The sequence below is a fragment of the Juglans microcarpa x Juglans regia genome, chromosome 8D, assembly GCF_004785595.1.
Source record: "Juglans microcarpa x Juglans regia isolate MS1-56 chromosome 8D, Jm3101_v1.0, whole genome shotgun sequence".
Classification (NCBI taxonomy): domain Eukaryota; kingdom Viridiplantae; phylum Streptophyta; class Magnoliopsida; order Fagales; family Juglandaceae; genus Juglans; species Juglans microcarpa x Juglans regia.
In genome coordinates, this window is record NC_054608.1 from 29,213,984 (window position 1) to 29,286,072 (window position 72,089).

The 72,089-nt window shown below is 36.6% G+C and overlaps 4 protein-coding genes across 4 annotated transcripts; 2 read left to right on the top strand and 2 right to left on the bottom strand.

Annotated features, from left to right (window-relative positions):
- Window positions 1–1,008: 1,008 nt before the first annotated feature.
- On the bottom strand, window positions 1,009–5,685 carry LOC121243075 (beta-glucosidase 44-like). The gene is made up of 11 exons (XM_041141135.1): window positions 5,338–5,685; window positions 5,062–5,120; window positions 3,580–3,655; window positions 3,408–3,479; window positions 3,224–3,311; window positions 2,815–3,067; window positions 2,608–2,723; window positions 1,972–2,189; window positions 1,809–1,840; window positions 1,612–1,714; window positions 1,009–1,485 (listed from the first exon to the last, which is right to left on the bottom strand). The coding sequence occupies exons 1-11, from the start codon at window positions 5,585–5,587 to the stop codon at window positions 1,208–1,210; spliced, it is 1,545 nt and encodes a 514-aa protein (XP_040997069.1). The 5' UTR covers window positions 5,588–5,685; the 3' UTR covers window positions 1,009–1,207.
- Window positions 5,686–14,959: 9,274 nt separating this feature from the next.
- On the bottom strand, window positions 14,960–20,092 carry LOC121242859 (actin-interacting protein 1-2). Its single transcript, XM_041140854.1, has 6 exons — window positions 19,618–20,092; window positions 19,380–19,541; window positions 18,644–18,830; window positions 17,896–18,318; window positions 16,646–17,053; window positions 14,960–15,961 (listed from the first exon to the last, which is right to left on the bottom strand). Exons 1-6 carry the CDS (start codon window positions 20,007–20,009, stop codon window positions 15,701–15,703), a joined length of 1,833 nt encoding a protein of 610 aa, XP_040996788.1. The 5' UTR covers window positions 20,010–20,092; the 3' UTR covers window positions 14,960–15,700.
- Window positions 20,093–22,530: 2,438 nt separating this feature from the next.
- LOC121242396 (protein FAR1-RELATED SEQUENCE 5-like) lies at window positions 22,531–23,559 on the top strand. The gene is made up of 2 exons (XM_041140266.1): window positions 22,531–22,684; window positions 22,771–23,559. The coding sequence occupies exons 1-2, from the start codon at window positions 22,598–22,600 to the stop codon at window positions 23,557–23,559; spliced, it is 876 nt and encodes a 291-aa protein (XP_040996200.1). The 5' UTR covers window positions 22,531–22,597.
- Window positions 23,560–57,542: 33,983 nt separating this feature from the next.
- Window positions 57,543–58,855, top strand: LOC121243653 (myb-related protein 308-like). Its single transcript, XM_041141776.1, has 3 exons — window positions 57,543–57,900; window positions 58,222–58,351; window positions 58,571–58,855. Exons 1-3 carry the CDS (start codon window positions 57,771–57,773, stop codon window positions 58,845–58,847), a joined length of 537 nt encoding a protein of 178 aa, XP_040997710.1. The 5' UTR covers window positions 57,543–57,770; the 3' UTR covers window positions 58,848–58,855.
- Window positions 58,856–72,089: the final 13,234 nt, after the last annotated feature.

Here is a 72,089-nt window from a genome sequence, read left to right on the forward strand (position 1 = left end):
AAAGACATCAATAAAGTTTTATATCAAATAATATTATTGCATTGGAAGTACAAATAACAGAAAAGGAAACAACCTTATAATTCCAAACCAGAAGTTAAATCTGTAGTTCACAAGCAGTGGAAACAACCTGTAGTTCACAAGCAGCGGAAATAGCTTAAAAAAGACTTCGAAGAAAAAATGAAAGGGAAGGTGTTGGAAAGTTCTTTTAACCATTTATTTGTGTCATGTTTGTATTGGGTTAACAGGTTGTGTCACATATTGTCACCCCTAAGCAAGAGTTCAGAGAATATAAATAATAGTAGCAGTAGTAACTTGCACCTCTAATTTTTTCTTAAGTTGTATTTTATTTTTTGGGAAATTTTAGGCAGTTCTTTTAACCATTTATTCTTTGCAGAGGCGCAGATTACTGAGAGTATAGCTCATTCAGAAACTCTTTTGATTTTATTGCTTGTTTCCTCATTAGAAAAATATCCATATGATATATGGTTTAAAAATCAACAAAGCAAGCATAATATCATTACAATCTATTCTAAAGAAGAAAAAGAAAAGGTATAATTTTGTATTAAGTTGTAAGGAGAAATTTTAGTTGATTTACACTGGTGGTATAATATGAGTAAAAATTGTAAACTGATATTTTTCTGTTTTCATCATATAATTAAAGAGAAAATCTCAATGAGAAAAAGAAACTGCTGCTAGCATGATATAGGTTCGGCCTTGGTGAAATACAAATTTGGGAAGGAAGTTCCCAGTTCTCACCTTCAAACAACTTGTACGAATATGGTGGTAGCAGAGATACGATAAGAATTGGTTAGCAAGTGATGGGTTTACATTTTCTTGAGCATCACCTTATAAGAATTGAAGTTAGGGAGGCATTTACAAATCCAAGGAGGTTACTGGCATTTTATCCTTTCATGGTGTGTGGTGTAGTGATTGTGACTACAAGAGCTGCAAATATGAATCACTAAAAGGCCATAAAAAATCATTGCAGAACTCATCAAAAGCAATATATTTTTGTGCAATCCTAAAGTTCTTTATTGACTTGGTTGAGTCATATGATCATAATAACAGAGAAACATGATCAGTGTTTAGAACTGAATAAAAGAGAAGAACCTAAGAACAAAGTAAGGAACTTATTTAACTCTATAGTAGTAGATAGCTTTATTGCATAAAACAGTACTTCCTAATCAACCAAAACATAGCTGGCTGATTAATGCTTGTTTCTCTGAAGTAGGTGCTTGAACCAATAGGCAGACATCTTTGGGTACCTCTTGAGGTTGGTGAAATCAACATAGACAATTCCGAACCTCGAAGTGTAGCCTAATCTCCATTCGAAGTTGTCGAGTAACGACCATGCAAAATAGCCAACAACATTTGCTCCTTCATCAACTGCCTTCTTCAACTGAGTCAAATAGCCTTTGTAGAAGTTGATTCTTGTGGTGTCGTGCAATCCCTTTGAAAGTGTGACATTTCCCGGGTCATCCATTCCTGAAAATGAAACATCAGTGTTTATAGTTTTCAAACAGGTTTTATATAGGGTTTCCCCTTCAACTCATATATTAAACTAAATATGAAAATTGAATAGGAAGAAGAAAGAGCTGTACTGACTCATACCATTTTCAGATAAAATCACAGTAGGGTTTCCATAATGCTCTTTAATGTAAATTAAAGCTTTGTACAAACCCCATGGTACATTGTAGAGCCAATAAGAATATGCCTGCAAATGTTGAATGCATCATAAATTACATTGAAAACATGAATTAGGCATTAACAAAACCTGCAAATGATGGTCATGATCGGTTTGGAATTACTCGTGGACCAATAGGCACTCCATTCTTGGCATCTACAAAGGTCGTGAAATAAACAAAGTTTGTTAAAATAGACAGTTCAGGAAGAAAAGGATCGACTGAAAAGTGATGAAACATAATTAACTTATTTCTTTTTTCGTTTTCATAGGAAGAGAGAATGACTTACAAGCAAATCCAGCATTCCAGTCCTGCTGGTAGCCCAAAGCTTTTGGTTTTGGTTGATGCGGATCATACATATAGTAAGCAGTGTATTCATTGATCCCCACAAAATCCATTGAACCCTTCACCATCTTGACCTCTTCTTTTGTGAACTTGGGTAGCCTATCCCCAACAATTTCTTGAATCGTTCTTGGATACTCACCATATACAATGGGGTGAAGAAACCTATATGAAGTAAAATCCATTACGACCAATCTCTTTGGATCTGAAAAGAGTTCCATATATAATCTTAAATCCAATGTACTCTTTCTTATACACATTTTTTCTTTTTCAAGAAAGAAGACAGTCTCTTGTACGTTGATTTGATAATTGCATCAATTTATGATAAAAATGCAAATGCTGTTTTCTATTTATTTATTATGGCTACTCCACCTACTCAATTTGGCAAATTGCTAAAATTGTGCACTATATATTCTTGAGCATAAGTTCCAAACCCAACTCATTATCAGTCACAAGTTTTATTTTTATTGATGCTAATGCTTGATAAATTCTAATCGTAAATATATGAACAAAATCAAAGGGTTTAATAACATGTACCCACATTATAAGAACATAAATATAGGTTAATTTTAAGAATTTTTACCATCCAACGTGGAAATCTCTTGCTCTTTGAGCTGCATAATTGTCAGCCTTTGATCTGGTAAGAGGTTCGTACCAAACGAAATCCAACAGAATTCCAATCCTTCCTTTCTGTTTTTCCTGGAAATTTAGGCACCAATCAGTCAACATAAGCCATAATGTTTCCTAATGAATATCGCATAGAAAACAACATAATAAATGTCAATCTTACTTGGTACTTTTCACGGTATCTCTGCACTGCAGCTGCATGAGATAAAATTAAATGATGGGCAGCAATATAGGGCTCAGTTGCAGAATTTCCAGCAGTACAATTTCCATATGCCTTAGAGCACCTTCCAGGAGCAAAGTACCCGTTATCATACCCAAGAGCAGCCACTACTCTAGGCTCGTTAAATGTCATCCAATTCTTCACTCTGTCTCCGAATGTCTTGAAACAAAAGTCTGCATAATCCGCAAAGTCTTTCCTATAGGGTAGAAGCATTTATCAAGTTCCAAATCTTTACAGATACAACTTCTTGAATTCATTTAACACTATAATCTGGAATTTCATATCAATGAGGTTTTTCAGTCTCATTTATCTAACAAGAAAACACTCGACAGGAATTTTATTGGGTACTTACACCACTAGGTCACTCAATAAGCCCTTGTACTCCTTCTCAAGTTCGAGGGGAAGATCATAATGATATAGATTTGCATAGGGGGTGATGCCTACAAAAAATTTAGGGGTACTGTGATTAAATGTGATAAGATTAACCAAAATCCTACAACAGAATATTTATGTTTCACTTGGTGTTGTAGTTTTACCTCTTTTGAGCAAGTAGTTGATCAATCTGTTGTAGTATGCCACGCCCTTCCAATTTACTTTCCCCCTTCCAGCTATGTAGACAAGGAGTTTACAGAGGATTCAATTAAACAAGACATGATTTTTTCTATACCGTATACCCTGATGTTACAAATAAACGGGAGGATTAATTACTTGGGAAAATCCTGGACCATGAAATTGAGAACCGATACGCATCAAAGTTGAGCTTTGCCATGATATCCACATCTTCCTGTGAAAAGGGGCAAACATATCAGATGCCATCATTGCACCATTCTTTAACAGTTTGGCACCAGGAAACTATTGCTTGTTTTGAGTTGACTCAGTACTAAGCCCAGAACTTTGCATAGTGGGAAATTTAAAAATACACTGGAAACCAGTATGCCTGATATTAGAAAATGAAAGTTCTGGATCAGCTTGTTTCTGTTAAATAATTTAGCTAAATTCAACAATTTCTCAAGTCAAATTCTAAGTTCTATAATTTCTACCATGTGTAAATAAGTGAATTTAGCAACAAGTAATCAAAGTATGTGTCTAATGAAATTGGTATGTGGAATGCATTACTAATGGTTCATTGCATTTGACTTGAGACCTTTCTACAATGGATATCATATTTGAGTTGAGACCTTTATAAATGCTCAATAAATTCAGCAGTACCCACTTCATCTCTTCATCTCCTTTCTACTCTAAGCCTTTAAAGTTCGCATAAAAACTCTTAACATCTGCTAATCCCATCAAAAGAAGTTGTATCCCACTGCTAATAAATGATTTTGGGAACCCAAAATGTACTCAATATTTAAATCATACTACGGATTTGGTCTCTCTCGGGTGTGATGCGTTACTTTAGGGGATACGGTGACTACATTTTAACCAATAAATTAAATGAATGGTTACGTAAACGAGGCAAGGAAGAGACAAGACAATCACTTTAATACGACCCAACTCTGCACTCTACTCACGACCAGATGCTCTAATCATCCGCTAATATATATTTAAATAACCCTGTTATTAGAAAATTACAGTGACGTGCTGACTTTACTAAACTCCTCAAGTTCTGCTGGAATATTTTAATCACAATCGTTTTCATTTATTTATTTTAAACAGCTTCACGTGACGCTTTTGGCATATAAAATAAAGAAAAAAATGGCTTGTCCACCATTTTTCTAGAGGGAGCTTTTTTAACAAGGAAAATTTTATATTCTATACCACCATTTTATTCTTTTTTTTATTACGATTATGAGTGATATTGCTCATCAAATTTTGAATTTTTTTAAAAAATATAAGAAATTACTTAAAGATAATAACATTTATAAAATGAAATAACTATTTTCCCAACATATTTTTTGATAGTTTCACTATTTTTCCAAACCAAAAAACGCATATAAGAACTTTATCAACCAACACATATTTTCAGCCACTTAATTACTTTCATAAAATCCAAAAAAACAAAAACTTTTTCAATAACTTCAAGAATTTTTATAAAAAAATTCGATCCAAGTCCAAGTAATCTCAACTAGGCTAATCTTGGCAAGGACTTCATGTGAATTCTAACTTGTATCCAGCACAAAGAACATCTTTTCTTCTTTCAGTTGGGACAAGAAGGTAAAGAGAATGGTGAAGAAACAAAAATGGACTCACTTTGTAGCGATGATATTGGTCCACCGACACTTCTCCAGTCGCATTCTTAGCAACAATCCCTGGTTCCCATTTCTCACAAAATTCAGTTTTATAAAAAATAATAAAAGAAATTTAAGATAAAATACAGCAATTTTCTTATAATTAACCTGAGATAATAGTCATGACTTGAAGTTTTGATATAATTTTTTTTTTTGGAATGAAAATTTGACATAATATAATTGAAATGCAGTGGTTTTAATTAGGCAAAACAGCAGCAGAAAGAGTAATGGAGTTAACCAGGAATTTTAACGAAGACGTCCCAAATGCTGGGCCCACGGCCATCCTTACTAGCCATCCCTTCCACCTGATATGCCGACGTCGCCGTCCCGAACACGAACCCCTTCGGAAAACTGTCTCTACTCAGCCCACCCGTGTCCAGACTCACGCTCTCCGGCTCATCCGGGAATACGGCAGCCTCCGCCGCATGCACAAACAGAACGGCACTCAGCAAGCTGAGAACCGGCAATAATAATGGGGCTCTCATCATAATCGGAACACACAAACTCACGAGAAGAGGTTGGCAATGGCAGTGAAGAAAGAGTGTTTTCTTCAGAGTTTGAGGTAGCAGATAGAATCTCTCTCTCTGTATATATCTAAGAGCATCCTCGCTGACTTGGCCAGATGAGATGTTTGGCTAAAATTTATATAATTAATATAAAAAATATTTTATATTAAATTAGATAAATATAAAATAATTTAAATTTTTGTTATAATGGTTGGTTAAATATAAAAAATTATAATTGATTCATTAAATATTAAAATATTAATTTTTCATTCTAAATAAATATTAAAATATTAATTTCTCATTCCAAACAAAAATATTATTTGATTTGTAATTAAGAAATTTAAATAGAATTATAAATGAATTTAATCAATTTTTTTTATTATTAGCATTAAACGATTTTTGAAAATATAATTTTTTTAATATTAATTTAATTAGAATATAATTATTATTAACATTTAATTAGTAGAAATATAAAATGTGATAAAAATAAATTAAATAAAAAAATTAATAATATTTTGTTATTATATAAAAAGAATAGATAATTTAATATGGAAGTTAAATTTAAATAAAATAGATAAATATAAAAAATATAATATTAACTAAATTTTAATGATAAATTTAATCAATCTAAGAATGCTCTAATACGAGAGGGTGGGAGATGAGAAAGGGACACCACTCCTCACTCCTCCCGCCTCACTCAGTCGTGAGGCTCAGACAAACCTAAAAGATGGGTTTGAACTTCGCGCCAACATCACGTTTGATGCGATATCGGATATCCTGCATGGACCATATGCCCATTAGTTTACAAATGTCATTATTATATCTTGTCTGTACTCAAGACAGTTTTCTTTTTTTTTCTTCTTTTTTTTGCCTCTTTGGTCAATGCATAAGATGTAACGAGACTAGAAATCTTTGAATAATAAAAAAAAAAAGAAATCTTTGAATAATAATAATTTAAGTTAGGTGAGATTTAGATAGTGAGATGAGATGACATGATTTTAAATAAAAATTAAAAATTAAATAAAATATTATTTAAATATTATTTTTTAATATTATTATTATTTTAAAATTTGAAAAAGTTAAATTGTTTATTATATTTTGTGTGAAAATTTAAAAAATTTATAATGATGAGATGAAATGAATTGAAGTATTTTTTTAATACAAAACGGCCAATTTTTATACAATTTTGAAAAAGAAAAAAAAATTGAATAAAAAAGTATACAGTTATAAAGAATGTTAGAATATTATTTTTGTTTTAAGATTTAAAAAAGTTGAATTATATTTTGTACTCTGTTTGTAAGTTTGAGAAAGTTGTAATTATTAGGTAATGATTTGATGAAAAATTTGAAAAGTAAAAAATTTGAAATTGAAAAATGTTTATATTTAAATATTGTTTCGATATTGAATTGAGATAAGATGAGATGGTTTAAAAGGTTTGTGAAACTAAACCAAGCCTTAAAGTTTTTCTCTAAATTTTAAAATTTAAAATAGTTAAAATATCAATATATGAAGTAAAGAGTTTAGATAATTCCAAATCCATAATTTCTTGGACGTACTTGTGAGCCATTTTTTCTTTTCTATCTTTCGAGTCAAGAATTTTCTATTAAGTCTCGTTTTAATACAGAAACGGTTTCATCTTATCTTATTTTATTTTATCATTATAATTTTTTTAAATTCTCTCACAAAATATAATAAACAATTAAATTTTTAAAAATTTTAAAATAATAATAATATTAAAAACTAATATTCTAATAATATTTTATTTACCTTTTAACTTTCATCTAATGTATTTGGAGTAACTCTTAATTTATCGCTTAAAAGCAAGAATAAGAGTAACGATATAAATACAATTTTTTTATAAATTTTTTTATAATAATTTAATGCAATTGTGTGTCAGCTCATTAAAAATAATATTTCGCTTTACATAATTACCATCTATTTAAAATAGAATTTCAAAATAATTTTAAAAGAATGGTAAGCTTATTATTTCCTTATAATAATTATGTAAAAATTATTATTTATCTTCAAATTACAGTATAAGTTACACTGAGCCAACATTCATGTTTAAAATTAAGGTTGCTACCCGCATGGTGATGGGGAAGCGGTTTCAACCCCGCCCTTATATGGGGGTGGGGTTGAAACCGCATCCCATCCCGCCATATTTATATAAATATAAAAAAAAAATATTTTTTATTATAATTTGGGATGGTGCAGAATGGAGTGCAGGACGGGGCCCCGCTGGGGTCAACCCGCCCCCCATCCCCGCTAGTGATTTTTCATGAGGGGCAGGGGGCCCCCGCCCCAGCATGTGCGGTACGAGATAGCCCGCCCGCCCATGTAGGGGTGGGGGGTATGGGGGCGGGCCTCGACTGCCCACCCCTATTTGGAAATGAGAATTGAGTAGGAAGAAATAACCAATCAATTTATTAGTTATTTTGTTTAATGGACCATAAAAAGATATCTATATTTTTCAAGAGGAGAGAGCTAGACGAATTAAAATATAAAGAGAAATATATATATATATATATATATATATATATTTATATATATATATATAGGATTTTGCTATACATCAGTTACTATTCACCCTACACCTCACATCTGTTAATTTTTTTTTTTTTTTTTTATAAGTTGTGGGGTGGAGTAGTTTATAGTGACTAATGAGAAGATTAATTCTTTTAATTTTTATGTGGCATGGCTCAAACCAATAACATATCCAAATGTTGATTATCTCACAATAATTTTTTTATTTTTTATTTTTTTATATTTATATTTTTATATTTATTTTTTATAAATGATTTGATCATTTTTAATATTTTATCCTAAAAGATGGAAAATTATATTATTATTTAAATGCCGTATGTTTGAATTTGAAATAACGCCTCATTCAGGACAATGTCTGGACCAGTTTTCCTGACATAAACGCACGTTATTTGTCATTTTCTCTGTAAAAATAAAATACTATTTCTTCATAATTTGTTTATTTTATTTTTGTCTTACCTCTTGCCTCTTGATCATGTATTTCAAAATCAAATGTTCATATTTTGTTCCTTTCTCTAACGGTCATGATTTTTTTTTTTTTTTATCATAATTTCTTTGTATGTACTTTTTAATAGTCTAATTTTTCAAAATCTAATGGTCATATTTATAATTTTATTCAACAATTAATTTTTTCTACTAATTGTCTTTCTTCTTTTTTTCCTAATTTTATGAACCAACTTTTCCAATGGTCACATTGGTCAGCATTTAATGGTTATATACGTGAATAATGATATATACAAGTCTTAAATGTACAAATTTTATATAAGCCGCTTGTAAAAAAGTACACCATATTATGAAAAGTGTAAGTTTTTCTTGGTAGGACCTACTTTTTTTTTACAAAAAGCTTATGCAATTTGAGAATTGTCCATATCATTACTCATATTTTAGCAAATATAGAGGCATATACCAGCAAATATAACAACAAATATAAATGATTAGACATACAATGATTTCCCCAACTATACTTTAAATGAAATATATTTTTGTAAAATAACTTATAAAAATAATTATTTTAAAAAAATACCATCGTTTTAAAATATAGTAGTGTAAAGTATTGTAAAAAGGCCGTTTGTGTGTATCATTACTCAATGTTTTATCGTAAAAAAGAGGTATAAGATACTTCAACTATTTAGTAACTATAGACTAGCAAATGTAGGGGCAAATATTATGCAAACTAATATAGCGGCAACCCTACTAGCATTAAATATAAAAGATCAAGGTCTCTTCAAGTTCATATTCAAATTTAAGAGTCTCGAGTGAGAGAGAGATAGACACATAAAATGAAAAAACCTACAATATTTATTGATACTAGTATAAATATTTAAGACAACATTAAATAAGTGATAAATGTTGTAGATCCCGTTCATGTATATTTCACATACCGAATTTGAGGGAATCTTTTTCCTAATATTAAAAGTACTACACAAAAGTCTCATTGAACTCATTTGGTACTCCTTATAAGCTTTACTCCATGGGATGGGAAGTTATGTCCCTACATAATATCATTGAACAAAAAATACATTTTGTGTCATGACCGAACACATTAAAAACCTCAAAATCTTGTTTCTTGACAATATATCCGAAGTCCTAAACTCTCTCTCTCTCTCTCTCTCTCTCTCTCTCTCTCTCTATATATATATATATATAATTAACCAAGTAGGAATATTACTTTCTAATTAACTAATTCAAGGCATACATATGAAAAAATACATTATAAAAATGTCAATACATAATCTAGACATGCCTAAACTAGAGAGAGCTTATAAAAATTAAGAAAATGTGAAAGCAATATCACATGCATGCATCACGTAAAGTACTAGAGGAATGGCAAAGTCCAAAATTTACAAGAAGATCGAGGAAACTATGACAACTTATGAGAGGTGGAGATAAGAGACTATTTTATTAATTTCTCTTTATAGTAATTACTTACAGTGTTCAATAAATTTGTTGAAATATTAATGAAGCTCAAAATTAGCAAGCTTGCCTATTTATACAATATTGCAAATGAAATCAGGGTTATATATATTTGCTAAATTATTGGTTACCTAGAACAAATTCCATTGTTCTACGGGAAATAATTAAACAGACCAGCTAAGGGAAAAAAAATGAGGTAGAATATTATTTAGATAAAAATATTTTATTGATTGTTTGAAAACTTTGAATCCATTAACAGTCTAGAATTACATACATAATGATTTTTATTTTTTAACTTTTTTTTAACACTTAATAGATGCCTTAATTTCTCATTTTGGTTGAAAATGATGATCTTATGTGTATGGTACTACATAGAAAAATGATATTTACAATCGTAGAGTGTGCAAGCGCCGCGCAATTCCTCTGAAATTTGCTAGCAGTTCTCTTTTTGGTCTCTCTTGTCAAATCATCTAACTCAACAGCTCTATTAGCAGATAATTCTCGAGCTCTCATTTTCCAACTAGACATCCTGGTAAACATTGCTTGCTGAGCTGGTAACTGTTGAGTTGGAGGATCATCAATGTAGCATAGCTCAACAGTGTGTGAGGGAGTCAGACGAACCCCGCCGAGATCAAATTCTACATTGAAGACCTCATATTCCAAATTAGTAGCAGAGAACTTTCCATCAAGGGCAGCCTTTAATATATGCAATTTCTGCTCGGCTATGACTATGTTAAGTGTTTCCTTATGGGGAGAGGAGTCAGTTTTGGCAAGTACCTCAGTATGGAAGTGTTACCTGATTTACAGTCTTGCTGACTTCCCTCCAACTTTTTTGAAATTTCAAAGTTTCCATCCATGAATGCTTGATCTTCAATATATAACTCCATGATTCTCTCATGAGATTGTGCCTCAGACACTTCCACAGAACTTTACTTTCCTTTTCTGTTCTCACTGCTGCCCCCCACCGTGCCTTCCGACTACTACCTGAATTCTGATTGGTGTGGCTATGGTCTGCCACCATATTTCCTGGTTTGAAACCACGAATATTTGGCTGGGTTAGCCCTTAACCAAGGACCAAACTGAGTGGGAGAGTCTTCTTGTAAATGCTTGATTTGTCTCTGGACATGACATTCTCTTCCTTTATGCTTGAGGACACCACACTTAAAGCAAATATTTTGCAGCCTATCGTATTTGAAGGCAATCTAGTGTTGCCTACCACCAACTTGCACCCATCTCCCTCGGGCCAAGGGCTTTGTAATGTCAACCTCTACCCTAACTCTCAGGTATCTACCCCAAGCATTGCCTTCATGGTCCACCTCAACAGTAAGAACCTTCCCAATCCTAGAAGCAATATGTGCCCCATATTCCTTTGTCGTCCCCACCAGACGGATATTATGAAGTTGCACCCAAAAGGATCATGAGAAAAGATTACTACATTAGGAGAGATAGTACCATCAACATCTTGAATGCCAATTAATGATCTATCGAAAGACCAAGGCCTGCCATGTAAAACTTTTTCTTTATATGCACTCGTTTGGAATTCCATAATAAACTTACTATCACCTAGGGGTGCTACCCGCATGGTGCGGGGAGGGGTTACCGGGGGTGGGGTAGAAACCGCATCTCGCCCTGCCCCCCGCTCAACCTATTGTCTAAAAATTTTTTTAGTCTAAAAATAATTTTTAGACTCAAATTATAATATAATTTAAAGTATAAATTGAAATTTATACTTTAAAAAAAATACAAACTCATTAGAGTTATATTTTGGATTGTCTTGACCTCCTAGCCACAGTAAGTCCCACATTGCTTAACTATCACTATTGTATTGCATTGGCCTCCTATATAATGGTTGGCCTAGGAGACCAAGGCAATCTATTAACTTGAAGTTGAATTCAAGTTTTTAACAAATTGTATATATTTATATACAATATATTTATATAAATTATTTATATAAATATTAAAAATTATAAATTTTTACATAAAAAATTGGAGGAGTGCGGAGCGGGGGGCGGGGGCGGGGCCCCGCTGGGGTCAATCCGCCCCCCGCCCCCGCATGGGGTATTCCATGCGGAGCGGGGCGAACGGGGGCGGGGTAGCGGGGGCGGGGCCCCGCTGCCCACCCCTACTATCACCCACTTCAGTAAACTTGATCCAGCCCTCTAACTTCCAAACCTGAGGCGTTGTAGTACGAAATGCCTCGTTGTTAAAACCTTTTTCCATTATGACCAGTGTTATGAGACATTTTTTGCCTCAGAGAGAGGTCTCTGGGATAGATTGATCAGATATCTTCACCACCTCATCTTCTTCTTTAGTGAGTTTGAGGCCTTCCCACAACGTAGAAAGCTCTACGTCAGCCATGCATGCGCTCCACAGACCGAGTCTGAGAGACAAAATTCTATGTCAAGATAGAGAAACCAAACCTTGCTCCTCAGAGAAGGACAATCATGCTTTTTTCAGACATGGATGACATAATTTTCTAAGACTCTTTTTAGAAGATTACATTTCTTTACATACATTTAAATGAAGCGAATCAATGAGAGGCATGAAAATAAATAAAACACGAGAATCTACAATTGACTTGAAAAAAGAACACCACTTTCTTCTTGTTTTTTCTTTCTAATTTAGATTAGAAAAACAAAACAACAAGAACAGTCGATAAATTAACAAAAAAAAAAAAAACTTTTTTCTGGGTTGAATGAAAAGAGTTTCAAGACAATCTCTTTCCTGTCTGCCAAACAGGAAAAAAAAAAGGTAGAGAAAAAAGGCCATAGCCCTCCTTTTTAGCCTCCTTTAAGATCAATTAAGCAAAAAAACAAAAGGAGAAGAAAAAGCAGATGGGATCATGGGTGCAAAAACTTTATCCTCAGCTTTTTGGACCATATAATTTAGACCTTAAATTTTAAGCAAGAAAAGAAATGCTAACTTGATTGGAGGCCCCATGTAGGAATAATATCTTAGCTAGGTTGATCCCCCCTATCAATATAAGATTTTCTAGGTCGATTATGATCTGTCCAGTTTGGATAGAGCCTCTGGTTGGATGCATCCCCCACCATCACCACCACTACCCCTTACTTATTGTTCAGAAAATATGGCAAAAATCTCTCTTCCATGCAATATTTTGAATACCGTATCGGATATCGTATCGGTCAAAATATTGAAATGAAATACTTCGATATCGGTATCATTTCAGGATAGTCGATATATAAATAAATTATATATATAAATATATATAAAAATTATATTTCAAAATAATAGTCTATATATAAATAAATTATATATAAATACATATATATATAAATTATAAATAGTCTAGTCTGAATTGGGAGTTAAAAAATATACTTATAATTTGAAAAAAATGAAAAATAAAAAAAATACAGGCCGAAATATAGGCCGGTACAGGCTGAAATTGAGACCGGTACGACCGATATTTTGGCTAGTACGAAACGGGTATAGTACCTATACCGGCCGATACGAAAAATTTCGACCATACCAACCGGTATGGTACGAAATTTAAAACACTGCTTCCATGCCCATTTGTTGGGCTGCATTTGAATATCACGAGTAATATTAAATATAGTTATAGTTGTGCAAACGTCACCTTCATTTTAAAAATGATTAAAGTTTACTATTAAAAAATTAATTTTTTTTATATATATTCTATATTTATTCACTTTTTTAAAATGAATGCGTAGCGCTTATGTACTGCATGATTGCAAATATTATTTTTCATTATGTCAAAGAAAAATGAAATTGATAACCCTGAGGGGTATCAGTTGATCCGGCCTTGGATTTGATCTCCAATAGTCACCAGTTCGAGTCCCCTTAGGGCTACTGGAGGTTTACCTGATTGTTAACTTCAAGATCCCATGAGATTAGTTGAGGTGCGCGCAAGCTGGCCCGGACATCCACGATTATTAAAAAAAAAAAAAAAAAAAGAGAAAATGATCTTCTCTCCCCTCAAATTTTAGTATTATTATTATTAAAAAATTTTATTGAATACCGTTGTGCTATGGGATACTTAAATACTGGATATTGTGCTTTTTTTTTAAAAAAAAAAAATCTTATAATATAAAGGGAAATATTTTAGACACAAAAATAAATCTATAAACTGATGTGATTTTAATGTGGTACGTCAAATTATAAAATTATTTTTATTATAAAATAGATTTAATAGATTTTATAAAATTACATCAATTTAATCACATTAATTTATAGGTTTAGTTTATCTATATTAGTTATATCCAGCGGAGACAATTACTGGACTAGTGAGGTCGTTCTCATGGCATTTCACGTGTCTCTGAAAGGTAGAACCCAAAGGGGAGACAGCTCAGACGGGGATGAAATTTCAAGTCAAAATTTGTCTGAGCATCTTCAAGAAAACCAATATTAATAATTGCTTGCAGAATCAACTCTTGTCGTCTTTTTATCTTTTGACTAAAAAAAAAAAAAAACAATTGTCTTGGTTTTTTACTTTTCGCGTAATAAATCCCCAATAAATACCGCTTTACAAATAAGTTTTTGCGTGAAAAGTGAAGAACTGAATCGATTTTTTGTGATTCTACCAAAAATAAAATAAAATTGTGAAAATATAAGGTTTCTTTAAATACACAAAGTTTTAAAAAAATAATGTTGATATTTTTAGATAAATTGAATAAAATATTATTTTTTTATATAATTATTATTTTAAAATTTGAAAAATTTGAATTATTTATTATATTTTATATGATAATTTAAAAAAATTATAATGATAAAATGAAATGAAATGAAATAATTTTTATATCCAAATGAGCCCTCTGATTAATCTAAAAACTGAATAAAAAGGAAAAAAAAAAATTACCCAGATCTAATCCTGGAGAAAACTGGAAACTCAAAGCGCTCTGAGTCTGGAGAAATAAGCGGTTTAGCAAATAATTATATTATAAAGTAAATAAGCAATAAATAAATAATAAAAATGTACAAATCCACAACCATGCATCAAGGGCTTTGCTAAACACTTTCGGAGGCCTAAAAATAAACCCATAAAAAGAAAAACGAAAAAGAGAAACACCAACTCAAATCCAACTTTGTCAATTTTTGCATCATCACTGAAAAAAATGAAAAACACTGTAGAGAACATCTGCGACATATTCTCTTACTACAAGTCTTCAAACTCTAGGAGGCCCCAACATAACCATTTCAATGAACAAGATTTCAACTGTGGTAGACCTTGCATCAGCTTCATATCCAGACAGTAAATCGAAAGGACTTCAAATTTGTTTTAAACCTTTCGCATGATCATGATTGTTAAGCTTCATGATCATACTGCACTACAACCGTCATCGAAAAGGCACTTCACATAGTCTCTACTTATCATCACCCTTGACACCGAAAGTAAGAACTCCAACCAGCAAGGTTACCATTCTTGATCAATCTCTCTGTTTCTCGGAGATAGCCATTTGCAACACATCAAACAACCAAAAGGGCTACCACCTTAGTCCCCTGATACTTTCAGATTCCTAGTCGGTAGTCAGAGAGTATCCCTCAGCGTTCTCCGTCATTGTAAACCAAACCCATTACCAAAACTAAAAAGGAAAAACAAAAGATAAGTCACCCCAAAATTCGTGTTCTTGACCCTGGTATCCACAGGGCTTCCATATAGCTCTATGATTGAGGTGTCAACCTCCAAACACGAACACAGGCATCCTCACCAGAGCTCACCACAGTGTACTGATCAGTGAAAGCTAATCCATAAACACCGCCCAGGTGAGCACCCTTTATAGTCAAACGGCTAGATGCTGGCTTGTCAACTTCGTATATTATGACACAAGTGTCAAGTGATCCAGTAGCAACCATGCTGCTATCAGGAGACCAAGCAAGGCAGTTTACGCGGGCAGTGTGGTATAACATGTTCTTAAGCTTCACCTGAAAGAGATCATACGACAAAGGTGGAAGCTCACTCAACATTGTCATCTGTATAACTAATATATATATATGCATAATGCCAGCTTATCATGTAAAGCTTTGAGTAATGCTAGATACAATAATGAGTTGTGTAAGCGCCGCGCGCTCATTTTGAAAAAGAGTAGGGTTTACCATTAAAAAATTAATTTTTTCATGTAGGTCCCATATTTATTCACTTCTTTCAAAAGTGTGCAGCACTTTATGACTGTATCTAGCATTATTCTTTTTTTAGGGGGTGGAGCGAACATGTTGAATATATATTATATATATAACCTATCAAAATAAATATTATATATATTCCAACAAATGCTCCTGAAGAAGAGCACCTTTGTTGCTTGCATCCAGTTACAAATGCTTCATTTAAATTGAGTTTTCAACAACCATGCATTTCACTTCCAAATGCTTTCCTTGCTAAAAGGATCATCGAATGGCCATACCATCTTGTACATCGGTAGTGAAATCCATAACAAGGGGGATAAATGAAATCCATATTTTTTTATAAGTAAAATGAAATTCATATTGCCACACACATAGAAGCCCCAGCAGCAAAAATACCACTTGTCAAATACTAACAACGTTAAGTATAGGTGCTCTAATGTCACAAGGAAAAAGAAATAAAAAATTTGATTAAGGTGATTAATATACCTCTCGGGAGACACGATCCCAGACAACAACTTCTCGATTGAGATCCCCTGATGCAAACATTGAAACATCTGGAGAGTACCGTATGACACTAACAGCGCCCCTGTGTTTCTCAAGAACTGCCTCCTCTTTAAGTGTATCACCTGTGATAGAGTAAATGTGTAATTTACCATCCTGCCCACCAATAATAGCTTCCATGCCATCAGGTGCAATTGCAGACGCGGTTACGGTGAACCCAAGGTTAATGGTTGACACAACCTTAGTGCCATGGAGCATGACAACTCCAGAATCAGTCGAAACCAAGGCAATTTCAGGAGAGAGAAGGGCAAGGCTCAAGTCTTTTGGTTGAGTTCCAATATCAACCGAATCTGCATCTCCACATTGATCCCCATGTACAGAAACTCTCCATATCTGGGTAGTCAAGAAAACAATAAGGAAAAAAAAAAAGGTCTTACATTAGAAGACATCATAAACACTTTATTGACAAACAGGTAAATTACAAATATATAAGAAAAGTACATGCACAAGAAAGAGGCAGATTATGGATTGATACACACAAAGAAGCAGAATGGTAAAGGAATGAGCAAAAAACTATAATACTTGGCAGAAAAAGGGCCCACCATTAAAAATTTGCTTTAACCTATATTTTGAATCTTACATAGTGCACAATAACCTTAACCCACAATTGCCACAATCATGTCGCTACCGAACAAAATCCCCTTTTGAGCATGATCTAATTTAGGAGGCTTTAACGAATACGGTGAAAAAAAAAAATGATCTTACATGTTCTTCTAAATGGAAGTAATATCTTATAATGTAAAAGGAAATTTCTATCTAAAAGCCCTATACTCATGTAAGTATCCCTCAAGTTGAGTCCTAGGAAGAGGTTACAATTAAAATCAACTGGTACAAATATCTATTAGTAGGGTTTTTAACCAAATAAATTTTAAGGTGTACCTCAAATACTTTTCAGAGAGTTTTATTATTAGCTACTCAAATGAACTGAAAAAGGAAATATCACAATCATAAAGCCATGGATTCAGTATTTTTTAATGGAAAGTTATGCATGCATCCAGTAAATCTTGAAACCACGACCTCATCCTCTTTTCTGTTCTTATTGGGGGAAGATGGTGCTATTTTAGCAAGAGGTCATTTGCATCATAAATTCAGTATTTCCCTATCATGCCATAATCCTCAAATTATCCAGGTAAGGGATTTCATAAAAAGACTATAAAGATAAGCATGCCCGATACCTTATTGTCAAATCCAGATGTAACGATCTCTTCTTCAACAGCTGCCAAACATTTGATTTGAGAATTATCTTTCCTCTGTAGTCTGCCGCTATATCCAACACCTTGAATCCATTTGATTATCAAACCGTCATAGCTGCTAGATACTATAACTTTTGGGTCATTTTTTAGAATGGCTAATGAGGTAACATTTTTCATATGTCCAGACAATAATACTGGAGCTTTATCAAGATCAGTTGCAGAGAACAAGCTAATTGTGCCAGCAAGAGAAACAGTTACAAGATGATCATTTTGCCAAAGACAACCAACTAGCATGTCTTCCACACCACCAGAACCTGGAGAAGTCAATGTTTTCTTCACCTTTCCATTACCATCCTCAGATATGTCCCATATCTTTGCAGATTTGTCAGCAGACACGGTCAGAACCTACAAGGAAATATGAAAACAAATGTCGGCACATCATCTCATGAAATTTATATCCATTAGAACCAGTTTGCAGATGAATATAGATAACGACGCAGAGAATGAAGGAACATAAAAAGGCATTACATGCATGCACTTATGATGTTTTATTCAAGCCATTTTAAAACAGAATTAGAAAAGATAGTTCCACTGGCATTCCCAACATGCTTTTCACATTTTAGAGATTCAAATGTGACAAAAGTATAGAACTTTGGCACCTTGAGTGAGCCAAGTATAGAATTCACAATCCACTAGTTGTGCTCCCATAAAAGGCCAACTCTAAGCTGACCTGTTTACCATCAGGGCTCCAGCTAACAGCATAAATGCTGCCCTTGTGGCCATCTTCAGAGGACAGCTCCCCGATCTTCTCAGCACTTTTGCCATCATATATTATACCTTTCTTATCAGAGCTTACAGTGATGAACTTACTGCCATCTGGAGAAAATCTTACACAATTAGCAAAATTTGAATGATCCCTGCACATCAAAAACCAAAACCTCTTTTACTGCAGTTATTAATGAATCAGAAAAGGCACTTAGATCTGAAAAATGGTATCTGTTGCCGTTCTAAAATCAAGCGTTTAACCACTCTAACATTAAACTAGTAAACAGGATTCAGAAACAGGACAACTTGACAATGCAACACTTTGCAGTCACTACGTAGGATAAAGTCGTAATGGGGACACAGCAATATAAGACACAGATGCATGCACACCCGCTCGCACATAGAGCCCTTTTTCTTAAAGAATTATGCGTTTTTATTGCATATGAAATCCTCTTCTGTTGTAATTAGTCGGGTAGCTTTCACACACATACAACATGGTCTAAATAATTTTCATTTTTGCTATGAATCAGTTAAAACTGCGCGCCTAATTCATAACAAAAATGCTTCAAAAACTGAAGCCACGGTTCGCATGACAGCATCATTCATCACAAAGAACTTAATCGTTGACATCACGACCAGTCTTAAGCTGCACAACAGAGAGGTTGGTTGTAGCAAGCAAGCAAACATACAGACAGACAAACCTGTGGGATAGCTTGAATTTAAAAGGCGGTCCTTCGTAAAAATTCACCAGGAAATCCTCTCCGCATGTGACGATCCGAAATGGCCTTGTCGGCTTGAACGCACAGCTTAATACTCGCCTAGAGTGCCCGTCAAACTCACCAACATTTGTCCCTGAATCCCACCTATCCACGACGAGGTCGTTTTCTTTATAAACAGAAATTACGAGAAAAAGAAATGGAAAAAATCCTGTCAACTTACATGAAAGCGCGAACGAAGGATTTTCCTTTGCCTTCGCCGCAGGCGACGATCCTCATCCCGTCGGGGGACCACTGGAGATCGTCAATCCGACCGGAGAGGACCTTGAACTCCTTCTTCAAAACGAACTCGTTGCGCGTCCCCCAGATCCGAACTGCCCCGGAGACGTCGGCGGAGGCGATCCACTCGCCGTTGGGGGAAAATCGGGCGACGGTGGCAGGGTAGGCGTGCTCGGCATAGACGGAGACGTCGAGGGGGTTGTCGAGGTTGAGGATGATCACGGATCTGCCATTAGTATATAAGATGGTGTTGGATTTAGGGCTGCCGGAGATCAAGATTCCCCGGCCGCGCTCGGCGGTTGGGACGCACGCGTAGGTCTCTGCGAGTTGAGTCATTTTTTCCCTCTTCTATTAATCAGAAAGTCTCGGACAAAGGGATTTGAATGGCGTTGGTTTTTATATATTGGTTTTGGAAAGTGAATGCGCAGTGCAAACCGTTCGTGCATTTCTTCGGATCTGATAGTTAAGCGAAGAATTAAAAAGAAAAAAAACTGTTTTACAAACGTGTATTTTTTTAATGAGTTATTATATTTTCGAGTTATTGCGCAGCGTATATCATTCATATTATTTAAAAAAATAATTAAATTTTGTACACTATATTCACATTCGGCTTAGATTTTATTATAATAAGGTGATATTGTCTATCAATTTTTATATTTAGAAAAATGATAGAGCTACAGAAAATTGTACACATATTTTATAACTTTTTTTTTTTGAATTTTTTTTACTTAATGATTAAGGAAATGTTTTTTAATGATCTTGTGATTTTTTTTTTAAAATTTTTTAAAGAGATTTAAAAAATAGTTGAAGAAAAAAGAAAGAAAAAAAATAATTTACACTATTCAGTACTCATTCGGTACCAAATTTTTTTGTGAGAGTAGCAGTACTCTTATATTTATTCTTTAAAAGAATAAAAATCATCTATGGGTGATAAAAGTGTCACACTATATATAGTGGGATAAAAGTAAGATGAGAGTGTAGTTTATAGTATTACTCTAAATGTTAAGGTTTGATTTGTAACATTTAAGTTTTAAAATTTATCTTTCAAATTAAATTATGCCACGTAAGCAGTATGTGGTGTAGATACCTTAGAATGAGAATACCTTTTTTATAGTATAAAAGATTTTACATTGTATCAAATTATATTACTTTATAAGAGAGATTAAGGTTAAATATTAAGTTCATGACGTGCAAGTTTTGTATAATCTCTTTGAAATAAGTGGCCATATAATAAAAAAATAGATATTTTATGCGAGTCACATATGTGTTCACTTTTTTTTTCTCAAAATAACTGCGTAAGACTTATCGACTTTAAGACTTTTATGAATCATTTTTCTTTATGAAATAATAGACAAAATCTTTCTCAAAAATTATAAACTCATATTTTAAATTAAATATTAAATAAATATTTTAACGATTAAATTAAATATTACGAGCATATGGTAAAGAGTTCTTTAAATTTAAAAAGATCCCTCTAAAGTAATACCTTTTTTTTTTTTTGAAGAATCTAAAGTAATACTTTATACAAGAGACTTGATTTCCCAACTTTCCATATGCTAAAGTATAAGAAATTTGATGTTCCATTCTCTTTCCTTTTTTTTTTTTTTGAATAAGTTCCATTCTCTTTCCTCGGCAAAAGGTTTCCAATAATATTAGATATTTCGACCTTTCTAAATGGCGAGCTATGGAATATTTTATATCCCATCCTAATTCCTCAATAAATATATGAGATACTAGATGTTTTAATTTGCCCAAACGACACGTCATGAGATACTTGATCGAGCTCCTTCCTCAAAGAAACGTGTGGGATACTAGGTATATCCATCAATAAATCTAACAATACTTCTATGCACAGTCGTCTCATGCAGATGCTATGCAATCGGCTGACGCCAGTTGGTAAAAAAAAAAGGCGAATATGAATACGAAACACAGAGAGAAACCCATTTCATTTCCCGCTTCAAAGACCAAAAACCTTCTGAGCTGCGCGAGATTTCATCATCTCCAGAAACGGGCTTCTTCATTCCTCGTGTGGGTGCGATTGGGGTGGGTACTGCGTTGGGTGGGTCAACCCAAGGCCAGTCTGGTGGGCTTGGTGTGGGTCAGCCTCGTCCCCATACCGTCGCCGCCAAAAGGTACCATCAATCTTGGATGTTTGATTCAATCTGCAATTTGTTTTAACATTTGAACACATGTTAGACAAGACAAGTTTGGAAAACAAGTTAAACTACAATAGTGAAGATTTCTGGTTTGTTGGCTGAAAATATATTTCGAGTCACATTTCCAAGTTTTTTTATTTCGAGTCAGTTCCACAAGTTTGGATGTTTGTGAGATCTATTTTTGGTTTGTTGACTGAAAATATCAATTTTCTGGTTTGTAGATATGTAGATCATCAAAACACCAACTCCCAAAGGAGCTTTTTATTTTCCTACGCATACAAAAGAAGTAATTGTATTAATTAATTACCTAATAATATTAAAAATATTGAAGATTGATATTGGTAAAGTTTGATCAGTGTGGTGATCATTTTAAAAAAGTCATGCTTGCCCCTTTGAATATATTGCATGGGTTGGTTAGCATCAAACGTCTGGCCTTGTAAATCTTATTTGAACTTTTATCAAATTTTGATCAGTTTTTTTTTTGGAAGAAGTATGTACAATATTAGTCTTCACTCTTGATCGATTGAATCAAATTTCCTGAAAACTTATCAAAGACTGACCTTGGATATTGAACAACTTGAACAGAGCATGGGAAAAGGAGAAGAACACCCATCTCAGCTAACACCATCTAGCTCAAATCAGTCAAACTTAGTATGTTATTTCATAATTAAAAAACTGATTGCAACTCAATGTTTAGCATCTTAATTATTATTTTTATTTCCATGTTAGGACATCCCTCAAACTGGTCTACTAAACTATCCAAATTACATGCATGGATACTTTGGACTAGTGCCTGCATGGTCACCAGCTTTCCTGCCATATCCAGATGGCAACAAAAATCCAAACAACATTCAGGTAGTTTTTTAACTTCGTTTTTGTCTTTTAGTTATAACTTAATTATTTTTGAAGCAGTTTAAATGTTTTAATTTTTTTTTTTTCAGCAAAACGTTGGTTACCCATTTCAATATGGGATGGGACCTCCGATGCCAGTTATCGCTACAAGCTCCACAACGAGCGCAAGAGTTAGTGAAGAAGATAGACCCAATTGTCTGGAAACTGAACCTCCATGTTCTTCTGCTAGAGTTGATGAAGAAATTATGTTGGATAGACCAGATGAATGGGAAACTAACGATGGTACTACCAATTCACCACAGGTAGTGCCATCGTTGGATGGTGATGATATCATTGAGGAGCCAAAGTCGGGGATGGAGTTCAATTCGTTTGAAGATTTGTTGAGCTATTATAAGCAGCATGCTAAAAAATGCGGGTTTGGGGTGATGACACAAATGAGTGAGAGGTCAGAGGATCATAGTGTCAGATATGTCACTATTGGTTGTGCACGGGGAGGGAAGGCCCGGAATAAGAGTTCCAATGTCGCCAACCCACATCAGACGGGAAAAACGGACTGTAAGACAAGAATTAATGCCTTAAGAGTCGAGAGAAAGATATGGATAACAACTATCCATAATACACATAATCACGGCCGCAGCTTAATGAAATCCCGTTTTTTTCAATGTAATAGAGAAGTGAGTGAGATCGTTAAAAGAGTCCTAGACACAAACGACTTAGCTGGCATCCGACTGAATAAGAGTTATGGTTCTCTTGTCGTTGATGCAGGTGGCTTCAAGAACCTTCCATTTTTGGAAAATAATTGTCACAATTATATTGACAAAGCACGACATCTCCGACTTGGCGCGGTGGTGCTGGAGCACTTCGGGATTATTTTATGAGGATGCAGTACAAGAATAACGGATTTTTTGCATTGATTGTGACGCCCCGACTCCCACGTACAAAAACAAAACACGGGAATCGTGACGTCGGGATGATGACAACACGGTCACGCATCCCAATGATAGTGCCAAGTGTGTGTACATGCAACGGTGTACAATAAACAACGCAGCGTTTAAATTAAGCAAGTCAACTAAGTACCAGAATTTTAAATACAAATATTCAAAACAGATTATCCTTAAAAAGTTATACAGTCATCCCAAAATATATGACAAGGAAAATACATAAATAACTGATAAAAATAAATCTCGATAAACAGGAGCAATCCCAGATCACTCCGCCAACGGAGCCAAGTTTAAGGCTCGTCATCCTCATCTGCATCAAAATCTGCGATACCATAAAATGGTACCACAGGTAAGTATAAACCAAACAACTCTCGGGATAAAAACATATTAATGCAACCAACATGCATGCATATGATGAAATATGCATCAAATCCAAAATATCATTTTCCCCGAAAATGGATATTTTCCAACACACGCCAAAATCCCATTTTGACCCAAAAACAATAATCCGTCATTTTCCCAGAAAATGACCCAAGTCAATAAAATATCATTTTCCTAGAAAATGAATCACATAAAATCATTCTATTCAACACACGCTATTTTCTCAGAAAACAGCTAATTAATCCATTAACCAATGCACCATGATCTCCCATAGGGATCATCCGCACGTCCTGGCTTCGTAGCAATGCTCAGTTCCGCGCCCAGCGCGTTCGTGGCCAAGCATCCTCTAGCCCCCGCCAGCAGATGGGCCACGGAGTCGGCAAGAGACCATCTCCTCTGATCCCGTTGTCGCACAGCGACAACCCAGGGGACGTCACTCAGTATATTCCGCTCCCGAGTGACTAGAGGAGCTCCACCGAGATAATACCACATCTCGGCCTGGGGTCGTGATACACACGCACCCAAAATCCTTTAACACATGAAAACTCAGTTTTCATGAAACACATGAACATGAATGTATGTATACGAAAATCCAATTTCCTTTACAAACATGATCATGCGTGCAATATGCCATGTACATTAACAATACCATACCAACAACCAACATTTCACAATACCAACCAAACACACAACTCCATTCACAATCAATCCGACCCCCGAACTCCACGGACTCAGTCTGGTATGTCCAACCAGATCACAATAATATGAGTCAGTGCAAAAATATATTTAAATCACGATAGTTCTTTGGAAAAATACTTACAATGCTATATAATAATTTTCAAAGGATCACGAAGGTGCAAAAGGTGGTGACACAGCAACGTAATAGTGTAAAATACATTGTAGCTGTGGGTCTCAAAAACTCACTTTTGAATGGAGACAAACTAAGACCCGAAATTGATATGGTAGGGCTTAGGGATGTCGGTGAAGCTGGTGGTGGTAGTGGTTGGCCGTGGGTGGCGGCGCAAAGGGTGGTTGAAGACCAAAAATACTCAAATCGGAAATGAGGTTGGTTGTGCTTCACCGGTGACGGATCAGAGCTGGGATTGGGTCCATTGGGTTGCTATGAGGTCGAGGATGAAGTAGTGAAGAAATGGTGGCCGGAGGTGGCGCGACGGCGGCGCGCGAGCACAAGAGGTGTCGCGGCTTGGTGTTGGACATGAGGGCTATCGGCGGCGATGAAGGAACTGGAAACGGAGGGAGGTGGTCGCCGGCCGGTGGGGAAGCTGATGGGAGGAGCGGTGTCGCGCACGGCGGCACGACGGCGGTGGGTTGGGTGAGGAAGAAGCAACACACGGGGAGAGAGAGGGAGAGGGTGTCACGCGCACAGGGAGCAACAAGGGAAAGAAAGAAGAAAGAAAGAAAGGAAAAGAAGAAAGAAAAAAGATAGGAAAGAGAAAATGGATGGAAAGAAATGAGGTCCAATCCTCACATCTTGGGTCATAAAAATGATCCAACGGAAAAGATTTTAAAACCGCAAGTCAATTAAAATAATTTAAATGTAATGATACAATGAAAATAAAATAATTAAATCCAACAATCAATTAATTTAAAAGAATAACAATTTAAATGCATAACAATAATGAATATTAAGGAAACATCTCAAATTAATTTTTTCACAATTTAAAGATCATAAAATAAAACATCTAAAAATAATCGATATATTTAAAACAAGAGAATACATTTTTGAATTAATAAAAATAATCATTCAATAAAAATACACTAAAATACGGGGTGTTACATTGATGGATTTAGACAATGATGGTAGATTAAAGAATGCTTTTTGGGCAGATCCACGTAGTCGAGTAGCCTACCAGTATTTTAGTGATGTAGTTACATTCAACACCACATACCTGACGAATAGGTATGAGATGCCATTTGCACCATTTGTTGGTGTAAATCACCACAGGCAGTCAATTCTTTTGGGAGCTGGGTTGATTTCTAAGGAGGATACAAAGACATTTACATGGCTATTCCAAACCTGGTTGCAGTGTATGAATGGTATAGCTCCAAAGGCTATTATTACTGATCAATATAGAGTAATGAAAAATACAATTGTTGTCGTCTTTCTAGAAACTCGACATAGATTATGTCTGTGGCATATACTGAAGAAAGTCTCTGAGAAGCTTGGGTCGTATGCTGCCTACAGAAGTGGGCTGAAAACTCAACTGATGAAATGTATGTACGACACACAAACTATTGAGGAGTTTGAGAAATGTTGGGCCGGGTTTATTAACACATACGACTTACATGAGAATGCGTGGTTGAAAAGTTTATATGCGGAGCATGAGCATTGGGTACCAGTATTCCTAAAAGAGCACTTTTGGGCTGGAATGAGTAAAACCCAGCACAGCGAGAGTATGGATGCTTTTTTTACGGTTATGTTCATTCAAAGACAAACTTGAAGGAGTTTGTCGACCAGTTTGACAGTGCGCTAAGGAAGAAAATTGAGAATGAAAATCATGTAGAATTCCAGTCATTTAGCCAGGTCATTCCCTGCATATCTAGATCTCCAATTGAAAATAAATTCTAAGAGTTGTATATTAAGGTTAAATTTAGGGAAGTTCAGTAGCAAGTAATTGGTGTGCTCGATTTGTATCCATCTCTACTTACATTGGACGGTGAAATGAAGAGTTATTTGGTAGAAGATGAAGTTCGTATTGAGGAGTTCACTAAACTGGTGACATATTTAGTGGACTTTAATGAGGAAGATTGCAATGCTAAGTGTTCATGTGGGTTATTTCAGATGAGAGGGATACTGTGTAGGCATATTTTGGCTGTATTCAAGACTAACGGTATAAAATCATTGCCCGACTGGTACATTTTAGACCGATGGAGAAAGGACATCAAGAGGAGATACACGTTCATTCGCAGTAGCTATGACGCAGGGGATCAGAGGCCAAATGGTAAGAGATATTCAATTCTTTTGAATATGGGATGATAACTTATGCGGCATATTCTAATGAGCAATTCAAAGATGCAAAGAAAAGGATACAGAAGATGATTGAATGTTATCGCGAACACACACGCAACTTATCTTTGACCCAAATAGGTTCGAAGGTGATGAATTTTAAAATCTACTAATCTAGTTTAGTTCGTTATAACTACTTAATTTTGACATTTTAAAATCTTTGCCCATAACAGGTTCGAATGCTGGTTTGATGACAGAGGACAAAACTACAGTTGATAGTTCATAACAAGTGAAGAATCCACTTGTTGTTAGAGGGAAAGGAAGACCCCCATCTCTGAGGCGATCATCCAGGATGGAGACAGACATGTGAAAGGTTAAAGCCAAACAAAAGAAAGCATAAGTTAGAGGGAAACACAAACAGGTGAATGTTTTAACATTGGGAGAAAAAAAAAAGTGTCAATGTCTATTAGATTTATAATGTTAATTCGCAAAGAGAGAAAAATTTACTACCTACCTTATTATTAGCGAGAAGGAGATACACCAGAAAGAGATATACTAGTAGTGGGCACGCACAAGGATTTATTTGGGCCATCAGAAGTGGATATCACTAAGCCTGGACAAGTGCAGGTATCAGAAATAGATCTATATCAACCAAACAATGATTTCGTCGCCATCATTATTGGTCAATATTTGTATTGTGATCAATATGTCCTGCCTTTAATATTTACTAAGAATTTTCTTCTTTATAAACAACCTGTTCTAGACAGCTCAGTATTTGATAGTAGTGGAACCCAAAACCGAGAAACAATATTTGGTAGCCAAAAAAGTGTAACATTCCTAAACTTTGCATCTACTAATTGTAATATTTAGATGACATTAATATCATTAAACTTTGCATCTACTAATTGTAATATTTTCATATTAATCCTAGTAGAATTTTTTGGATTGGATGGTACACAACTGGACCTCCTTGGGTTCTGATGGATCACAACCAGTGCAAGAAGGTTAAATTTTAATTTTTGCAACCATGGAAGTGATTTGTTTTGTAATTATTTTTGTAAGAAGAAAACTTGGTGGTTATATTTTTTTGTGGGAAGCAAGCTTGGCAAGTGACCTGTTTTGTAATTATTTTATACTCACAAAACTTGAAAAGTGATAGTATTTCCAAATATTTTTAGAGGAAGAAAGATTTTGTAATTAGTTTATATTCAAAAAGCTTGGAAAGTGACAATATTTCCAATGCATTATTTTTGGAAGATGTATTTATTACGGTTGTAATTATTTTTGGTAGTGATAATGCATTGCCATTAGGCCAACAAGTTCATTTACGTGTGCTCGGGTACTGAGAATGCATTGCCATAAAGTAAGAAGTTCATTTATGAAAGTTGGTACTGATAGTGCATTGCGATTAGGCCAATAGGTTAGCAAGTTTACGTGTGCACGGGTACTGATAAAACATTGCCATAAAGTAACAGGTTATATTTATGTTTGTTGGGTACTGATAGTGCATTGACATTAAGCCAACAGGTTCAGGATTGTCTGTGCATGTAACTTGGTTCCTAGTAACTCATCAGGATTGTTTGTGCGTGTAACAGGATTTACTTTTTCTTGGTTCCCAATAGTAACATTAATATCAAACAAAAGCGCTACTTACAGTTCACGTAGTGTAAACTTGTTCAACCGATTATAGGTTCACGTAGTGTCAAGTATAAAAACCTTTTCAACCGATTGTAAAGTTCCCAATGGTCCTAAAACATTGTACACTGGTTTTGTCACCATTAAAGATCAAACTGCAATTCCTAAAGGCCAAATTGTTGTCATATTCTATTCAGTTCTCATGGAAGTTGGTTATACAATCATTTGCCTTTATACAATTAGATATAAGTACAAATTCAGACTAATTATACAAATATAATAACTAATAACTAAGTAACTTACATCACACATAAGTACAAATTTAGACTAATTATAAAAACATAAACCACTACCTTGTCAATAAATAACAACAAACAACTAAAAAAAGACCAAAATACACTCGGGATAGCGTGCGTGAACGTCTTAGGAAAACTTCCCTCTCAAGAAGCACCAACTCCATCTCTCTCTTCTTAATTTCATCTACTGTCTTACGGAGCTCAGTTACTTAGATTTCAACATCGAAAAGTCTCTTCTTGAGCTCTTCCTCCTTCCTTGATAGTTCATTTGCACATTCTTATAGCTCTATATCTGCCCACTTAAAATATTTACAGTATGGTAATCCCCGATATTTGCATAAAAATTTAAAAAATGTTAGATGTACGTAATATTAATCAATCTATTAAACATGTTACATTATTTGGATTGTAGTTACCTTTGTGTTGTACTTTAGACACCCTAAGAAGGGTCGTTCTGGATTTGCCTTAGTATTTGAGTATCTAAATATAGCTTAAACCTCACAGAAGCACAAGGGAAGAGCCAAAGTACTTTTGCCAAAGGATGAAGAAGACAGTGATGATGACGACATTCTAACCTCAACCAGAATTACAATGGAAATGTACACATATCAAAAGACACACACAAACCAATCTTCTAGCAGTTCCCAGTAACTCATCAGTTACAAAAGTGAAGCAGAAATAAATGGTCAATGAGGCAATAGAAAATAGAAAATCAAAAAATGTTAGCAAAGTAACAGAGATGAAATTCTATTTAGTAATTTTTAAATCATCCACAGGGTTGAATAAACAAAGTAGCAGTTATTTTCATTACAATTAATTTTTTTTAGAATAATAATAATAACTTGCAAAGATTAAGAAATAATTTTTTGCAAGTTATTTGTACTCTCCCTAGGATACTCATATTCTCTATCTAAGAGCATTTGCATTGGTCTATGCATATGTTATATTTGCATAATATGGTCATAAAATCCTCCACATTGGCTTATGCATATCCAAATACTTAGCTACCTATGAACAGTGCTTATCCAAATTTGGATAACCACTATTCACCTTACAAATTATATTTTAATCATTATTTCTCTCTCCTCCCAATCTCTATCTCACAATCCTTTCCTTTTCTCCCTCCTTCAACAACACAACAAACATTCACTTGCACATTCATTTTATTATTATAATATATTATATATATTTTTTTCATTTTATTATAGTTTTAACATAATAGATAAAAAATTATATTTTTTATTATTGCATTTGTATTATTAATGTCAAATGTATGTAGCGGATGCTAATTGCAAAATATATATAAAAAAATTGATTTTAGCAAAAAATTAATAATAATAAAATAATAATATTTTATTATTATTTTGTCTCAAATATGCATAAGCCAATATGAGAATTTTGCTTGAATGGCAAAGTGGATATGCAAAAGAGGTGATTTTGCATATACATATGTATAAACCAATGCTAATGCTCAAGCCTCTAGAAGTGGGGCATGACACTTTTCAATGGGAAAATGCCAGTTATTTGTACTCTCCCTAGGATATTCATACAGCCTGACACTTTACTTTTTGTTTTTATTTTTTTATTTTTGGTTTTTTATAGGAACATACCACTTTACTTGATACTCATTATATGCTTATTTTTCAATGGTTCCAACAACAGGGAGTTTCATTGTGAGGTGCAGTTGTAGAAGTAGTCTCAGGTTTTCAGGAGTTAGTACATGATGGGTATGAGACTTGAGGTAAAGAATTGGAGTTTTCTATGTAAGAGTCTTCTTATTAGATTGGCAGAGGGACCCTTTTGAAGTAATTAATGTAGACATTAAGTTCATGAATTCATACAATTCCAAAGTTGGCATTTAGAAATTATTGTTAAGTCCACCTCGACCACCTGAATTGCGATATCATTAATGTTCGGTTCTTTTTTATTTTATTTTTATTGTTTTTTGAGGCATAGGCAGTTGATTTATAATAGTGATGGGAATATTTTTGGCATTTCACAGCTGGAACGTGCTTCCTAATTCCCAAATATACATTTGCTAGCTAAGCTATTTACTTTTTAATAGTGATGAGGAATATCTTCTACACTAACTTTAAAGAGGAGAGCATGAGAATCTTGATGTTTGAAGTTCAATAATTGCGATTGTAAATTAAAGTGCCTTGTAAATTAAATTAGGTTTGTAATTACCAAATTAAAGTGCCTTGTAAATTAAATTAGGCTTGTAATTACCAATTCTTCCCCTTGCTTTGTGGTATGTTTTATGCCATCCGAAATTTTAACCAACTACTATTTTGGTCTCATCTCTGTTGTGATTTATTTGGTCATACAGATTATGCCTCAGCCTAGTAATTCCTCTTTCTTTAAATTAACTATACTACTCATTCATTACAGAAGATTAAATAAGAATTATAAACCCAAATTTTTTTTACTGTCAAATCACGACACATTCACTAGTCCAATCATGATCCAAGTATTCAAAAGAAATACAATGAACGTATATTGGATGGCACAACCCATTCACTAGTCCAAACATGATCACCAAAAAAAACTCCAAACCAAAATAGTTGAAAAGTTAAACAAAAGCAAATAACAAAATAAGGAAAAAAATGCATAATACAAAAAGATATGTACTTGCCTTCCACCTGGACCGAACAGGGGCGAGTGTCTTCCTTGTGTGCCTTGATCACCTTCTTCTAGGGTTTCGGGATGAAGAGAAAGGGGCTGGCTTAGGATTAGGGTTAGGGTTTCGGGATGAGGGTTAAGGTTTCGAGTTAAGTCTACTAGGTCATCTTTGAGGGAGGTGAGAAGTCGGGATGAAGGGAAATGGAAGGGCTTTGCATTTCGAAACACAGAGAGGAAGGAAGGGGCCTCGCTGGAGAGAACGTAAACGGCTTCAAGGTCTTCGCTGGAGAGAACACAAACGCCCAGCGAGAAATATAGCTTCTCTGTCTTCGAAACACAGAGAGGAAGGAAGGAAGTGGTTCACTGGGGAGAGAAAGGGGGAGAGGGGTCGAAAACACAGAGAGGTCTTCGGGGAAGGAGAAACACAGAAGAGGATTCAAGAAATTGGAGAGAAAGAGGGAGGGCTGGGGGGAAATGGGGCAAACTCAATAAAATTAAAAACAGTGTCGTTTTTAATTTTACACGTCAGCAGCCGTTTGCAAGCCGTTTACGTACGCGACTGTAAGTAGCGTTTTTGTAAATCTAATCATCAACCAGTCGAAATTTCCTATACCACACACTGTGATGTGGCGAACTCGGTCTGAGCACCATGAGTTGAAATTTGAAATGATACCCTTGAGCCCTCCCTCTCTCTCTCTCTCTCTCTCCATTAAGAAAACATTCGAGCCCTCTCTCTCACTTCCGTAAGAAAACCCTACTGTTGAGCCCTCTCTCTCTCTCTCACACATCCTCCCATGCTAACCCTCCATCCCTCTCCCTCTCACTTCCTCCCATGCTAACACATGTTAGAAATTCTTACTTTGTGTCCCTTACAAACTCTAAATGGTGTCTATCTCTCTTGCAAACTCAAGTCGACGTCGAAGAGATACCATGCCTGCGTCTAGATTTGCGGCACGTCACAATAAGTTGCCAGTCGAACCTTGGTTTTTGGTTCCTCAGTACAGTGATGGGGTAAGGTGATTTTTCTGGTACACACTGATTTGCTCGATGTTAGTCTCTGGAATACATTGATTTTTGGAGGTTGTTTTCTAGTATACCCTAGTATACACTACTGTAGTGTGTAATTTTTTGTATGGAGGTTGTTTTCTGTTAAGTTTTGCATGAATGTTTGAATTTTTTTTGTGCCCATTAGCTGTTTGACGGAATTACTACTTACTCGGAAGATGATTCCTCACCAGCTAAAGATACCACCACCGCCACGCTACCAAGAAATTGCAGACCTCGAGAAGCCATTGAAGCCATGTTTCTTGTCAAGTGGAAGAATAGACCATTGTCAACTGTCGCTGGTTAAAGACAGAGGAAGTTCAACTTCTCGATCTGGACTTATATGAGTTTTGTCAAGCCCAACATCAGTTGGAGTCAGATTCTTCTGGGGGTAGGGAAAATTGATGGAGTCCGAGTGCAAGGAGGACTCAGGACACAAACAGATGAATCTTAGAGTTAGTAGTTATCGAGAAGACTAAGTCAGTAGTTATCCAAAACTTAGTCAGTAGTTATCAATAAGGGATTAATGCCCATATCGTTGTTATCGTCTCTAGTCTTAGCATGTTTTCATCTTATCTGCAGTTTTCTTTATCTACTGTTACAGTAGTTTACAATTTGAGATTATTAAGGATCTAAGATGTACGATGAAAGGAGTTTTTTTGCCGACTTAATAAAAGTGCATGTTTGATCCTGAGATGGTATAATTTTGGTGAGACACTAGAACAGAGTACAAATTCCATTTAATTTACGATTATTGGGAGGTCATGCATCACCTAAATTTCAAGATAAAAATACACATATATTAGAATGGAATATGCATGCAGTCCTATATATATACAATTAATACAAAAAACTTACTACATATTTCTTCTTTCTCTTGGTTCCCAAGTGTAACCTCCCTTTATAAAATAATAAACCATCACGTATGTGATACTTTTGGAGGTTAAGATCACCCTGATGGTAGTGGTTAATGAGCTGCTGCAATTGGGGATCTTGGTCATAAGCTTGTTGGAGACCTTCCAACCAAGTAGCTTTAACTGCACTCACTGCCTTGGCTTCCATGTTAGGGAGTATAATCTGACTAGCCTTTTGATCTTGTTCTTCACTCTCTGTGGGTAGTCTAGATAATGGATCAGTTGCTTTTTTCTTTTTCTTTCATGAAGAGATAAGGTCACATGTCCAATAGTGACCCCGACCCAGCTTTATTAGAAAAACCTCACTTGTGGAGGAAGAACACCATTTCAACATCCAAGATCTACAGGATTACAAAAATTCAAATCAAAACAGCCTATGAATCAATGACCTAAACAAGGAAGAAACTAAAACCCAAAACTAAGTCAACCGAAGCTAAGACAGAAAGCCAACCAATTTGTAAACAACGTAAAAGAAACAAAGACGGAATGCACCAATGTAAAATTAAAAGTAAAGAAGACAAGGTCCTTAGGATGACTGCACCAACGTAAAAGTAACAAAGACTGAGTGCCAAACCAAATGCAAACAAACTGAGTGACTCCACGTAAACAACGTGAACAACAACGTGAGCGGAAAACGGACCACTTACCTCCTTCTTATGTATGGTAAACTGCACTTATCCAAGCGTAATATCCCTTTGAGCTCCCTTGGGATGTGATTCGACATATACTCCTGCGTCATCCCAGCGCTGCCACCTTTAGTGAGCCAATCCGCTGCTTTATTACCCTATCTAAACACATGTTTAAACCGAATATTAAGACCTCGGGTGAGCAAGATTGTTTCCTCCCAAAAATCCTCCAAGTACCAAACTTGACAAGTACCTTTCTCCAGCCAATTCACAATTAGAGACGAATCTAATTCAACAACAATATTCACCAAGCCCTAGCCTTGCATTTGCGCAAACCAAAGAGGACCCCCAACAACTCAGCTTTATTATTTGAACCAAATCCAATATATTTAGAAAAAACAACAACCATATTTCCTTCATGGTCTCTAATCAGCCCCCCAACACTCAATTCCCCCGGGTTTTCCAAACTACTACCATCCGTATTTAATTTGAACCAACCCACCTCCGGCTTCTCCCAAGATACTGTAATAAACTTTTTTTTCAAAAGCGATACAACTGGTAAGTTTAAGTCTTCTAAAATTGCTTGGTCTTGATGATGCAAAATTCCTGACTCCCTAAGCCTCAAACCAACCCAGTGGAGCCAGTTTTTAACCTTTCTCCACAAAACATTAAAACAATCCTTGTGTCCCTCTATACGAGCTAAACACCTCCACATCCATAGATTCCATATTAAAATACTTGGAACCAGCCCAAACAAATTACCAAACTTTGAAGATTTCTTTGTTCTTCAAAACCAAGCTTCAACAGTTGCCAGCCAAGACCGATTAGGCACATAGGGACCACCTAAGAAACTGGAGCACAATTGCCAAAGTCTAGCCGCAACCTTGCCATTGTATAGAACATGATTTAGGTCTTCAAAACCTCCCCGTGGACAACATTCACATTTGGAAACTAAGGGAATTCCAATATGCCGAATCCTTTCATCCACACTTAGGCTATTGGTCATTGCCTTCCATAGAACAACTAAAATTTTTTTTGGCAAAGCAGAATGCCAAATCCAGTCCGTCCATTGATGCTTCGAGACTGAAATACCAATCTAATTCCAAGCACTAGATGTTGAAAATCTCCCATCCTTACTACCCAGCCATATTAACATATCCATCCCTGGTTTAGTACCACCAACACGAGATAAAATATCGTCAACAACCTCCTGACCCACTAGTTGAGCAATCAAATCCACGTCCCAAGAAGTCTCCACCATACAATCTTTTATTTTTAAGAGCGGAAAATCAGAAATCTGAATAGCTTGACAAATAGGACCCGAATCCATCCACTTATCATGCCAAAAGGATAAGTTCCCTTCTTTCACGCGCTAGACAGATTTGTCAACAACAAATGGAACCGATTTAATAAGCATCTTCCAAAATCTAGAGCCTTTAGACGAATTGACAAGAGAAATATGTTGGTGCTTCACATACTTGGCTTTAAAGAAACAAGATCATAAAGTATCCTCCGAGAGGAGCTTCCAGGCAAATTTGGATTGAAGAGAGCTATGGACATCCACAATATTTCTCAACCCCATGCCTCATTCATCCACGGGCTTGCAAACTGAATCCCATCTCACCCATTTCCTCTTTGGTCGTCCTTTCGACGAACCACAGAAAAAGTGCTAAATAAACTGTTAATCTTACCAAATATCTGCTTAGGCACTGGTAATATAGACATTAAATGTACCGGTAAACTAGAAAGAACATGTTTAATCAAGAGTAATCTGGCACCAGAGGAAAGATACCTCATCTTCCAACCTTAAATCTTTTTGGAAATGTTAAGCAGCAAATCATCAAAATAACATGACTTCAATCTACTTGGGAAAATAGGAACCCCTAAATACCTAACTAGAAAGTGCCACATCAAAAATCCAGACACTCTAAGTAGCTCTTGTTGCCTTGACTCTTGTATACAGTTTGAGAAAAGAATAGAAGACTTAGAAGTATTGACCACTTGACCAGAGCACTGGGCATAGAGATCAAGAATTTCTAGGATATTCTTCACATCTTTCTTCCTACCAGAAGAGAAAATAATCATTTCGCCCGCATAAAGCAAATGGAAGATTAAAGGTCCATTACGAGGCTGCGAATAATATTCGATAAGCCCATCCTGGAATTTATTGTGCAAAAGCCGAGAGAACACCTCTTCCACCAAAATAAATAAGTAAGGGGATAAGGGATCCACCTGACGGAGACCCTTTCCACCCTTAAAAAAACCTTTAGAAGTGCCTCTCATAACCACATAAAACCAAGTTGAAGACACACAATTGGAGATAAGGTTGCAAACTTCCAATAAAAAATCAAAAGCTTTCAGAACTTGTAGTAAAAATTCCGAGTCAATCGTATCATAAGCCTTAGTCATATCAATTTTTATCATAATATTACCCCTTATTGGCTTATTTATGGCTTGAACCAATTCCTATGTAAGGCTTATATTCTCTAGAATACTTCTCCCTGGTAAAAATGCTCCTTGCTCTTTAGAAACCAGGCGACTCAAAACCACAGATAATCTAGTCACAATTAGCTTTGAACAAATTTTATAAATGACCGAGCATAGGCTAATAGGCCTAAATTTATCAAATGAGCATGGATTCGGAACTTTTGGAATCAAAGCAATAAAGGAAGCGGTGTAGTACCTCGGTAGCAAGGTACCTGCAAAAAAATCCCAAACAGCCTCTGCCAAGTCAATCTTAACAAAATCCCAACAGTGCTGAAAAAAACCAGAAGTAAATCCATCTGGACCTGGGCTACTATTAATCAAAATATCAAATAAGGCATCTTTTATTTCTTGCTCCGTTGGCCTCTAGCAAATATTCAAATTTTTAGTGTCCCTCACCTCTTCCCGAATAACATCAGTTAAACTAATCATTGAAGTTTTCGGCTTGCATCTCAAAAATTCAGCAAAGTGTAAAACCGCTCGTTATGAATCTCTTCTGGTGAAGACAACATTCTTCCATTCGGCAATTGCATGGAGTTAGTTATACTCTTCTTCCTAGTCTGCAAAGCTACAAAGAAAGAAGCATTTACCTCCCCATGTTCTATCAATGTGTTTTTAATGTTTTGAGCAACTCGAGCTTCCACTTTTTTTAGCCAAGAGTTTAACTCCGCTTGAGCAACGAACATTTCCACTTCTACTTCGTGGGAGTAAGACTCTTGCAATTGAGCCTCCCTTTGTGCAACTATCTCCTCCAAACGTTTTAAATGTAAGACTTAGTCAGTAGTTTGGAATAAAAAATGCATAGATTAACTCTGGCAAAGAAAAAAAATGCATTGAGCCTCCCTTTGAGCCTCTTTTAATTAGCTGCTTTGTTTTTCCTTCCACTCCGACATTCTACTATGAAATCAAACCTTAATAACTTTGCAATCCACCTTTGCTGAAAGAGAGTTCCTACTCTCTGCTCTAGCAAGTGCGTAAGAGCCTGCTGATCTGTTCTTACCTTAAAATTATGCCTCAATAAATAATGCCTCCACTTTTGAATATCTAGTACTAAAGAAAATAATTCTTTTTCGTAAGTTGACAGAAGCGGATTCTTCCCCTTGAGTGCCTGGCTCAAATAAGCCAGTGGCCTTCCTTCCTGCATCAGAATAGCTCCTAACCCATTTCCCGAGGCATCACACTCCACCACAAACATCTTGAAAAAGTCTGGTAGTCCTAGAACAGGGGGTGTAACCATAAAAGCTTTGAGAGCTATGAAGGCTTGGTTTGCTTCCTCTGTCCAAGTGAAAAAAATTCTTCGTGAGGAGGGCAATTAAGGGGGCTGCAATACTCCCATATCATTTAACAAACTTTCTGTAGTACCCTGTAAGGCCTAAAAATCCCTTTAAAACCTTAGGAGTTTTAGGTATAGGCCACTCAATCATAGTCGCGATCTTCATGGGGTTTGCCTTAACTCCTTCCTTGGAAATGATGTGACCCAGGTACTCCACCTCCCGATAGCCAAAAACACACATAGAAGCCTTAACATATAGCTGGTGGTGCCTCAGTACTTCTAGAACAGCCTTCAGATGAACCAAATGATCCCCCATTGATTTGCTATATATGAGAATATCATAAAAAATTACTAACACAAATTTTCCAAACTAAGGCCTAAAAATCTCATTCATCAACCCTTGAAAAGTTGATGGTGTGCTAGTAAGTCCAAAAGACATTACTAAAAATTCATAGTGCCTCTCATGTGTATGAAAGGTAGTTTTGGGAACATCTTTAGGTTTCATCCTGATTTAATGGTAGCCCAGTCGTAAATCAAGCTTAGAAAATAATTCAGCACCATATAATTCATCCAATAATTCATCTATGTTAGGGTATGGAACTTATCTTTAATGGTGTCTTTGTTTAAGGCTCGATAATCGATGCACATACGCCAACTCCCATCTACCTTCCTCACCAAGAGGACTGGTGAGGAATATGGACTTTGACTAGGCTGAATGATACCTGCCCTCAACATTTCTTTCACTAATTTCTCAATCTCCTCCTTTTAGTAGTATGGGTGACGATATGGCCTTACACAAGTGGGTTTTACTGCACCTCGGAGCTAGATTTGGTGGTCATGACTCCTGGGGGGTGGGAGCCTAGTGAGTTTAGCAAACACTGTTTGGAAAGTATACATAACAACCTATATGGAAGGATCCATAGGTGCCCTTCCTTTGTGCGGTGCCCTCGACTCCCACGTGTGATTTGGAAGGAGTCCAACGCTAAGGTGCTGACCACACAGATTACACACCCCAAGCACAACGTGAAAGCAAGTGTATGGAAGTATGCAACTTAAAGGACGTAGCGGAGAATCATAAGGTAGTCTAAAACTACGTACAAGAAAATTAAAATACAAGCAAAAAGGAAGTCCTCCATAAAATTATTACAGTCATTCAGGTGATTAAAAAAAATAAGAATAAAAATAGAAGTCCATCAACTACAACAAAAATAAACCCTAGATCATCACTCCTCAGGTGGGGTTGGTCCATCATGCTTAAACCCATCCTTTGCATCAATGTCTATAATTCCATGAAACAGGACCATAGGTGAGAACACTACAATGAGACCTCACAATCTCAACAAGTAAAACCATATATCAACAACCAAGAATTCCAAACATGGATGCATAAAACAAACATGGGCAGTAATAATAAAAGATTATCCAAAATACTCTTTTTGTAACCCTTACCCAAGAATTTCTTCAATTAGAGCCATTCATGCCACAAATCAAGTTTACATACACAGGTGACATTAATTAAATTATGGTGTGTACCATGGTCTCCTCTAAGGACCATCCGCACACTTTGGCTCCCTTCGTCACACCACTGGTAACGATCATGCGTTTGATTTCGTATCGAGTGATGTCTAGTTCCACGCCCAGTGTGTAATGTAACCAGACATCCTCTAGCCCCTACCAGCAGAGGGGCCACTGAGTCGTGCCAAGAGTGTTACCATCTTGGCCAAGCCCGCTATCGCCCAGTGACAATCCAAGGGACATCACTCAATTTGACATGCTCCTGAGTGACCATAGAAGCTCCACCGAGATAATACCTCATCTCAGCTTGGGATCGTGATACGCATGCACCCACAAAATATACTTTTAATCCTTTCACAACACAACCATAGAACAGAGCACAATATTAATATCACGACAAGCAATAACAATTAAAAATGTAGATGCATGACAGATAGTTATTAGATGACATGGCAATAGTACAATATAACAAACATCACAGATTTCACAGTTTCAAAGAATTAGGTTTTCCACAACTACATGCGATTTCCAATGCTCCATTCGGCCCTTGGCTAACAAATCCAACAACAATCACGATATTATGTCCCGCATTTCACAAGGCCCTCGGCCACTTAACTAACCACAACCAGATTGTAACAAAACACAGTTTTCCAGTGTTAGAAATCCAAGGGTCAGTCTAGGGTTTTACTTACAATGTGGAAGGCAATCTTGGATGATCGAGTGTGTTGTTTAAGGTATCTCGTGTGTACGTGCGCGTCGTACGATAGCACCAGAAGTGGCAGAGCATGGCGACAATAGTGGCGGCACACAATGAACAGTGGCAAATCTGGGCAAAACGTGAGAATGTACGGTTAGGAAAGTAGTGGGTGGCAATCCTTTTGAAAACAAAGGGTGGGGAAGGGGGAACTTGCGGTGGTGGTTGGCGGCGGTTTGAAACCCTAAGAGATCTGGTTTCGGTATTGGGGAAGATTTGAAAGGGTAGAGGTCGAGTGGGAACTAGAGGGGTTGGGGGATGCTCGGACAACCTTCGCGGGGGCGATTCATGGCTGCGGCGTCTTAACAGCGAGACAGAGATCGAGAGAAAGAGGGAGGGAGAGATCTAGGGGAAGGAAGGCGAGATCAAGAGAGAGGAGCTGCCTTGGCTAATGTTGGATGGCGTGGTCCGATAGAGTAGGCGGTGGCAGCAAGGGTTTTCAAACTCAAAATGGATATGGGTTTTTGTATGAGAGAGAATGGTCGATGGAGGGGTGGGAGAAGTCGAGAGAGAAGGATTCACTATTGCCAACATCGGACCACATGACGAGATAGGGGCGGCAGGCGATGGCGGCACGACGCCCCAGATTGGCTACCTAGAGAAAGGCAGAGAAAATAGGAGAACGAGGGTGATATGAAGAGAGAGAGATACGGAGGAGACGACCTACCGGCGACTTTGTACGACGTTGCCGGCAACCAAGGTGCAGGATTTGAGCTACAACGGTACATAGGGAGAGAGAACTCGAAGGGGGTTGCGGGCAACGAAAAAATATAAGGCAGACAAATTAGTACCAGAAAGTTTAAAACGATTCAACCTGAAACAAAGTCCTCCAAAGGGTTAATACAGTCATCCAACCAAAATAAAGGAAATGAATACAAAGTTCCAACACAAATAATGGGTAAAATCCCAAGCCATCACTCCTCAGGTGGGGCTGGTCCTTCCTGCTCATACTCTTCCTCTGCATCAAAGTCTACGATTTCATGAAACGGAACCGTAGTTAGGAATATCACAATTAGATCTCGCAATCTCAGTAAATAAATCAGCAGAGTGACAGCCAAGAGATTCAAGCATGGAATCATACAAACAAACAATGCACAACAATCACGGAAGTAAAAATCCCAAAAATATCCATTTTTACAACCATCCCCAAAATGCATTTATTAGAACGACTTAAGCCAAAAACCCCTTTGTACCAAAAAATACCTTCATTTATTATGCATGCATCATGGTCTCCCCTGGCTCCCTTTGTTACACCATGGGTGACAACCATGCATGTGATTTCGTAACGAGCGATGCCCAACTCCATGCCCGGTGCGTACATGACCAGACATCCTCTAGCCCCTGCCAGTGGAGAGGGTACGGAGTCGGCACGAGAGTGTTATCGTCTCGTCTGAGCCCGTTGTTGCATGGCGAAAACCCAACGGACGTCAGTCAGTTTATTACGCTCCCGAGTGATCAGAGGAGCTCTACCGAGATAATACCTCATCTCAGCTTAGGGTCGTAATACGCATGAACGCACAAAATGTTACCAAGACACGAAAACTCAGTTTTAATTTTATCAGCATTGCATATAACATGGCAGAGTTGAGTAAATTATGGCAGATATCAATACAGTAATATGCAGATGCATGACATGCAGTTTATTATATGGCATGACATAGCACACAACAGTCACACATAACAACACAACAATCACAAATCCATAACTTCACAAACCCCAACTACATGCGTTTCCCATTCTCCATCCGACCCTTGGCCCAAAATCCGACAACAACTACATCAAATATTCCCAACACTTCCCCTCCCCCAAGGCCCTCTCAAACACAACCAGACTGCAGCAAAGTTAGTGATAATTTTACATAAGAAATTAAAGTGTCGCGTTGGAGAGTTACTTACAATGCGGAAGGCAATTATTCTGGATGATCACGCGTGATGGTTTACTGTGTCCCACAATTAAACGAGTTTGTGTCTCGCTGCGCGGACAGAAAAAGACAATTGGATTAAATCATAACATAGTTTGAAAATTAAAAATACAATACAAGGGTCAGAAGGCTTACTGAGGTGGCGCCAAGAGTGATGAAGCAGCGGATTAAGGTGGCAGAGGTAGATCTGGTAGGATAGAGGGCTATTGGTGGGATTTCTCTCAAAGGGGTGGCAGATCATGAATGCTAGTGGGTGGATGTGAGGGTTTCCACGGTGAGGCAGTGATTGAGGTGGCTCTAACTCACGGGTTGGGTGGAAGCCAGGGAAGAGGATGGTGGGAAAGGGAAGTGGGGGCGCTAAAAAAGTCCAATGGCCACTAGAAGGCAATTGGGGGCGGTGGCTTATGGTGTCGCTCGGTAGCGCTAGAGCAAAACTAATTTTAGAGGCTTTGGGATGTAGATCTAAGGGTGGTGAAACGTTAGAACTTGATTTTGAGAGAGGAAGAAACTGATTGAGGGATGGTTTGAGGGAGGAGAAGCTTGGCCTCTTTATAGGCCAAGGGGTGGTTCTTGACAGCAGTAGCAACGGCTGCGATTGGGTGTAAGGGACTGCATGGGCTCTACAAGCAGCGCACGCGTGGTGTGTGACGAGAGGTCAGCATCAGTAGCTTGCCATTTCCATGGCTAAAACAGGCTTGGGAGTAGAGGTAGTGGGGGAGACTAGAAAATGGGGCACACGGGTTGTGGAAAAAGGGTGGCGGTGCAGTCGATGGTAGAGGTGGTGCACTACGATGGACGCATGGCAAAGTTGGACTGGCGACGAGGGACGATGATACAGGTCACAGGCGTGGGAGGAGGAGGAGGAAGGAAGAAGAAGAAAAAAAAGAAAAGAAAGAAGGAAAGAAGAGAGGTGTGACACAGGAGGAAAAGAGGAAATTCACTAGGGTTTTACCCTGCTCGCCCAAAACGACATCATTTCAGGGAGAAGGAAAATTTTCACTTTCCAGCCCTTAAATGGCATTGTTTCGAAGAAGAGAGCTGGGTTCCTAGGCAGCCCATGGGCTGGGCCCAAATTCTCCCTCCTTTCAGGCCTAAAATTGGTCCCTTACACCCACAACAAGCCAAAAAAGTCCACCATAACCAATTGGGCTCCAATTCCCTTAAGGAAAAAGAAAATGAAATGCCCAAAAATTTTTAGGGGCCTCAAATCCTCCCCCTAAAAGAAATGTCATGCTCGAAATTAACAAGGTTAATCCATGAATTCCAAAAAAAAAAAAAAAAAAAAAAAAAAAAAAAAAAAACACTAGATACAACTCAAAACATGCTTGGAACAAGACATACAATCAATAATACCCAAATAGATACGGGTAATGCTCTCTCATGTCTGACTCTCTCTCCCAAATGAAGTCCTGAGCCATTGAATCTCCCCATGACACCTTCACCAATGGTATTGTCTTGGATCTCAGCCTTTGATCCTTCCAATCCACAATCTGTGTCAGTGCTACCTCATAGGTAAGGCTAGGCTCCAGTTGGAGGCTACCTCGGGTCGACCAGTCATAGCACCTGCTGGCCGAAACTCTTCCTCAGCGAGGATACATGAAACACGTCGTGCACCTCTCAAAATATTTTGGTAATGCAATCCTGTAAGCAACAAACCCAACCTTTTCCACTATATGAAAATGGCCAACATACCTTGGGCTAAGTTTCCCTTTTTTTCCAAACCATTCAATGACCCTCATGGGTGAGACCTTGAGGTACACCCAATTACTTTCTTCGAATGACAGGTCTCTTTTTCTTGAGCCTGCATAACTCTTCTAGTGACTCTGCACTGCCGCCATCCTGTCTCTTATGATCTGGGCCTGATCCTTGATCTCTTGAACTATCTCTGACCCAAGAAGTTTGTTTTCACCAATCTCATCCCAAAATAACGGTGATCTAAATTTTCTCCTATAGAAAGCCTCATAACGTGACATCTAAATGGATGCTTGGAAGCTGTTGTTGTACGCAAACTCCTCGAGTGGCAAGTGATTCTCCCAGCTACACTTGAATTCCAAAGCACAGGCTTGCAGCATTTCTTCAAGTGTCTGAATAATGCGCTCTGGTTGGCCATTTGTCTGAGGGTGATAAGTGCTGCTAAACTTTAACTTAGTGCCCATGGTTAGCTGTAAACTCTTTCAAAAATGGGATGTGAACCTCGGGTCCCGATCTGATATAATGGTCTTGGGTATCCCATGCAACCAGACTATCTCTTTCACGTACAACTGTGTCAACTTCCCCAATGTGTCGATATTTATGACTAGTAGGAAATACGCACTCTTGGTCAACCGGTCGATAATCACCCAAATCGAATTCTCCCCACTGAGAGTTCTCAGCAAACCCACTACAAAATCCATGGCAATATCATCCCATTTCCATTTGGGAAAAGAGAGGGATTGAAGGTTATTGGCAGGTCTCTGATGTTCTGCTTTTACTTATCGGCAGGTGGCACATCTCTCAATGAACATGGCAATGTCCCTCTTCATCCCATCCCACCAAAAATTCCTCTTTAAGTATCGATACATCTTCGTACTTCCGAGGTGAACTGAATAAGGAGCCACATGTGCATCTGCTAAAATTCTCTCCTTAAACTCTAAATTAGTGGGAATCACCCTACAATTTCGGAACGGTAGAATATCATCCTTATCCAAACTGAAGTGTGCAAGTCCTCTTGACTTTTTGACTCTTTTCCAGACATCCAGTAGCCTTGGGTCCCTCCTTTGAAGAGTCTTCAATTCTTCAAAATAGACAACTCGGACTTCATGCATAGAGGCTAACACCTCCTCTTGCTGTGAACTCTCTACAAGAAGCCTTTTCATCCCACAAAAAGAGAGAGTCTAACCTTGAAGACTTAGCCTCATCTACCAAATGCGGCTTCCGACTTAACGCATTAGCAACCTGGTCTTCCTTCCCGCGATGGTACTTAATCTTGCACTGGTAGTCGTTGATTAACTTTAACCACCTTTTCTGCCTCATGTTGAGATTTTTCTGTGTGAAGAGATCCTTTACGCTCTTATGATTGGTGTAGACCTTACATGTCTCACCATAAAGATAGTGCTACTAGATTTTAAGAGCAAAGACCACTGCTACAAGCTCCAAGTCACGAGTGCGATAGTTCTTTTCATGATCCTTTAGTTGGCGGGACGCATAAGCTACCATTCACCCCTTCTCCATGAGAACAAATCCCAACTCAAATTTGGAAGCATCATTGAAAACCACAAATGGCTTGCACGGGTCTGGAAGTGCCAAAACAGGTGCCAAAGTCAATCTCTTCTTCAATTCTTGGAAGCTTCTCTCACACGTATCAGTCCATACAAACTCAGCATTCTTCTTAGTCAAGGTAGTTAGTGACCCAGACAATCTAGAAAACCCCTCCACAAATCTTCGATAGTACCTTGTGTGTCCCAAGAAGCTTTGAATCTCATGCACTAATGTGGGACGCGGCCAGGCCAAAACAGCTTCAACCTTACTGGGATCTACAACCACACCTTCTTGAGAAATGACATGCTCGAGGAACCTAACTTCATCCAGCCAGAACTCACATTTGCTGAGCTTTGCATACAACTGATGTTCTCTCGGCTTAACCAGAACCAACCGTAGGTGACTAGCATACTCTTCCAAATCCTAAGAATAAACCAAAATGCCATCAATAAAGACCACCACAAAAGAATCGAGATAAGGTCGAAACACCCGATTTATCATCTCCATAAAAGCTACAGGGGCATTAGCTAGTCCAAAAGGCATCACTGTAAACTCAAAATGCCCGTACCTCAATCTGAAAGCAGACTTTGATACATCCTTGTCACTTATTCTTAGCTGATAGTAACTCGACCTCAAGTTAATCTTCGAAAAAGTAGCTGCGCCTTGAAATTTATCAAACAAATCATCAGTCCTAGGCAATGGATATTTATTCTTTATGGTCACCTTATTAAGCTCCCGATAATCAATGCACATTCAATGGATGCCATATTTCTTCTTAAGAAACAGCACAAACGCTCCCCAAGATGAGGAACTGGGCTGAATAAATCCCTTATCCACCAATTTTTGTAATTGGGCTTTCAACTGCTTTAATTCACCTGGTGCAATTTTGTAAGGAGCCTTGTGCACCAAAGCCGCTCCAGGTTTTAAGTCCATTGTAAACTCGACATTGCGAACAAGAGGTAATCAGGGGAAGTCATCTGCAAAGACATCAGGGAACTCCTCAATGACTGGGATCTCTACTACAAACTTCGTCTCTAATGGTTTAGACACCACTTGAACCAGATAAGCATCTGCCTTACTTGCCAGTCTTTCTTGGCTTGGATGGCAAATATGATCGTGGGTCTTGACTTTAGCTTGCTACCCATGAATTCCATATAATCCCCTCAAGGGAGATGAAAAATAACCACACGACTCCAACAATCCATACCCAAAATGATGTTGAACCCAAGCAGCTTGAACACTATTAGGTCGACATCAAGTTTCCTCTCTCCAAAATCTAAAGGACAACCTAAGGTGACTTTTGAACATCACATTGTCTCTCCATTTGGTAACACCATGACCACGGACTGTGGTTAGAGCTCCATGACTGAGTTGCACATTCGTGCAAAAGTGGTAGACACAAAGGATTGGGATGCTCTTGAATCAAACGAAGTCCAAGCACAGTATTCATACAACTTAAATCTACCTAATGAGATCAAACACTTCCAATGAAATTTGAAAATTTAAACCACACAATGCATCAACTTAAAAGACTTGATCAAGTTCATACCTTTAATGACCCCGTGTCCTAAGTCTCCAGGGCCTCGTCATCGACCTCACCAGGAGTCAGTGTGTACACCCTTACATACACTGTCTGCCTCTGATTTGTCCTTCCCTTGCGCTATCCTGCTCGATTTCCTTGGGCAGCATTAGGGTACTCACGAGCAAAATGCCCCGCTTGACCACACTTAAAGGATTGGATCCCACCCTGATGACAAACACATTCATGGGATTTGTTGCACCTCCCACAAACTGGGGCTCGGCCCCTATGCACACACCAGTTGATGCCTGTGGCCTGGCCCCTGTCCTTGATACAAATTTTTGAGGCGACCCGGAGCTACTTATAAAGCTCCTCCTTTTTTGGCCTGTTGGAGAGCCTACAAGACCACCAAACTCCCATTATGCTATAGAGTCCACCTCAACCAAACTCTGAAAAGTCAGAATTTGCAGACGCCTGTGGATCTCCCGACACAAACCCTCTTAAAAATGCTCTGTCTGCATCTCTTCAGTGCCAATGAGATGCATTGCAAACCTACCGAGCTCCATAAACTTCTAGGCATATTGCTCCACTGTTATGTCTCCTTGTATGAGACTGTTGAACTCCCTTACCTTCTGACGCCTCATTGTGTTAGGGAAGAAGCGATCATCAAACTCCTTCTTAAAGCGTTACCAGGTCACTGCTACGAAAGATCCCAATTCCATCTCAATGATCTCCCACAAGGCAGAAGCTTCTCCTTATTAACATGTAGCTTGCATACAGCACCTTCTGGGACTCGGTGCATCCACATATCTCGAACGTCCTCTCAAGATCCTTAATCCACCTCTCCGCTCTTAGCAGGTTTTTCTCACCCATAAATCTAGTGGTCCTATGGGCCAGGAAACGCTCATAGGAGTACCCTATCTGCTCCTCTCTATGCTGGGGCTAGAAATTCTCCAAGAGGAATTTCGTCATACGATTCAACGCCCTAGCCATGACGTAGTTCCTATCGCCTCGCAGCAACTCATCCTCGGGAGCTTGGCCAAAAGGTTTGTCGCACAGCATCCTAGGTCGCACAATCTTCCTACCAAAACGCAACCATTACCCCCGTCTCTTTAACAAAATAAATTCCATGATTAAAGCCTACATTTCTGGTACTCCACCTAGGTGACATGTGGTTTTACCCAGAGCTGATCCGCTCGGATACCACATGTGGCGCCCTCGACCCTCACATGTGATTTGGTGGAAGTCGTGACACCGGGATGATGACCACTCGGATCATATACCCATTGCTATATGCAAGTGTGTACAAACATGCAAAATGTGTAGAACATAAATAACGTAGTGGAAAAATATAACGTAGTGGAAAACTAAGTACCAGAAAGTTTAAAACAATACAACCTGAAAAAAAGTCATCCAAAAGGTTAATATAGTAATCCGACTGAAATAAAGGAAATGAATACAAAGGTCTAACATAAATAACGAGTAAAGTCCCAAGCCATCATTCCTCAAGTGGGGCTGGTCCCTCCTGCTCATACTTCTTCTATGCATCAAAATCTACGATTCCATGAATCGAAACCTCGGGTAGGAATACCATAATGAGATTTCACAATCATAGTAAATAAATTAGCAGAGAGACAACTAAGAGATTCAAGCATGAAATTATACAAGCAAACAATGCACAATAGTCATGGAAGCAAAAATCCCAAAAATATCCATTTTTACAACCATCCCCAAAATGCATTTATTAGAACTACTCACGCCAAAAACCCCTTTGTACCCAAAAACACCCCCATTTATTATGCATTCACCATGGTTTCCCTGATGGAACATACACACACCCTGGCTCCCTTCGTCACACCACGGGTAATGACCGTGCATGCGACTTCGTAACGAGCAATGCCCAGCTCCGTACCTTGCGTGTACGTGACTAGGTATCCTCTAGCTCCGCCAGTGAAGAGGCCAAAGAGTCAGCACGAGAGCGTTACCGTCTAGTCAGAGATCGTTGTGGCCCGACAACAACCTTGGGGACATCACTTAGTTTATTACGCTCCCGAGTAACCAGAGGAGCTCCACCGAGATAAGAACTCATCTTGGTTTGGGGTCGTGATATGCACGCACCCACAAAATATTACCGAGACCCGAAAACCTAGTTTTCAATTTTATCATAATAGCATATAACATGGCACAGTTGAATAAATTATGGCAGATATCAATAACAATAATATGCATATTCATGACATGCATTTTATTGGATGACATGGCACAGCACACAACAGTCACACAAAACAACACAACAGTCACAAATCCACAGTTTCACAAACCCCAACTACACACGTTTCCCATCCTCCATCTGGCCCCCGATCCAAAATCCGACAACAACTACATCATGTACACTTCCCTAGGGCCAAGGCCCTTCTCAAACACAACCAGACTGCAACAAAGTTAGCGATAATTTCATGTTAGAAATTCAAGGGTTGCACGTGATGGTTTACGGTGTCCCGCGATTGATGATGATTGGGTTAAATCAGAACTCAGTCTGAAAATTAATAATACAATACAAGGGGCATAAGGCTTACTAAGGTGGTGCTAAGAGTGGCAGAGTAAGGTGGCAGAGTCAGATCTGGTGAGACAGAGGGCTATCGGTGGGATTTCTTTCAAAGGGGTGACATATCAAGATTGCTAGTTGGTGGAGGAGAGGGTTTCCATGGCGGGGTGTGGCGGAGCACGACGGGGTAGTGACTGAGGTGGCTCTGACTCATGGGTTGGGTGGAACTCAGGGAAGAGGATGGCGAGAGAGGAAAGTTGGGTACACAAGGGTGGTTGCATGGCCACCAGGAGGCATCTAGGGGTGGTGGCTCATGGCTGCGCTCGGCGGTGATAGGACAAAACTAATCCTAGAGGCTTCGGGATGTAGATCAGAGGGTTGGGAAATGCTAAAACTCGATTTTGAGATAGGAAGAAGCTGATTGAGGGAGGAAAAGCTCAACCTATTTATAGGCCGAGGGGTGGTTCTTGGCAGTAGCAGTAGCAGCTACGATTGGGGGTAGGGGACGTTGTGGGCTCTACGAGCAGTGCAAACGTGGTGTGCGACAAGAGGCCACCAACGGCGTGTGGCCAAGCTGGACTGGCGACGAGGGACGATGATGCAGGTTACGAGTGTGGGAGGATGAGAAGGAAGGAAGAAGAAGAAAAAAAGAAAGAAAGAAAGAAAGAAGGAAAGAAGAGAGGTGCGGCGTAGGAGGAAAATAGGAAATTCACTAGGGTTTTTACCCAACATGCCCAAAATGGCGTCGTTTCAAGAGGAGAAGGGAAAGTTTCACTTCCCAACCCCTAAACGGCATCGTTTTGAAGAAGTGGGTTGGGCTCCTAGCCAGCCCACAGGCTGGGCCCAAATTCTCCCTCCTTTCAAGCCTAAAATTGGCCCCTTACACCTGCAACAAGCCAAAAAAGTCCACCATAACCAATTGGGCTCCAACTCCCTTAAGGAAAAAGAAAAGGAAACCCACAAAAATGTTTAGGGGCCTCACAGTGGTGGCCTCGGGTGGTGGCATAGCCGCTGCTTGCTAGCGAGATGAGAAACGGAAAAAAAAAAAAAACAAGGGGGGAGGGAGGGGCTAGGTTCACAGACACACTGGTTGGGCTCGCTCACTACAGACACACTTGAGCAAAACTTGGGCTCTAAGCTGTGTTTCACACTTTGGAGCTGACAACCTCCATTAGTTGTAGCCAAACCCATTTTCCTTCCACAAGAGTAGCCTTGCTTATCTTCTGGTCTTCCTCGAGAGTGTTCTCGGGTAGCTTAAGACCTTGTAACCATAAGTGCCTCCAATTGACAAAAAATCTCATACTTAAATCTACAAAATTCTACTGAATAGTACCCAAATTTCTCAACCAATCAACCCCTAATACAATATCACACCCTCTAAGGGTTAGTAAATAAAGATTGGCTACAAAGTCATAGTGTTGTAATTTAAGAGTAACTACCTTACATTAACCTCGACAAGAAAGGGTTTCTCCATTAACAACTTGCACTGCCAAGTGGCTCCCCTCCACTGGTAGTTTTGCCCTTTTACTACATTTATATCTATAAAACTGTGCATACTACCAATATCGATCAAAACAATAACTGTTTGTTGATTTACTTTTCCAACTAACCTCATGGTCTTGGGTATGTAGAGAAATGCCCAGCAACTTTGTTTGTTGTATTGTTGGAGTCGCCTTTTTGTCAGGTTGGTTGGGGGCCTCCTCTTCTTCCATCTCTTCATCTGCATCTATCTCCAACTCCATACCTTCTAACAGAGAAATTTTTGGTCTATTACACCTGTGTCCTGGTTGGTATTTCTCATCACAGTAGTAGGCATAGCCCATTTTCTCTCCTATCTTGCATTTGGCTAGGGTTTATACATTTGATGGGGTAGGGATTTCTTCTAGGTAGGTTCATATTGGGTTTTGGGTTTGTTGGAGGTGCTGGTAGTCTATGTATGGTGTTAGGTCCAAGTAGTCTTAAGGTAAAGGGCTTGGTAGAGGTTGGATATGAACTAGGATCGACATTTGGGGTTCGGTAATTATGATTTCTCCTCCATACTTCTTGTTCTTGCAATTGTGCTAGGCCAAAGGCAGCCAAGAGGGTGGTTGGTTTAAACAAGGTAACTATAATCCTCAATTCACCTCTTAATCCACTTAAGAAAGTACTAATGCGAAACTCTTCACTTACACCAATAATTTTGTTGGATAGGATCTCGAATGCAATTTGATACTCCTGCACACTACGTGTTTGTCGCAACTTTGTAAATGCTTCCACCGGATGCTCATATGCCGAAGGCCCAAACCCAATGCTAAGAGCCACCAAGAATTCCTCCCAGCTAACCACCGAACTAGACTCCATCAACCAACTGTACCACGACAGTGCTTTCCCCTCCATGTGGAAAGAAGTGATCTGGAGCTTGTGATCCTCTGGTGTTTGGTAGTAAGAGAAAAACTGTTACACCTTCAGAATCCACACATTGGGATCTCCTCCATCAAAGCGAGAAAAATCCAAGCGAATTGTCCTTGCTTGAATTCCACCCTACCCATCAAAAAGAGAATTGGAGTTAATCTTCACATGAGTGTTACCCGATGATCCTTCTCCCGATTTAAATCTAGCAAACATTTGCACCAAGTTGTCATAGTTTGAAGTTGTAAAACTTTCTCCATTAATGCACGTTGTCGATCCTGATCCTCCTTTAAGAAGGATGTCTCCCCATGTAGAGTGGTTACTGCCTCTACAAGCTGAGCTATATGAGTTTCCTCCTCCATATTACAAGAATGCGGCTCTGAGACCAACTTATTATGATCTCTGTAATTGAAATAAAGAGTATACTAGCAATTTAAGGAGCCAGCAAGCCTCCAACATTCACTCGGAATCAAATGGGCTAAAAATTGGGATTCATTTCATCACCACAGTACAATAAATAGACAAACTTCAACTGACTTAATCCCTAAACGCACAAACTAGTGCAGAGACCCATAACCCACGAGTTACAAACATCCCATGACCCATTCAACAAAAGTAATGACCAACTGCTACACTATAAATGAAAATACAAAACTACCCCAAACAAATAAGTAAATGTCCTATATGACATAGCCCTTACTACATTCCTTCCCATCTTGACTTAGGCCCATAACAACAATTCTATAAGCATATGTTACTCTCAGATGCATTATCAGGTTTGAATCCAATACCATAATCTGCATGTAAACCGATTTGCATTTTCACTTTTATAAAACTTCTATCGAAGAACAAGAAGAAGAATCTGTTATGCAATTTTTAAGGGGTCTTAATGACTCATATTCACAATTAGAGGGCAAATTTTGTTAATGGAACATTTTACTTCCATTATCAAAGTTCTTTCTTTGGCATTGCAAGAAGAAAAACAGGGGGGTCACAACTGGTAATTTGCAGACCATTGATGTATCCACTGTCTTGACAACCAAAACCAATACTTGTTTTTCCGTAACAAAGACTAACAAACCATAATAGTTCACTCAAACAAACAAAACTGTTTGTAGCCATTGTTGGTATAATAGCCATACCATAGACAAATGTTACAAAATACATGAATACTCACTTGGTTGGAAGTCTACCAAGGGTAAGAATTCTTCATCTGGTGTTGCTAATCAAGTTTGCACTGTTAATGATTCTTCAGAGATTTCGGCAATTTAGGAGCAGTGTAAGAGCATTAACATTGGTTTCTCTATATGCAAATACAAATCACATATTTTGGAGATTGTCTTTGCCATTCAAGAACAACTTCCACATTGGATCATGTATCTTTGAGTCAAAATAATAATAAAATATTGTTTTATTATTATTAATTTTTTTCCTAAAATTAATTAATTTTATTATGTATTTTGCAATTAGCGTCCACTGTATACATTTGACATTAATAATACAAATATAATAATAAAAACATATAATTTTTTTATATATTATATTAAAAATATAATAAAATAATAACAAAATATAATATATTATAATAATAAAATGAAGGTGAAGGTGAAAAGGTGAAGGTTCTATTGTGTTGTTGAGGGAGGGAGAAGAGTAAAAGGTTGTGAGAGAGAGAGTGGGAGGAGAGAGAAAAAATTAATAAAATAGCAGTTGAGGAGTGAATAGTGCATCTCCAAATATGTATTGACACTGTTCATAGCTATGGAAATATTTCCATATACATAATCCAATGTAGTCAATTTAATGGTCTAGTTATGTAAATATGTGTTTGCATTTGCATATAGATAAACCAATGCTAGTGCTCTAAACAATTGATTTCTTTGCCTCAATCTACTTCAACAACTAGTGAGATAACTTGACGTCTTTTTATATTGAGAGATTTATATGTTGATCTCCAAATCTACCATATTGTTATATGATAATCAAACAGCTTTTCACATTGATGCAAACCCAAATTTTTGCGAGAGAACCAAGCACATCGAAATAGATATCCACTTGCTCCGGAATTGGATTTCAATAACCAGTAGAAATGACTTCTTCTCCAGCATATTAATTTAGGCTAGGGTTATTGAAACTCTGCATGTTCCTAGTGCACATTAGCTTAGCGATATCCTGACCAATCCTCTCCTTGCTGTTCAGTTTCATTTCCTTTTATGCAAGATGTGTGTGATCAACTTGTACTCTCCATCTTGAGGGGGAGTGTCAGAAGATGAAGAAAAGTCAAGTCAACACAAGTTATTTAGTGTAAAGCCACGTGTACATCATCTATAAATACTTGTACTTGTACCAAAATCTATTTTTAATGAGAAATACATAAAAACGTATTCTCCTTAAATTGCTCCTCTGTTCTCTCTAGATACTCTGCCCCAATTTCTACCTAGTTCCTCAGATTCTTAGATTAAGCTTTGATGGAGACCCTTTTTTTTTTTTTTTATATTATCAGACTGGCAATTTAGCCCTATTATCCAGGCCATCCACTTGCACCCAAAAGTCATCCCAATTGGAACATCTCTTATATATATATATATATATATATATATATATATATATGTGTGTGTGTGTGTGTGTGTGTTCCTCGTAGTGCAAGATCCAATGATAATGATCATGATCTGATAAAAAGTGATGATGCATCATGCATGCATCCTCCCTTCATATGGGAAGCTTTAATTCCCGTTTCTTCTCCCCTTTCGTTCTCTCCTTGTTTCTACAGTAGAAAGGATCCCCATTAATGTACCATCCTTTGATCCAAGCACTATTGACTAGTTATTGTAATATTTATTTGGTTATATATATATATATATATATATATATATATAAAAGAGTAATGAACAAGTACCATACAAGCATTTTGTAAAAAAGTAGGTCTCACTAATAAAGAATAGTTTTTTCTTTTTTTACACTTCAAATGGGGTCTACTTTCTTACAGGGACTTGCATGTGGCTTGTCTATTTGAGCCGGCTTATACAAATCATTTTTCTATGAAAAAATAGTTTTCAATAAAAACATGATACATATATAATATTACTATATACAGCCATGACCAACATCCCAAATCAACTCAAATAAAAAAATATAATTAAGGAAAAGCTCGGGTTCTTTGATATATAAATGATTAATTTTCTAATGATACAACTACAAATTATTTTCATTTTCTAAAATTTGGTTGAGAACCCTAGCTATCATGAGATGCCAAAAAATCTTCACTAGTACGTACTGGATCGAGTTGGTTGATCACGAGGCCGCTGGGAGTACCAACTCCAAAATCTCACATAGCCAAACCCAAAAAATCATTGGCTGGCTAGCTACCATGCACCCAATTCAAAAACTCGGCCCATATATGCATATTATACAATACCCAATGCACAGTGCATCATGAAAAGCCATCCTCCTCGTCGGCCAGAGATGATATTGTTAAGGCTGGCATGATATGCATGGCTGATCATCTCTCATTGGAGTACCTCTATTTATATGCATGGCATGGCTTGGCCTGCGACTCGACTCGTGTTCGAACTCATGATACCCGCACAATTCAATTGATGATCAGAAGAAGAACAAGTGTTTGGTGTAGACCTTCTTGGATCGATATTTGCTATTTGACCTAAGAGAAAGTACTAGTAATAGTACTAGATCAGAGAGTTTCCTAATTTTCTACCTTTAATTTTTTGCTTTTAAATTATATATAGTGTAAGGCACTAAGGGGGTAGAGAGTAGCTAGGGGTGTAACCGGTCCGGTTTTGGACAAATTTTGAAACCAAAGCGGTATACACCGGTTTTGAGTTTTGAAAAACCGATACTGTACCGGTTACACCCCTAAACAAATACTTCCAGTTTTACCGATTCCGGTTCGGTTCGATCAGGTTTTGATAATCTGCCATAAAAAAAAAAAAAGAAAAAAAAAAACTGCCATAAAGAAACTGCTGCCATATATAAAAAAATATGCTGCTTCTGTTATAAAAATATAAAATCTGCCACAACAAAAAATCTGCTATAGAAAAATCTGTTATAAAAATATAAAATCTGCTATAACAAAAATCTGCTACAAATACTATACTATAGTATTATACTAATACTAATACTATATACTATACTAATACTAATACTATAAAATAATTATCTCCATTTATATAGTTATTTATATATAGTGGATTACTAATAGTGATATACTAATACTAATAGCTATTTAACTATTAATAGGTTAGTGTCTAACTTATTTATAATTTATGTATGTTAGTGATAATATATTAGTGTCTAACTTATTTATATATTTGATTATATATGTTAGTGATAATAATTAATATGCTAGTGGTTACATATATGCTAGTGATAATATATTATATGTTGGTTATATACACTTTTTATATGAGTGTATATGATAAAATGTATAGAAATGTATTTATGAAAAATAATATATATTATAATTTATTATGCCATAAATTGTATTTATCCTTGATATATATATATAGTTTATATTAATAATATCTGATCAAACAAATGTTCATGTTTAAGTTTAAAATTTTATGTTATATATATTAATTTTATGTTATAAAGTTAAATTTTTTAATGTTATATTCATTTTATGTTATTTGATTATTATGAGTAATAGGATTTTAAAACTTAGTCTTATATTAACTAGCAATTTAACATATAATATAAAATTATTATATATATATTATATATAAAAATTATATACAATATAAAAATATTTTATATAAAATATAAAATAAATATATATATAAACTGGTCTGGTTGGATTTGGTCCAGTGCTAGAAGAGGAAAAATCTGAATCGAACCGATTTCGGTCGATTTTTTAAAAAATAAAACTAATAATGGATCGAACTGGTTCAAAACCAGTCTAAAGCAGACCGGTTTACGGGTTTTAATTTTCATCCCTAGGAGACAGTTGTTTTTGCTTTTGGAAAGTATACTGATTTTTATAGGAAATTATATTATTAGGAATCATTTCCTAATTGTTTTTTTTTTTCAGTTTTTGAGATATCAAGTTACAAAAAAAAAACACCTTACTTTCTTTTCTCCCAAAATTTCTTTGGGGGCCCACCTAACTATATTGGTTCTTGAATTTGATGATCATCTGACCTTCAATCGTTTTCAACTTTTGAAAATAGTTCTTTCGCTCAGGTTGATTTTATTCCAAAACCCTATGAATATAGCTAGGTAATTTGGTGGTATATATGTTATGACCAAATCAGTGACATCATGTGACAGTACTGTATGTTAACGAAAGAAAACAAGAGAAACACAAGCAAAAAGAGATATTTACAAAAAAACCAGAAAAAACTAATTTCTCCATTGATCAATATTTTTTTAAAAATATGGTCCAAAATCGGAAACTATATATAATATACATATGGAAATTAAATATATTTTTGAAAATAAATATAGAAAATAGCTAAGATCAAAATTATTCTCTGAAAACTGTGCGCATGGAATTTTCTCAAGATCACGCAATTAATATATATAGCTATACCCTAAAAAGTGAAGAAATGACAACGAGTAGATCAATTTGGAATATTATGTATTCCAGCTATATATATAAGAAGATATATATATATATATACATATATATATATATATATAAAACCAAAAAACAGAGAAAGAAAAGAAGAAGATGAAGAAGAAGAAGAAGGTATAAAAGGGTGGGTACGAGGGAGCTGGGAGCAACCAACACTCCCTCGCTCACCGCACACATATATATATATATATACCTAATACTTTACTCACTCACTCACCGGTACCAATCGAGCACAGGGAAAACCACCAGTCCAAGTCAAAAGTTAAAGTTGCACTTTACATATATCTAACCCTCAGGGGTGGTACTCAGGAGTAACCCCCGCCACTATTCGATTCTCCTCCTCGATCTTGGCTCCTTCTAATTTAGGGTTCTTCTCTTTCCGTGCACGCTTTCGTCGTCTATGATTTTCTAGCTGTAGGGTACTCGACATAAATATCAATGAGGAAACCTTGCTGTGACAAGGAAGAGACTAACAAAGGAGCATGGTCCCGGGAGGAAGACCAGAAACTCATTGATTACATCCTAAAACATGGTGAAGGTTGCTGGCGTTCAATTCCTAAGGCTGCTGGTACCTCTCTCTCTCTCTCTCTCTCTCTCCCCTTTGAATTATCTTTTGGTAAATTTTCGAGCTATGCAATCCATGTGACAGCATGCTTTAAAGCTGGCCTCCTCTTCCGACGTTCTTTATTATTGCTGTTATTAATGCTTTTCTTCTCCTCCTCCTTATGCTTCTGTTCTTGCTTTTGACAAATAAAATTATGGTTATCCCGTACGTACGTAGATGATGATGATGATCATACAAAGCCATAAGGATTTAAGCTAAAAAAAGGGGGAAAAAATGAGCCTTTGGCTAATTGGTCTGATATTTTGTTTTTCTGTTGATCATTAGGGTTGCCTCGTTGTGGTAAGAGTTGCAGACTGAGATATATAAATTATCTAAGGCCAGGTCTTAAACGCGGCAACTTTGGTGAAGATGAGGAGGACTTGATCATCAGGCTTCATACACTTCTAGGGAACAGGTGGGATATATGTGTGTGTGTATATATATATATATATAGCATATTTTTTCTCCAAATCATTTCTAAAACTTGGATAATTTGTTCAAAATAAACCAGAGAAAGATTGGGGGATTTCCTCTAGGTGATATTAATTACCTTACAAACTTCTTTTCCTAAAAAGATTATTGATAGTTTTCAAAACATGTTAATTAAGAATTTGTAGATTGATAATTGATACAGATGGTCACTGATAGCCGGAAGATTGCCGGGAAGGACAGACAACGAGGTAAAGAACTACTGGAATTCTCATATAAGGAAAAAGTTAATACAAAAGGGAATTGATCCCAATAAACCACATAATTATCAGCTGGCACGGACAGAAATTTCTTCTTGTAGTAGTACTACTGCAAAATCGAAGTTCCTGTCCTCCAAGAATCAGGCATCTAAGCTGCCAGACTTGAATCTTGATCTTACCCTAAGCACTCCAAGCACTCGTGTGGAAGAGAGCAAAGCATAGAAAACTTGGAAAATTAACTGCAGTTCCTGGCCTCCATCGCCTTTTCTATCAAAACATTATATATATATATATATATATATATATTTATTTATATGTGTGTGTATATATATGATCACTTGGTGCTAGACGTGATCAGGAGACTAGCTAGAAATAACATCCAGTTGCTTATCTCACGTATTTTGACAGTGGAGTTATAGCATCATGAGAAAGAACCTATCTATGGCGAGAGATTGCATGTATTTTCTTAGTCTCTCTCTCTATATGTATTATACGTATTACCTAGTACTAGTACTTAGTTTAAATATATGCAGCTTTGAACTGGAAAATATGTATTTGACTGCAGTTTCAAATGACTAAGCTTGTAAAGTAAAGTTTTCTTTGTTTCGATTATTACTTGCTCGGAAAGTGCAGTTCACTGTAATATTTTCTGTGAAGCATATTTGACTAAAACGGGAAGTAGTTGACAATTGAGGACGTTCTTATTAGTTGATTTATTTATCTATTATGTCTTTCTTTTCAACTACCAACGATATTTATTATCGTACAAAATTTAAGGTTCATTAATGGCTTCAAGCTTTTATCTAGGGTTTTGCGCGCAGTTAGCTAGAGATCAAACTCGCATGGGGATTCCAATTTGAAAGAAAGATCGACCATTTCATATATATCTGTTAATTAAAATAGGAAGCACTACACAGAGTGAGCAGTAGTACGCACTCTGCTGACTCCATATATAAATCTTTTCACAGTTCATGTATATATATGTGACACGACATGACATTTCTTTTGTGTGTTTGACCAAAATGCACGTTATACGTACTATACTCTGTCACGCACGGATCGGATTCCACATGCATGCATCGTGCATATATATTTGGCCATCCAAAAGTCACGTTTGGTGCTCATTTGATCAATGAGCAAAACTTGGCATTTTCCCCAAGCATGCGTGCATGCTGTAAAGGTGTAAAATCACCACTCGTGGAAGAAAAGGTTAAGCTGATGAGAAAAAATACATTTAATTATTTGTATTATATTCTTAACACAGAATCTACTTAACTGATCAACCACACACTCGTAAGCAACCACACGAAGGCGTGCATGCTGACAAGATTATCTTAGCTCAAAAGGAATATTGGTATTGAGCTAAGTAGCAAATACAAAAGGAAATTTATCAGTATAGTAACGTAAAAAAAGATATGAACATATAACCGTTTCCTTGGTTCATAGTAGTAATTACATGGGCATATATATATATATATATATTGATTTGAAACGAAAAAGCATTCATATTTGTTAAAAACTGATGAAGGAAGTATTGTGTGAATTAGCCTATATATCAAATTGACATCAATATTTCACAGTGCTTATAAGCATGCACTAGGTACGTATTCAGGTATATATATATATGAGTTGATAACTTGTCTAGCTTGCCAATCAACATTCTGCATATCCTGGATTGGAATTCCCAATTAAATGGGAGATCAATTTTTTTTCACCAAAGTAATGACTATATATATTATTTGATCCCTTACCCTAGATTAATATCATGATATGACTCACAATAGATAGATGGCTTGTGAGATTAAAGCCATGCATGTTTGGAAAATGAGATGAGATGAAAATTCTGTAAATGGTAGTGAAATGATTTGAGTTAAGATGTTTTATTAGGTTTTGGGAAAGAAGTGAGGAAGATTCGAATAAAAATATTAAAAACTTCAAAAATTGTTTGAATGTATAGATTTTTTAATATTATTTTTACTTTAAAATTTTTAAAAAGTTGAGTTGTTTTCTGTGTTTTGTTTAGAAGTACTTTGGGAAATTGTAATTGACTAGGTTATGATTAGATAAAAAAAGTTGAAAATTTGAAATTAAAAAATAATTTGTGTCTGAGTGATGCTTGGGAAGGAAATTATGAAAAATTTTGTGGTAAGATGAGACGTTCTCAACTTATGATCTCACTTCCCAAACATGGTTGGACTAAGTGTTTTCTACAATATTGTTGTGTTGGAATATTGGGCTTTTGGCACGTGGAATTGAGATATATGTAGCTAGCAATTATAATATTTTTTACTAATATTTTCTAGCATAATATCGACATATATTGTGGTTAGCACTTAATTAATTAGGTCGTAATAAGTGGTATTAGAGCTGATCATCTTGGTAATGCTACGTAGTATATATTGACCATGCATATCCCAAATGTGTAACATAATTAATCATAGGGCTGATCAGATTCTCTTTTTTATCTTCTTTCTTTTTTGGAGGGGAGAATATTACAATTTTTTTTTTAAGGAAGAATATTACATTTTTCACCCAATCAATAAAAATTGACAAATTATACATCAAAAGATAAAAAAGTAATACTAGATACAAGCTCTAAATATTAGATAAGTTATGTGCAAGTTTTTTATAAAAAAATGAGTTCGGCGCACTAATAAAGAATAGTTTTTCTTATAGTTCTTGAAGTAGGCAGTGGCAGAACCAACAATTGTGTCAAGGGGGTCAACTTTTCTACTGTGTGACACATTTATGGAAAGAGTAATGCTAAATACAGTCTTAGGGTGTGCAAGCTCTACGCACTCCCTTTGAAAAAAAAGTGGGGGTCCACCATTAAAAAGTAATTTTTTTTTTTTTTATGTGGGTCCTAGATTTATCTACTTTTTTCAAGGAGAGTGGGCAAAGCTTGTACATCTTAGGACTGCGAACATCATTTCTCTTATGTAAATTAAAAAGAGATTGAAAAATCATAAAAACATAACTACAAACTATTTTTCATATATATAGATCATCGATCTTAAATAATTTTTCTTGTATTTTTACTTTGGATTCCATATTAAGAAATCCAATATTGTATAACAAAAAAATTTGGGATCCATATTGAGAAGTTTATTATTTCTCCTCTAATTTAGGTTCGGTTTGGATAATGAGTTAATATGAAAATTGAAAGTTAAATAAAATATTGTTAAAATGATATTTTTTAATATTATTGTTGTTTTAAAATTTGAAAAAGTTGAATTATTTATTACATTTTGTATGAAAATTTACGAAAATTATAATGATGAGATGATATGGGTTGAGAGCCCCTCTCAATCCAAACCGAGCCTTAGTTTCAATTTTAATTTTGGAAAAAGTCACATCCTTGAAAATAGATAATATATAGAAATTAAACAAAATTTTGGGAATATAAAAATTAGAGAGAGACATTTCTAGCTAGGCATATGGAGATTATAATTTATTTTTTTTTTCCGTGGGGGGGGGGGGCGTTTTTTATATTTGTAGAATTATGTATAAAATATAGGGGTATTTTATGATTTCAAAAAGTTCTGGGGGGCCACGGTCCCCCTTAGTATAACTTGGGTCACCACTGAAGGTAGGGTCTACATTTTTATAAAAATTTAGGGAAGACTTATCTATTTGAAGTTTGTACAAATCGTTTCTCTTTTCACATTTTTCTTTCTATCTATATATTGTAATAATAGGACGTACAAAGGATGTTATTGGTCAGTTTTTGGTAGATTGAGCACAAAGCATAGACTAAATTAAGATGAGACATACTACTATATATGTTTTGTCTCTTACTTTAAACACTGAAAAACAGACGATGAACTTTTTGTGAGATATCGCTGGAATGGATAAAACTACAAATATGTAGGAGGAAATGATATATTTTACTTATAGAAAGAACATCATGATGCGGGATCAGGAAATTAAACCCAATTCTGAATGTTATGCAAAAGTAAATAAAATTAATTAATTAAACCCAGAGTAGTACTAGTCCAAACTTGTAGTACTAATTTTTTTTAAATGATCACCAAATATATTAATTAAATAAGAAGAATTCAACATTAAAGCCTTACACGATATATTCGTGTTGGGTTTACAGATTGTGTCACATATTGTCATCCATACCTTACACAATATATATACCTCCACTTAACTAACAGGTGATTTTTTATTTTTGTTCGATCTTCTACTTTAATGCTTAAATATGTATGCATGCGTTTAAATAAAATGATAAAAATAAAAAATCACATGTTGATTAGGTACTAGATATGTGTGGTATAAGACTTTTTTATAACATAATTTATCATTAAACAAATTAATTTACGATCTCAAAAATATTCGTATATTTAATTATAAATTGGTGTGCTGTGACATCCAGTAGTTGTTTGTGATCACAAAAGTATTAGTGGGATAACGTACGTAATGAAAAGCTTTGTTGACTCTTAATGCTTGTGACGATCGACCAAACATTCAAAGGGAATTCACGTACGTCCATATAAAACGGTGCATCTAATTCCAATGTTTCGGCTGGATAGGAGTTAGTTGCATGCAGCACATGTTCCGAGCTTTATAACTAACACTCTGTCCGGACCAGTTAACTGTCAAGATCATCAATTTTACCTAGAAAACAAGTTAAAAACTGACAACAAGTTTATATATATATATATATATATATATATATATATGCATCATATATTTTTCAACAAAGATTCCAGGCATCAGCTTGCAACCTAATGTTCAAGATCATGACTGTTTTGAAATCTTAGTATGTACTGCGTTTCAATGAAGGCCCAAATTAAACCGTATGACCTATATTCTAAGGTCCAGTTTGGATTTTGAGATGGTTTCATCTCATCTCATTATTATAATTTTTTTAAATTTTCACATAAAATATAATAAACAATTCAACTTTTTTAAATCTCAAAACAATAATAATATTAAACAATAATATTCTAATAATATTTTACTTAACTCATCTAAAATCATCTCATCTCATTTAATCTGACTATTCAAACCAACCTTAAGTCAATGATACAATTGGAGTTTCATTAAAACATTATAAAGAGCAAAAACTTCTCATTCTCAATTAATGTGGAATCGATCCCCTACACCATCTACATTTGCACATCATATGGAAGGCCCAAGTAGCCACAACATACTACACTCTAAAATGACTAGTAAATGATACAATTAGAGTCTTATTAAGACATTATAAAGAACAAGAACTTCATAGTTCTCATTTTCAAACAATATGAAATCTCATACATGATCACCTACCCTTACACATCATGAGATATCACATCGTACGTACTACCATCGATCGATGTTAGAAAATAATCCCAATATTGTTTTCTCATCAATCAGCTTGTTTTTTTTCTGAATCGTCCAAATTTTGGCATTTAATGTGTACAATGTTGCGGGGCAGCATGATTTTGAGGAAGCAGCTGTTGGAATATTAGTTGGCCCGTAAAAGGGAAGGAAAACAATATTGTTGGACTTATTTGCTATTTCCAAAGATCAGTGGCTTGAAATTGAGTAACATATAGAAGCTGGGGATGAAAGGTCACGCAAGGAGAAATCTTCCATTCAGGACATGATCAAGTACTGCATACACTCATATTGATCATAAATTGGAGACTTTTTCTGATCGAAAGTGGGTGAAAATCAAATTTTATAGCCGCCCCACTAGAGGAGAAAGTAGAGAAAAGGAGCATCACGTACAAATTAAGGACCCGTTTGGATACAAAAGTCTCTCAAATTCATTTCAACTCATCTTATCTAATCATTAAAAAATTTTCAAACTCTCACACAAAATATAATAAATAATTCAATCTTTTCAAATCTTGAAACAATAATAATATTAAAAAATAATATTCTAATAACATTTTATTCAACTTTCAACTTTAATCTCAATTTCCTATCCAAATCTCCCCTAAAGGGTACTCTAATTAGAAGAGGGTCTAAAAAATAGAGAAAAAAATTCACTTTCTATATTTAATTTGTTAAGCAAGATTGGAATCAATGAAAATCAAAGAGAGACAAAACTAGAGAAATATTTTATTTATATAATGAATTACAAAAACCTACATTTACATTCACGTATGATTTTGCATATTAGATTGTAAAACTCCTTTTATTATAGAGTAATGCTAAATATATTTCTGGGATGGGTAAGTCTTGCGCGTATACTATCTAAAAAAAGGGAAGCACAACATAAAAAAGTGATTTTTTTTTTTTTTTTATTTTTTTTATTTTTTATGTGGGTCTTAGACTTATCCACTAATGTTTTTAAAGTGAGTGTGCAATAGTTGCACACTTTAGGAGTGTATAAGTCATTTTTTTATTATATAATAGATAATTTGACGTATCACATCAAGTTATATAAGTTTATAGACTTTCTTCCTCTTTGTTAAGACAAATATAAAATGATTAAATATACCTCTTTCCATCAGGTTAACCTTTTGAGACAAGTGGTATTTTCACATAGTATCAAAGTAGAGATCCTGAGTTCGAACCCTAACTCTACACTTTACTCTATTTAATTAAATATTATACATGTTGGACCTACTCATTAAGAGAGAATCTGACCGACACGAGGAGAGTGTTAACACAAAAGCTAAAATTTAAGTTGATGAGAAGAGGTAGATTTAATCATTTAATAACTCTAGTGGCTAAACTTGTCTTAATCACATCAATCACTGTGATGCCCCTAGGTCTTGCATGTGATTTGGCAGAAGTCGTGGCATCAAGATATTGGCCGCACGGGGTTATACACCCCTTTCATATTATGATAACAAGGTGTGTGCTCACATACTCAAATAAGAGTCCTTCTATACACCTTTCCCTTTTTCTCATACGGCACACGAAAGGTGATCGGGCTTTTTTTTTTTTTTTTTTTTTTTTTTTAACGCTCTTTTAGTTAAACCTAAAATTATAACCTTTCTAATTTATTTTCCCCTCACACCCACGTTCTTCTCCATTCTTCTTCTTGCCAGCAGCCTCTTCTTCCTCCGACAGCGGCCATTTCACGTTTGCCACCATCTGGGACTGCCGACAAGAACCTAGCCACGACGGACCCACCACCAACATCAGCTTGCATCGACTAAGAAGTTGATTACAATCTATATCCGAGCCAATATTTTCTTTGAGTCTTTTTTACAAACACTTGCTATTCATTTCTCAAAGTGGCATTATCAATCCATATCCCTACATATTTCCATAGCCCAGATTACAATCACCATAGCAATGAGATACAATCACTTAAAAAATTACACGGCATTTGAAAAAATTACCCAACAGCGGCAGGAAGCTTCTCTCGGGGTCGACATATGTGATTTCTCTCGGGGTCAAGCTCAGTCCGTCGTTGCGGCTTTGGGAGTCGAGATCAATCAAGTTGCCTTCGTGGTAGTGGTAGTCAAAGGAGGAAGAAGTTGATTCAGGGAGGGATTCAGGGAGGGAGTGGCGAGAGAGTTATGTGTCGGGGAGGGAGTTGATTCAGGATTTGCGAGAGAGGGAAATGAGTTTCAGGGATACAGAATTTGCGAGAGAGGGAAATGAGTTTAGGGGAGCTTCGTCGAGTTGCCTTGAGAGAGGAAGAAGTTGAGTTTAAGGGAGGGAGAGGCGAGAGAGTGAGTGTCTGGGGGGGGGGTTCCAGGAAGAAAGAAGAAATGAGTTTCGGGGATGAATTTCGAATTGGATCGGAGGCTATAAACTAACCGGTTTGCCAGGTGTATTTTCGTGTGGAGTGTAAAATGCTAGACCGGACTATGAGTAGAGTTTCTCCTCAAATAAAAGTGTATAACTTAATTGTAGTGGAAAAATACAAAAGGGGTTGTAAATAATTCTAAATAAAAATATCAAATAAATTAAAAAACATCACAGCTACAACATTCGTAAGCCACATGTCTCCAAACTATAGGCTAAATAAATTTTTTAACAGTCAACCAGTTGATCAAGAAATTTAAACATATAGACATAACAAGCGGGGAAAGGACCCGGTTCTTAATCTTCAGATTGGCTGGATCTTCATGTCTATAACTACCACCAAAATCTCTACCTGCAACAAATTTACAGTTCCAAAGAGCAGAAACATTGTGGAACTACCAATGTGAGATTTCGAAAAATTGCAATAAACGAAACTAAGACCAACACTCAAATATGCATGCAATAGAAAATATAATATGCAAGTAGTTAATGCAAGGAAAGATTGTACTTGACTTACAAACTTAACCAAATCAAGATATCTAAGCAACATTCAACTTCACATGAAGGTTTATTCCATAATAAAACTCAAAACACTTGACACTTTTTCGATGTAGGGATGTTGGCCACTCGGGTCATACACCTTTAGTGCATTGTGAAAGCAAGTGTGTGTATACATGGAATATAATAGTGTGCATTTAATTTACAACAGAAAAATAAAAAGGATAGTCAATAATTCTAATAGTACTAGAATTAAAGCTACATCACCAAGTGATTACCCATAAGCCACAAATCCTCAAAATTCCCATGAAAGAATATTACAACCATCCAACAAAATTAAAAAAATTCAAATATTAATAACTCTTATTGAAAAAGGCCAGGGGAGAACCCCAATCTTCACTCTCTGGACAGATCCGGACTTCCCTGCTTGTAATCTTCTTTTGTTTCAAAGTCTACAGTTTTGCAGGTGGGGACCCCTCAGTGAGATTTCACAAAATCTAAGTAAGTGAAACTAAAACTAACAATCAACATACAAGCAGGTGGAGAAATATGAAAATCATACCAAGTAGATATTTAAGAGGATGATAACATTGTAATTTTCCAAATACTAGTATATACACATTTCTCACACAAGACCTCACACACCCGAAAATCACATTTTAGTTTTGAAAGTATCATATTGATTAAGGTATGCACCATGGTCTCCTTTATGGACCATCCGCACATTTTGGCTCCTATCACCACACAACAGGTAATGACAGTGCATGTGACTTCATAACCAGTAATACTCACCTCCGGCCCTGCGTGTATGTGACTAGACATCCTTTAGCCTTTGCCAGCAAGAGGCAACGAAGTCGACGAAGTCGACTTGAGAGCATTACTGTCTTGCCCGAGCCCGTTGTCGCCCGACGACAACAGAGGGGACGTCACTCAGTTTTATACACTTCCAAGTGACTTGAGGAGCTCCACCAAGATAATGTCTCATCTCAGCTTAGGATAGTGATACGCACGCGCCCCCAAAGTACCCATTTGATAGCAAAAACCACAAACTTTCATATTTCAGCATATACAATAATAGAGCACAATTATGAAAATATTAATGGCAAGTAACAGTTATAATGTAGACAAGCAATGATTAATAAATGAATGATATAATAACATCATTAATTATGAATTTATACAAAAAAACAATTTCATGACAAGTCAAACAACAACATCACAACAGCTTCAAGTTTTGTTCCCAATGCTTCACAAGGCCCTTGGCCGCAGATTCACAATCACTACAATTTATTCCCAATGCTTCAAGGCCCACGACCACATATCCACAATTTCCAACCAGACTGCATAACACAGATTCATAAATTTTCCAACTATGAGTAATTTAAAATTTAGTTCGAGAACCACTTACAGCGCAAAAAGGAAACTTTTTGGATTATCACTAGGCTGAGTCCCAAACCATGGGTCGTGGTGGTTACTCTCAGATTGAGAGAGCATCTATGCATGTGTGTGCACGTGTCGATGCAAAGATGGACAAAGTAAAAAAATCAAATTTTGAACGGGTGACAAGAAAAAAAAGGCAACTCTAGAGGTGGAGGAGATTATTGTATTAGCGTCTGGAGGAGAGGAGCACAACTGAGGAGGTAGCGGCTAGCAGTGTGTACAGTGGTGGATCTAGGCTGAGGTAGAGATAAATATGGTGAAAATAGAGGATCGGGAAAGATATGAGCCCATGGTGGTTGGTGGTAGCGGAAACCTTAGGGGAGAGAAAATCTAAACGAAAGAGAGAGGGATATGAGAGGGAGAGAAAGCTAGATCTCGGAGTGGAGGTTGACGAGAAGGAGAGGAGAGGTTGAGGTTGTTCTGGAGGTGGTGGAGGCTTGACCTATTTATAGGCTGTGAGGCTCGATCTCAACAAAAGCAGCCCTCACCATGATTGGGGAAACTAGAACGGTGCACAGGCATGGTGGAGGGGCTGGTGGTCTATCTACGTGTGTGCGAGTGAGATTGTTGTGTAGAGTGGTGGTCGCAAGGTCGAGAGAGGCCATTCTTGCTCATGTTCGCCTTCAACTGGGGGACACGGACAGTGGTCAAGTGGTAGGAAAGGAGAAGGGAGCAGCATCGACACGTGGAGGGAGGTGGTGGCGGGTGAGGATGGCGCTACAGGGTGTGACGCCTCCAAACCTCTACTTAGGATGTAACAAAGACTTAGAGCGTTGGGACATGCAACACAATGTTACATACCCCTGTACCTAATAGTTAATATACAATGCATCTTAGAAATGCAACTAGCAGTATGCAATAATCGTAGCTAAAAATAAGAGTGATAATGAACTTATGCCAAAATAACTAAATCATCCCAATAATATAGAGTGAGCCATAAGTTTCAAAACATTAGGTAGCTTAATCTTAGTATAAAATATCCAATTCTCCAAAAGGATCTAAACCGGTTGCTTCATGTGTTCTATGGCACGAAGGGTTAGGCCAAGAAATATCAGAATAAGATCAAGTCTCCTGTCGACGTCTGGTTCCTCCTCAATCCTCTTGATCCATTGGTCCATTGAGTCCATTTGCATCTACAACTTCTATCATTTTGAATGAAATGATAGTGGGTTCATAAGAGGTGAGATTTACTTGAAATCTTAGTAAGTTAAACAACCAACTTGCACAAAGATAGACTATGCATGAAGAATGATAAACATAAAATCTATGCAAATGCAGAAAAAAGTGTATTTGTCTCCCATTCAAAATTTTCAAGGAAATAGATTTTTGATGCACATTTTCTTACTGAGAACATAATTTCATTTTCATCATAAAACTTGACCTTTCATTATAAAATTGTGGAATTAATATAACATGTGGTATCGTCATAGTTCACCATATGCACTATGAGCACTTGCCGGTGACCGTAGTACAACTCATTTTCAAACTATGTTGTCTATATACTCGTTCTCAATGCATTGGTAATATAACATAACTTAACATCGTAAAAATCATAATATGTACACCCATCAGTATTAGGTGTCGTAACGTATGATTTTGCTTTGACGACTGTTCTTCATCAACCTAGGGGTTACCACTCTATATTTAATCACTCTAAAATAGACAGAGGAATTCCACTAGGATGCTTCCCCATCCTAGCCTTTGGGGTCGTGATAAAATAATTTTCATGCAAAGGCTTTTGAAAACGAATAATTTTCATGAAATGCATATGAGTGGCACAAAATGATGTTTGAATACAGACAATGATATGACAGTTCATGCTAAAATGATAGTTATAAAAAAGACAGTTAAAAATATGACATTAATCAATAATTCATAAATAATCGATCAAGGTGTAAGTTAAAGGCGAACTTACAAACTACTGGAGCTGTAAGCGAAGTACTGGCTATGAAATAAATTATGCTAAGTTAGAATCTAACTAAGTTAAAGGAAAATAAATAGTGACACGAAAAGGGAAATTATGAAAAAGCCCCTTAAACGTCTAAATGATGCATGCTATCTAAACTTTTGAAACTTTGATAACTATCTCAAGAAATGCATGGTATGCACTCTAGTCGTTGCCTAAATAAACTCAGTAATGATCCCTATGAATGCATGTGAAGCAAACATCCTTAAAGGAACATGCTCACTAAAATTCTCTAGGACATACTTTAATCCTAAGTTTGAGCAAATTCATCCAAACACTTAGTCATGCCTAAATGAAATCCTCAAATGCTTACTAAACCTAAATGATGTATGATATGATCCTGTCTCCAATGACATGCTAAATTATGCATTCTTCTTATCCCAATCAGAAGGCTTTCTAAATGCTCACATTTCAAGCCTAAGTAAAATAAACTAATTTCTTCAAATGAAGCATGATAATAGTTGAACCATTCATGCTTTGGTAATAAAAAAAAGATAGAACTTAAAACTAGTCATGACATGTTTTTCATCTTAATCTAAGCCTCCGTAAATAATCCTATGATCAAACTATACCATAATTAATCATGCCATAGCTAATTTCCTAAAAAATGCATTTAATCTTAACCCTATCCTAAATATGCAACTCGACTACTGAGGATCCTCATGCTTAAAAATAACTACTAACACCTTAAACATAAAAATAATATGGAAATTAAGATCAAGAGGGGGAATACTCACAAAGATTGGAGCCCTTAAAGCTTCACACTCAAACTCTAAGAACACTCAAGAACACTTAGAGAGAAGAGAGGAAGTGAAGTGAAGTGAGGTGAAGAGTGCTTTATATAGCCCAAGAAGTGAAGGTGGGGTTGGGCATGGGTGCTTCCTCATTGGGCGGTTTGGGTGGTGGCCCATGATGCCTCTCAAGCTTAGTTCCTCTATACAGGTTAGCATGATGGTGTCTAGGTTGTAAGAGAATCAACCAAAGGGGAAGAGAGAGAGAGAGAGAGAGAGAGAGAGAGAGAGAGAGAGAGAGAGAGAGATAGAGTTGCCATGTGGGTGGTGGAGAGAGAAAATGTGGTGTAATTAATATTAATGTTTAAGCCCTTAATGACCGATGGTTAGGGTTTGGGCAAGGGTTAGCAATTTTGTCTTATTCTCGTCTTTCTCCCTTGGTTTCTAGTGCTTAGGCAAAGTGTAATCAAGTGCCCTCTGTGGTTGCTCAAACGGTGGTGATTGGGTGGTTGAGAGGTGGCCTAAATAGAAATAAAATAAAATAAAATAAATAGAAAAATAAAATAAATAAGGGTTGGCTGAAATTCCCAATGACAAAATCGGCATTTTGAAAATATTTATGGTTTTGGCTACGGTTTTCCAAAATTAACTTTAAAGATTTTTCTCAAAAATATTCATGGAACTAAAGATAGAATCATCCTTGAAAATAATATGGGCTAAGGGTTTTTTGGTCCATTGTACATGAAGTACACATTGTTGCCAAATGAAACGGCTTTAGGGTTTGACTTGTCACCATACAAAATGACATGTACTAAGGCTCAATAAAAATGCAAGTATGGCAAATGAATACTAGAAATGAATGATCAAAGAAGGAAAATTTGAATCAAAGTTCGAAGAAAGAATTCGAACTATGCTTGCCTAACGAAAGTCAGCATCCGTCTAAGTAAGCGAGTTGTCCTTCAAAGATCCAGGATTAACCTAATGGGGTAAGAAAGTGGGGGTGTTACACAGGGTCACGAGTGCAGAGGAGAAAAGAGAGAGAGAGGGAGGCTGGGGTGGTGCGGCGCATGGGAGTGAAGGGTTGAAGAAGAGAAGAAAACATTTAGGGTTTTTGATCCCCTT

What these genes read in the sequence shown, in the direction of transcription:
- LOC121243075 (XM_041141135.1), bottom strand. Translation starts at nt 5,587, where the DNA reads ATGATGAGAGCCCCATTATTATTGCCGGTTCTCAGCTTGCTGAGTGCC. An exon ending in AGAGATTTCCACGTTGGATG is followed by an intron (nt 2,190 to 2,607) that starts GTAAAAATTCTT and finishes TACTTCATATAG; the next exon opens with GTTTCTTCACCCCATTGTAT. An exon ending in GAGTGCCTATTGGTCCACGA is followed by an intron (nt 1,715 to 1,808) that starts GTAATTCCAAAC and finishes CAACATTTGCAG; the next exon opens with GCATATTCTTATTGGCTCTA.
- LOC121242859 (XM_041140854.1), bottom strand. Translation starts at nt 20,009, where the DNA reads ATGACTCAACTCGCAGAGACCTACGCGTGCGTCCCAACCGCCGAGCGC. An exon ending in TCCTTCGTTCGCGCTTTCAT is followed by an intron (nt 19,542 to 19,617) that starts GTAAGTTGACAG and finishes CGTCGTGGATAG; the next exon opens with GTGGGATTCAGGGACAAATG. An exon ending in AAATTCAAGCTATCCCACAG is followed by an intron (nt 18,831 to 19,379) that starts GTTTGTCTGTCT and finishes TTTGATGTGCAG; the next exon opens with GGATCATTCAAATTTTGCTA.
- LOC121242396 (XM_041140266.1), top strand. Translation starts at nt 22,598, where the DNA reads ATGCATGGATACTTTGGACTAGTGCCTGCATGGTCACCAGCTTTCCTG. An exon ending in AAAATCCAAACAACATTCAG is followed by an intron (nt 22,685 to 22,770) that starts GTAGTTTTTTAA and finishes TTTTTTTTTCAG; the next exon opens with CAAAACGTTGGTTACCCATT.
- LOC121243653 (XM_041141776.1), top strand. Translation starts at nt 57,771, where the DNA reads ATGAGGAAACCTTGCTGTGACAAGGAAGAGACTAACAAAGGAGCATGG. An exon ending in TTCAATTCCTAAGGCTGCTG is followed by an intron (nt 57,901 to 58,221) that starts GTACCTCTCTCT and finishes GTTGATCATTAG; the next exon opens with GGTTGCCTCGTTGTGGTAAG. An exon ending in CATACACTTCTAGGGAACAG is followed by an intron (nt 58,352 to 58,570) that starts GTGGGATATATG and finishes TAATTGATACAG; the next exon opens with ATGGTCACTGATAGCCGGAA.